Genomic DNA, 72,089 nt, shown 5'->3' on the forward strand with positions numbered 1-72,089 from the left:
AGGATGCCTGTCATCAACTTCCACTCTCTAACTGGACCCTGGACCCAGCCATGGCTGTCTGGCCGGGTGACAGTCTTACATACTGGACATCTGCTAATGTGACAGATGAGCCTATAATCCAGAAAGCAGGATCACACATGCACACACACACACACACACACACACACACACACACACACACGTAACTGGACAGACATGCACACAGGTGCACAAACTCACACATACATACACAAATCTCCAAGGTGAAGGCTTACCCAAAACCTCATCAACAGCTCTGGGGTCAGTTGTCCTGGGTTCCTGTCCGGGCTCCCACAGGGAGGGGGCGGCACATGCAGCTGCAGCCCGGGATGCACACACATCCTATAGGACAGGGACAAGGGCCATGGAGCTCAGGTGGGGGCAGCCATGGCAGCCTGCATGGGGGTGTGAGCCATGACAACCTGGCTGGATCAAGGAGGGGCAGCCGTGCAGTGGCCTGCAGACCCATCATCTGTCTGCTGAACAGTGCTGGTCACATATCATGCTCAGGTGAGTAAAGCTCCATGTCATTTGATTTGAAGATGTCATTGTCCTGCCTCCAGGACTAGTGGTTTCTCTGTTCTTGACCAATGTGATTCACAGGAACTGCATAAGCAGAAAACAAAATGACCCAGGGGTGATGAGAAGATGACTGTTACATTGGTCTGGGATTGCCTTTGAGCTGCAGCATTTTCATTAGAGGGAGTTTCATTTTGGGAAAAAAAAGGCCTCCTGTGACTTACCAGAAAAGACTCCATGAGAGCAGGCCAAGGTGGCCATGCATATCTTAAAGAATGGTTGTGGTGGGCTGGACTGCTATCAAGTATGTATAGAGAATATTTCAAGAAAATATATATTTAATATGATATTTACATATTAAATATTTGCATAACTGCTATAGTCTCATCTTACTAGAAAATTTTAAAACTTTACTGTTTTTTGAATGAACAAAATTCAACATGTGTAAAATTTAAGCCTGTAAATATCATTCAGCAGTTCAATAGCTTGTCTTATTTAATTTGAACTAGAGGACTATTTTACCTGGTTAAAACAGGTCTGGCATGTATATTTTAAAATTCTGCTCAGCTTAAGAAGGGAATTTTAAAAATGAAAGATCCTAGAAACATCCTGTTTTTAGTTCCTCCTCCTCCATTAGTTCTCACTCCAGATTGAAAGGAGGGTATGTAATTTATAAGACTGTACAAGGTTATTTTGATAATGGTAACCTTAAAAAAGTTTCATGGAACAAGTGACCCTTAAGACACCGAGCCTTCAGAGAAACTATTCAGGATTATATAATTATGTAAATGTATTATATTAAATTTAAAAATGGACATTGAAACTTGGGATAGTGAAGAACTTTATAATCCTATGAGTGGATGAAATTAGAAAGAAAGGCATAGATTTGATGATTCATTCAACCAATGTTTATTGATTATCTCTTACATGCCAGGTACTGTTCTAGGTGCTGAGATACACTAGTGAGAAGAAACAAGAAAAATTCTTCCCCACATGAAGCTTGCAATAAGGATGTGAAGACAGACAATAAACTAAATAACTTTAAATGTGTTAGTGATAAATGCTAAGGAGAAGGAATAAAGTAGGGAAGAGGGTGTGAAATAGAAGACAAATGGGTTTAAAATTTAAATAGGGGGTCAGGAAGGCCTCACTGAAAATATATTATTTGAGAAAAAAGAGCAAAAGGAACTGAGCAAGCCAGCCATGTGGATATTTGAAGGAAAGAGCATTTAGGCAGGAAGAAGCAGTAAATGTGCACACCATGGGGTGGGACCAGGCCTTGCCTATTGAACTATGAGGCAGCCTCCAGGATGTCCCAATGATTCTTGCCTTCTGGTCTTCACCCTTTTCTGTACACCCTCTCACAGTGAATCAGTGCTGGCCTGGTGTGATCAAAGAATAAGGCAGAAGTGATGATGTGTGACTTCTGAAGCTACAGTATCATGAGAGGTGATGCGCCTTCTACCTTGGTCTCTGGGATTCCTTGCTCTGGGGAAAGCCAGGGACTGTGCTGTGAGGACACTCAGCCTGCAGAGGGGTCCCTAGGCTACAGCCAGTACCCACCTGTCAGTCCTGTGAGTGAGCCACCTTGGAAGTGGACCCTTAGGCTCCAGTCAGGCCCTCAGATGACTGCAGCCCCTCCTGACCTCTTGACTACAACCTCTGAAAGACTATGAGTTAGAGCTACCTACTGAGCCCTTCTCAAATTCTTGACCAGCAGAAACCATGAGAGATAACATTACAGTTGTTTGAAGCTGCCAAATTTTGAGGTCCTCTGTTATGGAGAATTCCATTACTAAAATATCTTGGGATAAGTTCAGAGAGGCTGTGTGGGGACAGATCATGTGGACATTTTGGGTCATAGGAAGGACTTCAACTGGTCAGAAGTCATTGGAGGCTTTTGAGCTGAGGGGTTGCATGACCTGACTTAGGTGTTGATAGGCTCTCTCTGGTTGCTGTGCTGAGAGTAGACTGCTTCAGGGCAGAAGCAAAACACAAGGTAAGAGGCTGCTGCAGTGACCAGGTAAGAAGTGGTGGCCTGGACCAGGGTAGTGATAATGGTGGGGAAAATTGGTAGGATTCTGGATATATTTTGAGAGTAGAAGTGACAATACTTGTGACTGACAAATGTAGGGTGGGAAGGAGTGGTGTCAAGGATGACATGGAGGTTTTGGCCATAGTGCTCAGAAGAATTGAGTTTCCATTAACCTGGAGATAAGACTATGGGAGGAGCTATGCTAATGGGGTGGAATGATATCAGGAGTTTCATCTGGACAGGTTAGTGATGGCAATGCCTATAAAATATTCAAGTAGAATGTCAAGTTTCCAGTTAGTTATACAGGTCTGGAATGTCACGATGAGGTCTGGGTTGTAGAGAATAAAAGTTTGGGAATCATCAGCTTATAGATAGTATTTAAGGCTATGCTATTGGATAAGAGCATCTAGAGAATGAGTATAGATAGAGAAGGAGGTTAAAGATATAGACCTGAGAGCAGTTCAATATTCAGAGTTTAGGGAGATGAGGAGGAGGTGTTAGAAGAGTCTGAGAAAGAGGAGCCCGGGTGGTGGAGGAAACTGAGTGACTGTGGTATCATCGAAGCTAAGTGAAGAAAATATTTGAGGGAGCAGAGAGTGCTCATTTGTGTCAAATGGTGCTGATGTAGCATATGCACAATGAGGACTGAAAAATAACCATGGTGTTTAGGCATATGTAAGTCCTTGTTGACCCTGAGAAAAGCAGTTTTGGTATTAATTGTATACAAAATGATGTAAAAAAGCAATATTGATGCTTCTGTTGGGCTGGGTAATTGAATCAATCTTCCTGCTGAAAACAAGTTAAAAAGCTGAACAAAATACAAAAAGTATCTTTAAAACATCAAAGAATTTATGTGATAGTTAAGAATTACTTCACCAAGATCCAGGAAAGGATTAGGGCTCAGAAGAGTAAGCTGGAGACACTTCTGCCCTAAAGGTGTTTGCAGGCTCCAGAGGAGGTAGCTGAGAGATAGAGTCAATCCTTGAACTGGATTAAAAAGAATCAGAGTCTGATGCTGCCAAGGATGGTAACTCTGGTAAAAACAACATCATCAACAACAACAACACCTGCTGTGGGCAGGGGATGTTGAAAGCTGTACATTTGGAGTGAGTGAGAGACTGTGCAATAGCTGATCATTTGGGTGGACCAGACAATGTCAAGCCTTGGCCCTAAATTGCCAGTGGTCTCTGGAACCTGGCAGAAGAAAGCAAAACTACTCTTTTAAAAGGGATTACATCATCTTGGCCTTAAATTGTTTCTATAAGTAATTTTCAAAATAAAATGTCCTGTAAAAAAAAAAGAGGAAGTACATGAGAATAAGAAACATTAACAAAAGTCACAGAAACTGACCCGTAGACTCTCCAGATATTGGATGAATCACAGATCATAAAACAATTGTGCTTAATACAAGGAACTGTAGTTCCAGCAATGAACTGGAAACTATAGCAATATTGCACATTTGCCAAAAAAAAAAAAAGAAAAGAAAGAAAGAAATCATGTAACTGAAAAATGCAATATTGAAAATTAAATGAATGGTTTTAACAGCAGATTAAGTGTGACTGAAGAGAGACTTTGTGAACTGGACAATAGTTTGGAAAACTTATCTAGATCAAAGCAAGAGGAAATCAAAAGATGGAAAATATGGATAAGAAGTTCTGAAACTTAGAGGATTCAATAATAATTGGATTCCCAGAATTGGGAGAAAAGGGAGTGGAGCATAAGGAATGTTTGAAAAAAAAAATGGCTGAGAATTTTCCAAGAATTGACTAAAATGAAACCACAGTCAAGAAGTCCAACAAGACTGAAGCAGGATCTATGGAAAGAAAAAAAGATGAAGACATATCATAGCAGAGACAGAATATCTTAAAAGCAGTCAGAGAAAAAAGTCAGGGTACCCTCAGAGGGGGTGACAGAATGACAGTTGACTTCTCAACATTTGAAGCTGGAAAATAGAGGTGCTGAAAGAAGGTAGTTGGCAATAGAATTCTCTACTTATTGAAAATAATCTTCAAGAATAAGAACTAAATAAAGATTTTTTTTGACAAAGTAAAACTGATAATCTAAATATGCCTAAGCAAATTCAGAGTTTTCTGTAGGCAGAAAAAAAATTTATCCATGTGGAAGGTTAGAGATGCAGGAAGGAAAGAAACAACATGCTGAAGTACATTTATGTAAACTTTGGTAAAAGAAAGGAATAAAAATGACTTGTGGACTTAAACTTTTCATACATAAAATTAAAATATACAAGAAAACATAATTTGAAAGGAAGAAAGTGAATTAAAGTGTTCTAAGTTTCTTGCATTGTCGGGAGGAGAGTAAAGCTAAATATTAAGAAGCCCTGGGTACATGTTGTAATTTCTAGGATACACAGGAAAGGAATAACTTCCTAATTAATGGAAAAAGGAATGGAATTTTTTTTAAAAAGTTTGAAAAGCAAGGAAGACAAGAAAGAAGAAGAGATAAGACAGCAGATAAGGAAATGAAATAATCATGCAATCCCAAGTCTTTTGTTTTGTTTTTGGTACATTATAGAATCAATAGGAAGAGAGGACTATCCTAGATGAAAAGGTACTTGAGACATTAAGCCAAGTTCTGTGATGGATTCCTAGAAGGAATAAACCATCTATAAAAGACACTTGAGGGGTTGTAAGGGAAATATGAATATGGATTGTTTATTAGATGGTATTAGGGGTTTACTGTAAGTTTCATTAAGTGTGATAATGGTTTTATGGTTAAATAGGGAGTATTCTTACTTTTTAAGATAGTCACATTTCCATGAAGTATTTAGGAATGAGATGTCATGCCTTTTGTAATTTGTTAGAAATAGTTTAGCAAAAATAAAAAGCATTTATCTTAAAAAGAAGAAGATGAGCAGCACATTTGAGGGAAAAACACGTTTGAGATTGGTTACATCTTTTAAGCCTGGGTGGTGGGTATACTTTATTCTGTGTTTCTGAACAGCTGGAATGTTCTGTTATTCATTATTTGGAATGTTTAAGATTCAAAAATAAAACAATGCTGGCGTGGGCCTGGATGACGGGCAATGCATGGGCGTCTCTGACATCTTTTCTAATGACGAGGAGGACGTGGAGCCACAGCGGCCGCCACTGGGGCGGAATGGCGCGGACGGCTTGCTCGACAGTGGGGACCCGCCGCCGCTGCCCCGCTGCAGCCGTGCCATCCGCGGGTACATGGAGAGGCGTGTTCCGTGTCCTGCCGCAACGAGTGCATCCACCAGAAGCGCTTCGGGCCCGCTCGCTGGCGCTGAGCACCTAATCGCCCGAGAACCTGCTCCACAAGTGCAAGCCAGGCGACCGGGTGGAGTTCGTGTCCCCCACGCAGGACCCGCACTGGGCCGTGTACGTGGGCATCTTCCACGTGGTGCGTCTGCACCGGCTGGAGGTGAGCAACAGCTTCCTGAGGGACGCGAACCAGGGACGGCGCTGCCCGGTGGTCAGGGAGCTGCACCACGACAAGCCGCTGAGCCCCAGCCGCGGTGCGCAACGTGCCGGGTCAAGAGCGCGCCAAGGATCGCGGGCTGAGTTGCCGCATTTCTGAGAGCTTCTCTGCCTGGTGCCGCTAAGGCAAGAAGGAGCTCAAGATCAGCAGTGAGCTGCACATCTGCAAGCAGCCCTACCAGGTGCAGATCCAGATCCAGCTCTGGGAGCAGCGCAGCCACACACTGCAGTTCCAGAACCTGGAAGACCTGATCATGGAGAAGCGGCGCAAGGACCAGAGCGGGCACGCGGCCGTGCTGCTGGAGCTCCTAGGCACCTGCACTCACCGGTCTGCCCCACTGCCCCAGGCTTGGGAGAAGATGGGGAGGGGGTGGCTCACTGATGGGCCAGCGGAGTGCGAAGCCGCGAAAGGGAGCTCTTTGCTGCAGCCGCTGCCTCTTCCCTCCTTCGCTCCCTCTCTCATAACTCGGCCATGTTCTGGGCCCCATCTGGGCTCTTGGGCCTTCTGGAAAAGGGAGAGTTGGCGAAATGCACAGCCCGCTGTGGCTTGAGCTTGCCATTTTGGATGGGGGAGGAGGAGGGTGGTGAATGGAGCAAGTATACTCATTATAAGTCATCTTTGACCTAATTCTTAAGGTTGTAATAAACTCAGTCTTGAGTATTTCCCAACCACAGCACCATCACCACTATCCCACCACCACCCCTGCCTGCATATCGCTGAATCAAGGCCACAGAACCTGAAGGATTTTCCTATATACTTCCTTTTTCCAAACTCTGAAGTCGAGGTCAAAATTTCTAATGGTTTGACCCTTCATAACAGCTCAAAATGAAATATTTTAATTACCAGGGCATTAGCCATGTTCCCTGCCTTCACAGTTACCACCAAAACAGGTCCTGTCACTTTCATTGTTAAACATCAACTAAAGACCAAGCCCTGGCCTGGGACTTTGGCAGAAAATAAAATTTTTGTTGGAAACGCAGATGCTTTGGTCTGTCTAATGTTCATATTTAATAATCTCACAGCTTCGTATTTATGTTTTCTTGCTCATGGAAAAGTGGGGCAAGTTTAAACATGGATGAAGACATTTGGAAGAACCTACTACACCCAACAGATCTGGACTTTTGGTTCTGCTCAACAGTAGTGAACAGTAAAATAATGACTGACATGCAGACAGCAGGTGGGAGGAAGAGAACAGCCCTGCCTGAGCTCTGGCCTCACAATCTCTCTTTTTCTCCTCTCCCACCCTGTCTCCCTCCTTTCTCCCCAAATGGAAAGCCAATGTCCCCATCACACTAAGGTACAGCAGTGACCTTCTGTAGTTAAACAAGAACTGTTCTTTCCAAGAGATCCCAAGTTGAACAAGGAGCATCTGTAAAATCCACACCAAAGTCCAGAGAAGAAATTTTATTTTATAACAGAGCTGGAAAATAGAATAGGAAATACAGACCTAATCCAGATGCTGTGTTCTGATAAGATGGAAGCATCTTTATAGGGTATCATAACATGTACTAATACTAATACATAATACTTGGTACCAGTGACTCCATTGAAAGTCTCCTTAGGCTTATAACACATAAAGTGAGGCAACCACAAACCAGTGATGGCTCCATGAAAGGGGGAATGGAATCAACTCTTTTTTTTCCCCTCAAGATGGCAGTGTTGTGGGGAAGTAGCTTTTTAATGTCCTGGCAAAGGCTACATCTAGCACAAAATAAATAAATATATAAATAAAAATCTGTAAGGAAAAAAAAAAAAAACAAACAGCTCTGTGGTCTCCCGCCAGCACCAGGAGCAGGACCAGGAGATGCTGCTGTCCTCAGTCAGCACAGAGGCACTTTGTGCTTCTCGGCTCTTAAATGGTCCACAGAGCCCAGTGCTGTGCTGGCCTGACTCAGAGCTGTTAGCAAATCCTGGAATACTCAGTCTTAAAGCTGTACCCTTGAATTTTCCATGTAAACTTTTCTAACACGCATTACTAAATACATTTCACCAAAAATCAGCTGTTTATGCAACTTGAGGTTCAAAAAATAAACTTAACAATGTTAGATCTCTTAATATAATAAATTATAGTAAGTATAATTTCTTTAGTCAAAAGTTTCAGAGTAATAATGAAGACCAGTTAACCCTGAAATTGAAATGTTGTTTCTGGGGTGGATTTTCAACATTAACCACAGAAAAAAGTACAGATAGGAGTGAGCAAAGCAGAGAGAAGCCATGATATGGATTTACCTGGGAAATACATTGGATGTGTCAGAAAGATAAAAACAACAGCCATTTGTTCAATGAATGAGAGGGAACCACACATGCTCAGCCAAAGCAGCCACCAGGGGGTGCTGTAGATCCTCTCAGCAGCCAGAAGGAGATGAAAGTGGTTCAAATTTTAGGCCCCTGGATTCCAGTTCACTGGCCCATGTAAAATGTTCCGGCACCTGCTTCCTCCCAGGGGACTAACCCAGAGCTCTCAGCCACCACAGGCCTCCCCCAGACATTGGAGCTGATTTCAGGGCCGAGGGCCCAGAATTGGGTGGTAAAGGGCTCACTGTGCAAATTGCAAACATACAACCTTCCCCCAGGGAGCTGAGGAGGAGATAAAAGAGCTCTCAGAGGGTCCAGCCCCAGAAGTGGGTCCAGGGGGTCCTGGGAGCATCTGCTCCATGGCCTGGACTCCCCACCCCCTCCTCAGTCACTACCCAGGTTCATGAGGTTTCAGAGACCAGCCTTTGAAGAGAAACCTCTGCTTTCTTTTCTCATGGTTCACAAGTGTCTTTTTCATTTCAGGAGCCAGTTCTCAGGCTCTGGTGACTCAGGAGCCCTCACTGACCATGTTCCCATCTAATTATTAAAACCCTACTGGTTCCAGCAGAAGCTTGGCCAGGCCTCCAGGACACTGATTTATGACACAAGCAACAAACACCCATGGATCCTGGCCTGGTTTTCTGGCTCACTTCTTGGGACAAAGTTGCCCTCACCCTCTTGGGGCCCAGCCTGAGGAGGAGGCTGAGCACCACTGCCAGCTGGTTTACAGTGGAGCTCAGCATACAGAGAGACCCACATGGGGAAGCAAGACAGACACCTGCTCTGGGCTGAGCCTGGATGCAAATATGATCATGTGTCATGATCATGTGTTCTGCTCATGTGTCATCAGAACCACAGCTCTCAGAGCCACTTAATTTTTGACCATCTATAGAGAGAAAGATGAAGGGAAGGGGCTGACTTGACTCCTATCTCTTTTTGAGCCATAAAAGTGAGAATATCCATCAGTGATTTAGGATCACCTGGTCTAGCAATGTCAGAATCCAATGATACTGAAATCCACGTGGAACAGGAACTGAAAGGATTGTCCTCCAACATCTCACTTTGCTGACTTCAAGCAGAGGGAAGAGACGCTCATTTGTACATCTCCGACCTTTTTTTATTATGTTGTATTTTGAAACAAGCAATGCACTTCAATGCATAAAATAAACATCAAAAACTATGAAATTATTTTAGAAATTGTTCTTCCCAATGAAGTAGTATAAATATATTAATTACAGACATGCATTGATTTAGTGTTTATTCTCAATTATTCCAAAATTATCATCAGACAGTATGCTTATATTACACCTTTTATGTACCTATTTTGTTATTAAAGATTTAAGGTTATTATAACTAATTTCCTGTGTTTTAAAAAGTACACAGTTATTTAGGGATTGCTTAATATTATTTTGATTGTAAGTGTTATTTTCATGTTACAGCATTTGATCAATTCAAATTTTTTACTATACAAATAAACAGTTGATGATCACCTTGTTATTAAAACCCTTATGCAAATTTCTGTGCATTGTGTGGGGTCACAGGGAAATGGGGCTCACTGTCCCTGGTGTACACTGCACAGGATGGGAAGCAGAAAGTTATTTTGCCAAATGAGTGGGCTGGAGGCTGAATAGACTGAGTTGTGAGCACCAATCCCTAACCAAGCCCACCAGGGCTTGCATGAGCCCAGGGCTTCTCAGAGTGCAATGTGTGTGGGAACCAACTGGAGATGGTAAAATGTAGATTCTGATTCAGTGGCCCTGGAGTGGGTTCTGAGAGTCCTTATTTCTGAAAAGAGCCCTGAATATGTGTTTTCATAATAAGTCCATGGGAATGGAATATAAGGAGTCAGACCAGAAACCAATATAAATTATGTGTTTGGATAAGAAGAAACCCACATTCTATGCCTGAAATTGAGGGCACTATTGAGGGCAACTGCAAAGGAGAAGTTGTTGGAAAGGCTCCTCTTCCTCTAAACACAGAAACAGAAACAACAAAGGGCAAATCTCCAGCCCTCCTGCCCAGTCTCCCTGTTGGCTTCCTCTCCAGTCTTCCAAAGCACAGCCACCCTCCCCGCCCCTCCTGTCTTTGATTCAAGACTACCCTGTTAAATTCTGGGGCCTTTCTCCCTTTCTTTCCACTCCTTCTTCTCCCCTATGACCATCCCTGTTAATTACTACAGTCTTAATATCAGAAAAGTCACTGGCATTTTTCCAGATCTTTCCAGGGAAGCTAAAACTAATAACACTTCCTCTTCCTTGACCTCCCAAAACAGTCTTCTTAAGAAGCCCCAAGTCAGCTGCTTCTCTGTATTCATGCCCACTTTACTTCTTTACTTCCCAGGGTTCTCATTTTGTTAGGAATTCAGTAAACAACTCAAGCCTGCTAATATATCCTCCCAAACACTCACCACTTTCTCCACTGAGTGAGGGATCCATGAGCATTAGAAACCCAGCTTCCTCAGTAGCCTGGAAGTGAGTTCATGGAACCTCTGCCCTTGTTAGCCAATGGATGTTTTTATTTCCTGTACAGTCTGTGCATGAAATGATCCTTCCCCTGAGAACTGCTTATACAGAGATATCATTTGGTATCTGAATCATAATGAGGAGGCCCCAAATATCTAAAGTCTCGGAGGGGTAAGGAAGTGGCCACCTGAAGGGTGAGCCTCACTCTGCCCTGGGCAGGGGTCAGGACCCATGGAGGAGGCAGGAGCCTCTGTCAGGGTCACCCTTCATCTGGTCATTGAACACAGAGCTGGGCCTGGGCAGCAGTGGGTGCTCTGGGACTGCCCTGAGGGTCTGCAGCTCTCAGCTAGGGCACCAGACCCTGCCTCCCTGCCATGCTTAGTGCTCACTGGGCCCCACAGCTGGGTCCTCTCTGGGCCCCTGGGAGACACAGCCAGGCCCAGCCCAGGCCCTGCCCTTGCAGCAATGACACCAGCCCCTGGGGCCATATATGGGGCACAGAGAAGGGTCGGCTGGCCAGGGGAAGAGGAGCCTATTTGGATGCAAGCCCCTCTCCCCTGGGGACTGAGGAGATAAGAGAGGCCTGAGGCATGTCTGCCTTAGCAGAGCTCTGGGGTCTGCACCATGGCCTGGACACCACTCAGCCTCCTCACCCTACTTGTTCACTGCACAGTTCAGGACCCACCTCAGTGTCCTGATGTTGAGGGAGATCGGAGGATCCCAACCCCATGTCAGAAATGTCCTTCCCTCCTGTGCTTCCTCCAGGCCCTAATGGGTGTCTGTGCTTGCAGGGTCCCTGTCCAACCCAGTGCTGACACAGCCGCCCTCTGCATCTGCCTCCCTGGGAGCCTCGGTCAAGTTCACCTGCACCCTGAGCAATGAGCACAGCAGCTACTATGTTGAGTGGTTCCAGCAGAGGCCATGGAAGGGGTCCCTAGTATGTGATGAGAGTAGGAAGTAGTGGAATGTCTGGATCCAAGGGTGATGGGATCCCTGATTGCTTCTTGGGCTCCACCTCTGGGGTCGACCACTACTTAACCATCAGCAACATCCAGCCTGAGGATGAGGCTATTTCTGTGGTGTAGGCTATAGCGGTGGGTATTACACAGTGAAACTGATGGGTGGGGAAGTGAGACAAAAACTGTTTTCTCTCCTCCAAGGCTGGCACCTGCTGTCTGTTGTCCTGGACGATGAAAAGCTTTCTGTGCTTTCTTCTTATTCCTCCAGGGGATGCAGCTGCCTCATGATTCCAGTGCTGCTGGGCCTGGGGAGTGGGTGACTGTCTCTCTCTATTTCTATATTATATTCTCATGAATCCAGAACAGCAGGGATGGGAACAGGTTAGATGTTGCCAGGGGTGAGGACTCAGGCCAGAGTGTCACTGTCAGGGGCAGCACAGGGTGATTTGTGGAGGGCAGTCTGATGGAGCTGCTCGGAATCCTGATTGTAACAGAGGTGACCCAGATCTGTGCTAGGTTAAAGGCCATGGAAATCAATGCCCAATGTATAAAAAGTCAATTTTACAGTTAATAATTAAAAGAAAAAATTATTTTTAAAAAGCATTCTCATACTACATGCAATTAAAGTGATAGATTTGAACTGAAAAAAATGAAAATTCATATGCCTGGACAGACTTTACACAAACAGTTGTGACCACTTTCCTTGTTATAGCCAAAAATAGAAATGATCAGAATGTCCACAAACTTGTCATTGGATAAACAAAATGCTGTGGATCCATACAATGGAATTCACACCATCAGTAAAAATGAACTAAATACTGACAAGGGAAGTGGGGAGTGGGAGTGCATGTTTGATAGATATGAGTGTCTGCAAATAAGATTAATTTTAAAAGGAACTAATTGCTGATCCATGATACAATTTGGCTGAAACTCAGAAACATTGTGCAAAGAGCATGAAAACAACATGCAAAGAAGATTACTTTTATATGAAATGCTCAGGAAAGTCAAATCCATAGACTCAGAAAACAGGCTAATGCTTGCTTGGCCCTGGGAGTGGGGATGGCCTGAAAGGGGCCAGAGGGATTGTGGGGTTGATGGGAATTTCTAAAACAGCACTGAAGTGATGCTTGTACAGTCTATGAATTTACTGAAACTCACTGCATTGCACACCTGAGGGGCCTGAAGGACCAGAGATGAGCTGTGCAGCAGGCCCTGTGCAGTGGTGACAGGGAGTGCGGGCTGCCCCTTCACACCCCCATCCTGGGGTCCTGGGGCTGTGCACTGAGAGCAGATGGGCAGTGGTGGGGATGGTGGGGAGACCACCTACCACCCCCTTAGTTGTTCAGGCTTCAAATAGAGATCCAGTCCCAGTGAGGAGACTGAGAATGAGGTGTTGGTGACACAAAAGGAGCTGACTGGAAAGGCTGAATTTCAAACATTCTCCAATGCCTGGGGCTGGGGTGGGGACAGAGATTGCCCAGGACACCATTCTTAACACAGAGGAAAATGCCATAGGAGGAGGAGTCCTGGGCACAACCCCCAAAGGGCCCTGGAATATCCACTCCTGGATACAGGGGGACAAGGAGCCAGGAAGGACACACTGCCTGGGTCTCTGGACAGAGAACAAAGGGCCAGGTCCATGGGGCAGAGCAGAAAGGGCCCAACAAGTTTCACAGGGGAATAGTCTCTATTATTTACTAAAAATTACCCACTAATTTTGACTTTTACTTCTTTATATAAGTAAAAGTGTAAAGTTCACAAGAAACAAGAGTCCTCCATGAAAAGTAAACTTCCCTCCCCGTCCTAGTCCATGGCCAATGTGTCCCATCAACATAAAAAATAACCAAATCCAAATGCCTGGCAGCCCTCACAGTATAGGCCCTGGACAGCATCAGCTGTGCATGGATGGTCATTTCCTTCTTTATTACAAATTACAAGGATGCTGTTTGCCGGAACATCATTAAACCTGGAGCATTAGCAGTTATTTGCTCTGGATGCCTGCTGGATCTAATTTCCACAGATTTAATCCCTGGAGGGGGCACACAGGGCCTGGAGGTCACAGCAGGAGGGGACAGAGCTGGACCTGGAGGCCCTGTCTCCTGACACCCAGGTCCATGATGCTCCTCTCCTCCAGGGCAGGCTCCTCCCTGCAGAGTTACCCTGAAGTCACCATTCAGTGATGGGTCACATTCAGGGATGAGTATTTATCTTGGTAACTAGTTATCTAAGTCCACATGGCCCTCCCTGATGAGAACCTCTGCAGGGATGGATGCTCTTAGCTCTGGACCAGGGGACCTATCCCCTCTCCTAATAGGGGTCTTGTGTCCAGTGGAGGCTTAGGGGCCTCTTTGTCTCCTCACAGGACCCCATCGTCCTGGCTTCCACACACACTCTCTGAAGGAAGATACTGGAAGCCCAGCTCCCTCCACTTCTATTCACCCAGAGCCAGAAACCCAGAGTCTACTGTAAGCTTGTGCCCAGGGGCCCTGAGAAGGAGACAGCAGGCCAGAGGGAGAGGTGCAGGGCTCCCAGGGTCTGGCTGTCTGGGAGAAGACTCTGGTCTGTTCTGGGGGAGGAGGAAGAGAGGGGCAGGCACAGAGTGCTGAGCTCTGTCCAGGAGCTGGGCTTCCTGCCCCCCAGGGGTGCCCCTTCAACAAGGCTGAGGTCCCAGGACTGTCCTGTAGTCTGCATGGTGAGCCAGGCAGGAGAGTCCTGGGGGGGTGAGGGGCACAGGAGGTTAAGGTGCATCATGACACAGCCATGGCCCAGTCTTATCCTCAGTGCAAAGGGGAAATTAGAGAGAGAAGATGGAACATGTGTGTGCCCAGGCCTTGGGCAGCAGGGGGCACTGTGGCCTTCCCTGAGGGTCTGTGCTGCTGTCCCGGCTGGGAACCCCCCACCTGCCCTGGTCTGGCACCCTCTGCCCTGTGCTCACTGGGACCCAGCAGCTGTGTCCTCACAGGCCTCTAGGGACACAGGACAGCAGGACCCCTGACCCAGCTCCACCTGCTCTTGGATGAGCTTTCCAGGGGCCTCAGGTTCTGGCCTAACAGTGGAGCTAGGGTACCCTAGGGAGGAGGATGTTTGGCATGAGGGACTCTCCCACATGCTAGGCTGCTGGAGAGAATAAGAGGGACTTGGGGATCCCTGGCCCAACTGAGGAGCCTTAGTACAGTCTTGTGGGGTCTCCACCATGGCCTGGGCCCCCTCTCTCATCCCATTCACCTGCACATGTGTGTTGAGGCCAGGTGTTGGGGCTATTGTGGAAAGACTAAGGATCTGACATGCATCTCTGTCCACTGTCACCACCTTATTTGCCCACTGTCCCCTCTGCTGACTCAGTGTCCTGGGCTTAGTCTGTGCTGACTCAGCATCTGCAGTGTCCAGTCTGTAGGGCAGATGTTCACCATCTCCTGCTCTGGAAGCAGCAGCAAAATAGGGGACAGGACCCTGAACTCAGCTGGGGGAGCAGCTCTTGGCCCACTGGGTCCTGGAACAACTCTCAGGCTCTGGGTCAGGGAACATGGCTTCCCTGGGCATCTCTGGGCTCCAGCCTGAGGGTGAGGCTGGTTATCACTGCTCAGCATGGGATGGCAGCCTCAGAGCACTCCAGGCCATGGGGACATGAAACACAAATGTGCTGGTGACCCCCAGTGGGGCTGCCTGTACAGCTCCCAGGCCTCAGTCAGGGCTGTGACTCTCCTAGTTGGTGTTTGTTTTTCTGGCCAAAAATCAGGGTCTCAGACCCACTCCAGATAACAGGTTCTAGAGGATGTAGACATGTCTTGACAAATTCTGTCCAAATTCAATCCTGGGTCACATCACATTATCTGGAGATCTTACATTGAGCAGAAATTCCTTGATGCAGATGGACAGAGTCCATAAAAGGGTTCTGGACGGACAGAAGGACTCAGAGGCCAGCTGGATCTTCCTCAGGAGTGAAGATGGAGGCAGAGGTGTGTCTGTCCACACCATTAGCTGAACACCTACTATGTGCAGGCTCAGCTCTAGGGTCAGCACCCAGCATGGACAAGGCAGAGACAGTCCCATCCTTACAGAGGTGAGCCTGTCATGGGGAAGGAGAGGACAAGCAAGGATGCCTAGCAATGAGAATAAGGTATGTTATGTTGGAGTGAGGAGAGGTGAGCTGGGAAGGTGGGTGTGGGAGCCATTAGAGGGGCTGAGGAGGTAGATACAGAACCAAACTTAAATTTATTGAGGAAAGTCCAGCTGCTCCATAGAAGCCAAGCCAAAAGAACGTGTTGTTAAAAGAAAAAGAATGAGTTCCTCAGAAAGAAAATGTTTACATACATTTATAAACACAAAAAGAACACCATAGCTTCAATTAGTTAAAGATAAATATATATTACATAGCTGAACATGAGATTTGACTACAGAAGGAATATCCCAACACTCTGTTAAAGGGTACAGGAAAGGGGTTGCTTGAAAGATAAAAGGAATTGAAGGCATCTCCCTGAACATAGATGATGGGGCACTGACTAATCCATAGTATGAAGATGTATTTTCATACTATAAAACCCCTTATTTTATTTTATGAAATAAACTATAAATCAAAAGAATGAGTTTCTTGCTGATTTATGGACTCCCCACTCCCTTTCAGCCAGATTGTTTCCTGTAGCTCCATCCCCACCCCATCAAGCCAGGACACACCACTAAGTGTCTGTATCAGAGGGGCCACCAGCCCAGTGAGGGTGCAGGTCTGGGGTCCTCAGTGGCTCAGTGGGTCCTTGGCCTGGTGGTGCCAAGAGCGGTGTGGCCAGCAGGGGGCGCTGTGGGGCTGTCCTCAGGGTGAGGGTGCTGGGCCCCCCCAGCTGGGAAAGCCTCAGTGGGTTGGAGGGGAGAGAACACAGTGAGGACACTGGGCTGTGACCAGACTGCAGATGTTGGGGCCTCTCAGGACCCTCAGCCGTCATGCTGGAGTCTCAGGAGGCAGAGCTATTTCACCTGCACCATGACCCAGGGCCCCCTCCTCCTCTTCCTCCTCAAGCTCTGTCCAGGTGAGGGCTGATATAATGTGTGAGGGAGACTCTTGTTGGGGTCCCTCAGTCACCTCAGCCACACTCCCTTCCTCCCTGGGCTCACCATCTCTCTGTTTCTCCCTGACCCAGGGTGTGTGGCCCAGGCAAGGCTGACTCAACTGCCCTCAGTCTCAGGACCTGGGACACATGGCCACAGCCACCTGCACTGGAAACAATATTGGTGACCAGGCAGCAGCACCTGGGTCAGGCCCCCAGACTCCTGACCCAGAGGAATAATGACCAAGCCACAGGGATCTCAGAGAGGTTCTCAGGCTCCAGGTTGGGCATCATGGCCTCCCCGAGCATCTCTGGGCTCCAGCCTGGGGACAAAGCTGTTGATTCCCACTCAGTGTGGACAGCAGCCTGAGGGCTTGCACTCTGCTCTGGGCTCACAGGGAAGAAATGCAAACAGCTATGAACTTCCTCTGCCTCTTCACTTCTCACAGCCTCAGGGGCCATGGACTAGTGACCAGATGTGGCTGGGTCCCCACTGGACAGCATTGGGAGTAGAAGGAACCATGAAATGCACTTTCTTAAGTAGGGACAACTAACAAAACTCAATCAATATACTCAGAATGATTAGAATGACCCTGTCAGTAAATATTTATGTACAAACCAATTCTAAATGTACTAAGTTCTTTGACAATGCCATCACAAATAAATATTTATAAAGAGGAGAGGGGACAAAATATTTATTTAATTTCTGATGTTTTCAAAAAGGAACTGATAAATATGTCAGAGAATAGCAAAAGGGCTATTCACTCACTCAACATATTCCCAACAAATGTTCAATTTCATGTCATCATCAGGTGTTGAAATCTGTCGCTGATCAGCCATCACAGTGTAGAAGGGCCACATTCTTGGCTCACCAGCAGTGGGACAGGAATGCCCCAGGAAAACTTTTTAAAACCTTCCTCTTCATGCTTCAGGATATCTGTCTCTTCAGTCATTCCTCTAGAGCCCCACCTCCACCTCTTCCTACCTGTCCCTGTGAGAGGAGAGCTGCGAGAGGAGAATTCCAGGGTGCAGTGGTGGTGCAGACTGAGAAAGCCCCCCCTGGGAGGGTTTGTGCTGGAGACTGACATGGGCCACAGAAGCATGACAGGAAGGGGGGACTCTACTGTGATGGTTCCTGTAGAATTAATGGAAATGGACCACACTGATGTCATGAGGGGAGGAAGCCCCCTGTGACAACAGGAAGTCATTTGGAGGACACTGGGCTCCAGCACTCCCTGAGTGGTTGTGTCAGAAAAGACCATGCACAGGAACAAAGCCCTCTGCCAGCTGTTCTCAGAGGCATTAGACAGCCCGGTGACCTGTGCTGTGGCCAGCAGGGGACTCTGTGGAGCAAATATATGGGGGCAGCAAACTTGGGCCAGTCCAGGTGGGGACAGCTCAATTTCACACAAGCCTGAGGGAAATGACTGCATTCCTGCTCTGGGGTTTTCCTATTCCTGGGATAATCCATCCCCCATTTTCCCATGATTGTCTGGGCCTGGATCCCTCACCCCATTGCTCCTCAGTCCCCCATGGGGTCCCTTCCCAGATTGAGGTCCAGGATGAGGTTGGAGAACAAGAGGAAAAATACCATTTTGTCTAAAATGACCCTTGCCCAGGAGACAGAGCTCTGTGGTGTCCCCACCTGGACCTGAGCTCCGTCTCTCACACTGTTGATGCTCGTTGGGCAGGGGCTGCCCCTGGGGTCAGAAGAAGGGATGTGTGGGTGCACACAGGGCCCCCTTCCTCTTCTGGCCCTAGGTGCATGGTGAGGTGTGAATCCAGTTTTCTGTCTCCTATTGCTGCACCCCAATTTCCAAGATGCTGGGTGCAGCCTACTGCCTCCTGATGAGTCTGGACTCCTTAAGAAAAGTGGAAATCAGCAGCAGCTTTGGAGGCCTTGAAGAAAACCAGCCCATGGCAATAAGAGATTAACCTCCCCCTATCCAGGAATGACATCAACTAAAAAACTTTTGCTACAAATTTTTCTTCCTCCTCCTCCTCCCTCCACAGATTCTCATGTGCATATAACACCTTCTCCCTGCCACACCAGTGCAGAAGCCACTCTGTGCGCTGCCCAGGCAGGCTCCTTTCCACTCTCAGAATAAACATCTTTGCCTGAACTCCTCAGCTGTCTCTCCTGTCCGGTGACAGGGGGACCTTTCAGTAAATTGTCTGCAAAACATGAAAAAATATAGAAGAACATTTGAACATTTGGTGATGTGGACAAATTTGGAGCTGCCTTTCAACCTATGCAGTAACTTTTGAGCTGAGTGTGAAGAATAATGACATGATGCAAGAGTTAGTGAGTTTACTTAGTTTGGGCAGACATAATTGTACTTAAACTGATAAGCTTTTGCTTCAAATTCAAATAGATTTTCCTAGGAAAGTGAACCATTTCTGTCAATGTGAATTTCAATATTAAAGGAAATGATACTTTGGTATTCTATCCAGTTACTGGAAAAATGTTAAATATGTTTAAACAACTTGGATATACACATTTGTTTAAATACCAGAAAATTTTCTGAAACCTTAATGCAGATCAAGTATTTCCAATTAAAAATTAGTGTCAAAATTGACAGGAGTGACAAACATACAATACATATCAGATTTCAGACTTAGCATGAAAAAGGTGATAAAATATCTCATAAATAACTTTGTATTGATTACATGGGGGAAATAATACTATTTTTGATATATTAGGTTAAATAAAATATGTTATTAAAATGTATTTGCCTGTTTTGTTTTATTTTTTCATGTGGTAAGGAGATATTTCAAGTTCAGATGAGGTTCAAACCATCTTGTATTGGACATTGAGGGTGCAGACCCCTCAGGTGAGAGGTCATTTGGGGTCACTTGGAAGAGGACCCTGCATCTAGGGTCTCCACCAGCAGGGGGCAGCAGTGCTGCAATTTGAGACTATCCAGCAGAAGCTGAGGGTGCCCAGGTGGAACCTACTGGCAAAACAGCACTGAGGTGGGGCTCTCAGGTGGCAAGATTCAGTCCTCACATTTGCAGGCTGGGGCCCTCCCTCTACCTCCTTGGGCTGTGCCCAGCACATTCTGAGGGACAGACTTGGATATATAGAGCTCCCAGCAGCAGCAGTGAGTGGTCACCTGGGCAGGGAATGGGACTGAACCTGGTCCCAGCCATGGGGCCTCAGGAAGCAGAGCTCAGGAGACATCTCCACCAGGTCCTGGGCTCCTCTCCTGCTCACTTTCTCACTCTGGACAACAGTTTCTCCAGATGCACAATGAAAAAATTCACCCAGAACTTCCCTCTTGGCATTTCTAGTTACTGCAAATAATGGCAACAGTAAAAAAAAATGAATCCTGCTACAAATATCTGCACACACACCCCCACCCAGGGATCAATGTGCCACTTATGAGGAATGTCATCCCCTTTCTGGAACCAGGTCCCAGGAGGAAAGGTGCTGGGCCCTGGGCAGCCACTGCCCCCTAAGTTGCTGCCTCCATGAGAACTTTTGCCCTCCTGAAAGAGAGAAAATCCTGATGCCTCACACAGGCACAGCTTTCCTCTCTGAGAAGGGCCTTGGTCCACACTCTGAGATGCAGTGAGGACAGGGCTGGAGACCTGAAGAGATGGTTTATGTAAGGATGGGGCCACTTGAGAATGCTGCAATAAACATGCAAAAATGGGACAAGGAGCTCAAAACCCTCCCAGTACTTCAGAACTAGTGGACAAGCAAAGGCAGCCCCCCCACTGGGAGCTGAGGGGAAAGGGGAGTTGTGGGAGCACAGTCAGGAAATGGTCACCCTGGCTTTGTGGGGGCCTTCAGGTGAGGTGGGTCACAGAACCAACCCAGCTTTCAGGGACTTTGGGAAGCAGGCACCTGACACTTAAAAAATATAAGAAATGAGGCAAAGGTAGAAGGTGTTGGAACATCTGATCTCTAAGCTAACAATTGTGTTTCTCACATTACCCAACAAACAAGATTGGAAATTCCTGGGCAACAGTGACCTTGTCTTGTTCACTGCTGAGTTCTCAGGCCCTGGGGTGTGTGTCACACTGTGGTACTTTGGAGGCTGTTTATACTCCAGAAAGGGTCATATTCTTTAATCCAGTCCTGTGGGGCAGACCTATTGTAAGTAGAGCCTGTTGATTATGTTATTTCAATTGAGATGTGACCGACCTCATTAAAGCAGGTCTTAGTCCCCTTGCTGGAGTCCTTTAGAAGAGAATAAGGCACATACAGAAACGAAGGGATGAAATTCAGAGTAAAGCACCAGAGAAGCCAAGAGAGGGCTCAGAAGCTCAGAGAGGAGCCACTGGGACCAGAAGTTGAAAGGAACAGAATCCAGGAACAGGGGACAAGAAGACACCAGACATGTGCCTTCCCATGTGAGAGAGGTTTTCCAGATGCCAGCAGCCTATCTTCAGAGTCCAGGTATCATCCTGTTGATGACTTGAGTCGGACATTTTCATGGCCTAAGGATTGTAAATTGTACATTAATAAATCCCCACTGTAAAAGCCAACCAATTTTGGTAGATTGCATTATGGCAGCTTTAGCAAACCAAAGCACAGAACAAAGTGGGTTTCAATAAATCAGTTGGGGATGTTCACCCATGTTGGTCTTTGGTGCAGGAGCCACCACTACCCAGATTTGCCTGGCCTGAGACTTGACCCATTTAGCAGCCAACCCCATTGTCATGTGTCACCCAAGGTCATGCCCCAGGACCACCCACCTGGCTGTACTCCAAGAAATATATGCAGGTGCCTGAGGTAGGTCCTGCCTCCCCCACCTTAAATGAGACTATTTTTCCTATGTTCCATGGGAATTCTAGACTCTCTTTCCTGTCTGGAGGCAAGTGGACCACACAGAGAACACTATTTCCTCCAAGGGAGCCAGCAGCCCATGGATCAGGGAAGCTCAGACCTGAGCAGCAGGTTCTGGATCTCCACCTGCACAAGGACTCCCCCTGTACCTCCATCAGGCCAGGTGGAGCAGCAGGGGGCAGCAGAGAGCTCCCAGCAAAGCCAGCTGGGGATGGAGTGGGCCCTGGCCTCAGGGGATTCTAATGAGGAGGGAGGGAGAGCAGCCTCAGACCTGGAGGAGAAGGTGACCTTCCTATTCTGCAATATCCTCCTTGGCAATGATGCTCAGATCTTTCTGACTTAATGGCTCTCATCTCAGGACTGGACTGAGGGTGACTGAGAGCTTTGTTGTAGGCTCAACCAAGCCCTAAGGAGAATCAATGGGGAGATTGGAGCCTGGGAAATCCCTTAGGAGTTGCTCTGCCTTCTGGAGAGGGGCCAAGCTTTGTAATGCAGCATAGTTGAGGCATTAGACACAAGAAAACCAGGTGATAATCTTAGTCCAGGAGGCCAGGAGGGAGCTGAGAGGGGGAAAAGCACTCACTGGAGCTGGAGAGTGAGAACCTTAGATGCAATGGTGGGATCTGGGAAGCCCAGCATGGCTCACAGTTGTCAAGGCACCCACATTTCTTGGGGAGAAGGGACTTCCCAATCCCCCCCCCCAACTTCCACATGCCCAGGGAGAGCCAGCTTATCCTTCCAGGCTGCCCTGTACTCTGCCTATCCCAAGCCTTCCCTCAGCTGCCCCTCACCAGGAAAATAGGGCCAAGAACTGAGTCTCATCCTCACAGTCACAGCCTCCAAGGTTTCCTGCAGAGAATGATTTGACAGTGCATGGGGGGCACACAGCAGTGTTGTCACATGACAAGCCCTCTTGAGATGTCAACCATGAGTGGCCTTCAAATTCTGAGGAATAACATGACCAAGTCACAAGCTCAGTAAATGTGGGAAGCAGGTCCTTGTCCAGCACTGGACTCCTCATCCAGTGCTCTCTGCACTGAAATCCAAGGAGGTCTCAGCTCCCGAATCTCAGAGTCACCAGAGCTAGAAATGGAGATCAGTGTGAATCAAACATTGAAATTCTGTAAAACTCCACTTCATCTCTCCATGATCTGTCAAGAGTGAGGGAACCACCAGCCCCATAGGACAGCCAAACCCTTCTGAGTTCACCATCAGGGAAGGAACAAAGGACAGAAGGAAGGATGAGGGAGGGTGATCTCCACAGGTCAAAGACAAGGCAGGACTCCTCATAGGTGGTGAGCTTGGGTCAGGGTCTCCTGGGCCTGGGGGGCAGGAATCTGTGGAGTTGACCTTGCATAGTAAGGGGAGGCCCCTCTCTGTTCTCTGGGGACTGGGCTCTTCCTACAAACCCCAGCTGCCTCCCCAGGCTGGCCGATGAGGGCTTCTCTGATTTACATCCCTGGGCCTGCCCTTGCCTTTGGGGATAACAGAGGCTTAGGTGGATCTGAAGAAGCAGAGCTTTGGGGTGTCTGCACCATGGCCTGGATGGGTCCCCTGCTGACCCTCCTCACTCTCTGCACAGGTGCTGCCCCCCAGGCCCTGCTCACAGGCTCAGCCCCCAAATGATGCTGCACTGGGCCTGCCCCAGACCCTGAGCTCACACAGGCCCATCCTAGGGTTTGACCCTCCAGGGACTGAGCTCAGCAGCCTCAATACCCCCTCTCCTCCCCTCTCTGCAGGCTCTGTGGCCTCCTATGTGCTGACACAGTCATCCTCAGTGTCAGTGGCCTTGGACAGACGGCCAGGATCACCTGCTCAGGAGAAAACCTCGGGAGTCAATACTCTTATTGGTACCAGCAGAAGCCAGGCCAGGCCCTTGTGCTGCTCATCTATGGTAATAACAACCAGCCCTCAGGGATCCCTGACTGATTTTCTGGCTCCAAATCAGGGAACATGGCCACACTGACCATCAGCGGGGTCCAGGCTGAGGATGAGGCTGATTATTACTGTGCCAGCTCTGACAGCAGTGGCGGCAGCTGGCATAACTCACAGTGACACAGACACATGGGGAAGTGGGACAAAAACCTGCCCGCCCAGGCCATCTCACATGCCCCTCCTTCCTCCCTGTGCTGGCCTCACTGAGCATGATGGAGCCTCCATAAGGCATAGAAACTTCTGGTCCTGCCTCTGCAATTTCATTCCTGAGAGATACAGCAACTTCCTGTACCTGGTTAGGGCTCTGCTTCTTCCCATATAAATTGATCATATCATTTTGATTCATCAATTACCAGCATCTCAGAGACCATCAGAAAACCTGTTCTCTAGACAACTTTCAATTTGCTAGTATCCAGGGAGAACAGTACTGTGAGGGCATTCTAGAGGGTCTCAGAAGGGTGGGTCAGGGTTGGATGATTTTATGGGTTGAGGATCTGTACATGAGTGGTTTAAGGGAGGTCTTCAAGGAAATTGGAATTGGGCCACAATTTTGGGCTCAGGGAAGTGAAAATCTTAAATAGTCTGATAAGGAAACTTTGCATGACAAGTGAGCTGCTATCCCATTTGATCAATTCCCATAGATGAGCAAATGGTTTATCTGGATAACTGGGATCCAGGAAGCCACTTGGATACACCCTGAAAAGTATCAGCAAGACCCCTGGAGCATCTGGTGAGACCCTCTCATGTCACTCTTCCTGGTTTACTCCTGGCCTCACCTCAGGCCACCTGCCAAATCCCCTTATATGGATCAGGTCCTTTTTGACCATTTGGTATTTAACCCTTTTGCCTCCTTCTGTTTCTCAATTGAATTTAATTAGTGATGTTTCCATGAAAATCTCAGAGAAAAATGTGGATATAGAAGAAAGACATTCATTCATTCATTTTATACTCAGTGCTTATAAGGTGTCTACCTTTCAAAAAACTGTCTCATGTATAATACAAGAAGGATTTAACCAGAGAATTCAGAAACTTTCAACTCATCTTCACTATTTCTCATAGAAAATCCTTCCCCTTGTATCCTCACATCCACCATGGTCACTTCCACCTGCAGGGGGCAGTGTTGCCATAAGGTTCACAACCAGGAGTCAGCACCTGGCAGGAAATGGGGCAGAGACATCAACTGTTTTATGAAAAACCTTGTAACTGCAGCTGGAATGGCAGAGTTCTCTCCCTCATTCTGAAAAGACACTGTGGGTCTGTGGTGGGGTCTGAAGAGACTGTCCCCTCCCTCACCATTTCCCTCCTGAATTGGCCCCTGTTATCTACCTCAGGAACCCTCTAGAGCAGCACCTACTTACCTGCAGCCAACCTGCCAGGGCCTCTTCTTTCCAGGGAGGATGACAGGGACCTGGGGAACACTGCCCTGTGTGGGGTCTCAGGAGGCAGAGCTCTGGGGGCATCTCCACCATGGCCCAGCCTCTCCCTGGTCACCCTTCTCACTCTCTGCCCATGGGATGCCCACAGGCTCAGTACCCAGAAGACCCTGGGCTGATCTGACCTGAGCTCAGCCTGGGGGCTGCTGTGGAGGGGGAGCCTCTTGGCAATGGACCCTCAGCCTCAGGCTCACCTCTCCTTGCAGGATATTGGCCTTGGTCAAGATGCCATCTCTGCACAAGCCAGGACAGCCCTGTGCTGGTTATTCCTAGAGAGAGCAGTAGCTTCTTGATGGTCCTTGATGGACTTTCTGTCCCAATATGGAGATACAAACCCAACACAGTGACCAAGGCTGTGGGGTGGAAACTGTCTAAATCAGTCTGCGCAACTTGGCTGCACTCTCACTGCCCAACCTCAATCCTTCCCCTGCTCCATGATGTGCTGGAGAAAGTCTTGCCTGGATCCTGTACTGGATTCTTGTTCAGACTGGGCCATTAATTCCCAAAAGATTTGCTTCCTAATCTCCCTGGGCCTCAGTTCTCTGCTCTGTGCACTGGGACACCTCCTCCCAGAGCCATGCGGGGGGGGGGGATTAACTGGGAGTGACTGGGATGAGGCTTCTTAAGGTGAAGAGTTCAGACTCAATTGAAGATTTTTCCAGTTGTGTAAAGTGACTCTGTGGGATGTCAGGTTCACAAGGGATCTTTTTTTCCTTTTAAAGGAAAAAAAGTATTTATTTATTGTTATTGAGTTTTTAATAATAGAAGTCAAAGCAGACATCATTATACCCCTTAACATTCTGAATCCAGATGAACAATTTCTGGACTCAGTGTTTGAGGCCACCAGGTGTGATCTGCTGCAGGAGGACCATCAACACCTGAGGGGGGCTGGTGGGTTCTGTGTGCAGGACTGAGATTGGTGGAGCTTATCTGTGCCACACAAACGATGGCAGAGAGGGATTTCCTGGGTTTCCTTGTTCTTAAATTTAAAAGGAACATCATGCCAGATGCCTCAGGATATCTTTATTTCTTTTCTTTCATGGTGGAAATAGTTATATGAAGGTGGCAGGAAGGAGGAAAACAGTAGACATCCTCTTTTCCAATCTTCTGGACCTGCCAGCCAGGCTGACCATGACATTTCATGTCCTACTTCCAATCCAGGCACCGTTCCTGCTCAGGGAAATCTGCCCAATTGCACCCACATTCCCCATCCAGTGAGAGCTGCTGCACCTTCCAGCCTGTCCAGGGCCAGCCAGTCCCAGAGCCTTCCTGCTCCCATACACCTCTGGGGAGGTGCCCATGTTCTGAGATCAGGGACAGACCCTCCCTTCTCCATCACCCCATTTACCTGGCCCTGGAGGTCTTTTCATTCATTTCTCTCCTAGGCAGAGATATCATGTCTAATTTAGCTCTGTTTCCTAAGGATATCAATAAATAATTGTTACATTAAATAAATACCTGGTTTGTTAGATGGATGGAGATAGAAAGAAGGGAAGGTGGGAAGAAAGAATGATGGGAAGATATATAATTTATGAACTAATGCTTTATCTATCACTCTATTTTTCTCTATCCATATGCCACGTATGTATCAGTTCCATAAGAAGCCCAGTGTCTTCTAAATACCTGTGTACAATGATAGCCTGGCTTCCATTCTTCTTTACTTTAGATCTCTGGGTGGCTGCTGAAGCTCCAGCTATCACATTATTCAAGATGTCAGGTGGTGCACTAATCCAATCTCTTTCCAAAATATCACAAAGTTTCCCTGTGAGGTTTTCCAGACAACTCACATTTACATCCCATTGGCCACATGGAAAATCCTGGCTGCCTAAGGTCCAGGAGAAGCAAGTATTTGTCTATTAAATGACTATAGCAGATGAGGTAAATTTAGAAGTTCAGGTTTGTGGGGTCTGCAAGCCGAAGTTTCTCCAGCCCAAGACTGGAAGCCCCCTGGGATCAGAGGACATGTCTTATTTGTTGCTGAGTTCCCAGGCCCTGGGATGTGAGGAACAAACTGGGTGTTTCTGAAATGTGAGTAGAAGGATGTTTTCCTGTCTGGGATTTTCACGGCACTAAACACACCACATGGGTACTGAGTGTGCAGCCAGAGGCAGTAGGAGCAATTCTATGCCCCTGTGTCCCCTTCTTTGACAACCAGGGACCACCCACAGGACCATCTTCCACACAGGGACATGTGCATGTCCTCAGGTCAAAAACTTGGGGCATCTCAGATCTAGAACCAGCAGGACTTCCTTTTGGATTGGTTGGAGTGGGTGAGGGCAAATGAGAGCTTAAGTGTCACTGCTAGAGCTTAATCTTGACCCTGAGGTTGGGATGCATCATAGAGGACATGGTTTAAAAAAATGAGAAGACTGATTGGGCCATTGCATACTGGAGATGTGGTTGTTGAGTGAAAAACTCAAGTACAGAATAACACACAATAATCCTATGTGCTCTGGCTGGACCTCTCATCCTGGTATCAGCCTTTTACCCTCTGCAGAGAACAAATGAGGGTGCAAGGAGTGGGCAATGTGTGGAGGGAAAGTGGATCTGGAGATCTCCCTGCTTCTCCAACAGCTCAACACCCTCATTCTGATTTGAGTCTCCCCCAGCTCATCCCTGCCTCACCCGCAGTCACTGAGATTTTACAGGGAAGCTCTGGCTGGTTCCCACTGCAGACTGGGGATTGTCTTCCCTGGTTCAAGTCAGTTAACACTTGTCAATCTGTGTCCTGGCTTCCAAATGTGTGCTGTCCTCTATAATCCTGTCCCTGCCATCCTTATTGGTGAACATGTATTTTAATTTCCTGATACAGTTTTCTTGGGGTTTCAGCAGCCACACATCTTAGGTGTGTGTCACTCACTTTCAGTCCAGCACTTTGAACTGATCCCACCTGGGTGCATTTTCTCCATCATCCCACAGGCTCTGCAGAAACAGCTCCCTTGTGATGCTGTCACCACCCCATCAGCCACCATGCATAGTGGCAGAATGGACCTTGAGACTGGACTTTGTGTGGTGGGGTGGGGGTGGGGGAATGAGAGAGAAAGAGAAACATGTAAAATCTTCAGAGAAGAAACTTCTTTTGTTGACATTTTACTAACCACTGAAGAGTCACTGAAGCATGAAGAGGGCCCTGCAGGGGCCTTCCCCAAAAAAGGCTTTTGGTAATAAGCCATGGTGTGGTTTCCTCAGGTCTTGGGCTTAGGAGGTTTTTTACCTTGGATATGTGGATTTATAGCTTTTGTTAACTTTAGAAAGTTTTTGGCCATTCTTACCTCTTCTGTTTCTTCTCCATTGAGGATTCCCATTCCGTGTGCTCAGCATTATCTGCTTGATTTTATCTCACTAAACATTTTACATTTTGCTTTTCTTTTCCTCTTCCTTTCCTTTTACTGGATTTTTCTTGCATTTTATTTTGATTTGTTTCTATAGCTACAGCATCAAGGTCACTAATCTTTACTTCTGCAAACTTAATCTTCTGCTAATGCAATCTAGGGTGATATATAACATAAAGGAACAGTGTGAGTGACCCTATCACACTTTGCTGCATTTTACTGGATAGAAGCCAGTTGGCATTTTCATCCAGATGGGAGGGCTTTTGCAAGTGGGATTGCACATTGGGGTCACCATGTTCCCAGCCCATGAACACAGACCTTTTTTCCCCCATTGAAATCAATTTTTCATCTCCTATGAGAAAGTTCTGTAAATTTTGTGGAGGGCATGAATAAAATTCTGCACTTGCTCCTACCCTTTGTGGATCTCACCCCTCACCCCAATTTTATTTCACCCTCTCAACCAGGGTATGCTTCTGCAATGATCTAAAATTAGCCCTGACCCCACACTTCTGACCATTGTTATGAGCCAAATCTTTTTCCTCTTTTCACTTATTTCTTAGGACGCATTCAGCATCAATGTCTCCTCTATCTTCCACTAACAAGGCCTGAACTACATTGCCATATTGTGCTATAAATGTCAATATATAGCATATTATAATGACTGAGTGCAGAAGTAGACCTGAAAATTCAACAATCTTTATGTCAGACAATAAAGACATTTGCAAAGAATCTTAGTACTCCCTTTAGAGAATATTTTTTAATGTTGGAAAACATAACAAATTTCCATTTAACTATGTTATTTACATTTAGATGTGATGGGTTTAGTATTATTGTTTAACTTTTAAGTATTTAATATGGCAGATATTCAACATGAACAGAATGTTTTGGGGATTCTCAATAATTTTGAAGTTTATAAAGCTGTCCTGATGACAAAACATTTGACTACTGTTGCAATAGGAAGGAGGGTTACAAATATAAAAGGAGATTTTTTTCCCATGTGGACAGAAGTTTGGTAACAATTCTTTTCTCCTTATATTTTTATCTTGTTACTGGATCTTCTGGAAGCACTGCTAATACAACCACTGTGTCCCCTGGAATAGTTAGTAGCAGCCATACAATTATCTCTCTCTTCTTATTTCCAAAGGATTCTCTGAAATTTTGCAACTAAATCAATCATAACTAGAAATATTTATTTTTGACTTTTCCATTGTAAAATTTTGTCTCTTTAAATTCTTTACATTTTTACTTTTCACATGAATTTCCCAGGTTATTTGTTAATAACAATCATGATGTCAGCAACATGCAGACTCCTGCAAATAGTCCAAGAGAGTAGAGAAATGCAGGATGTGGGCAAAGCTGATGTCTGGAGAGGAGAAATTTGAGTTTGGAGGTGGGGATTTTCCTGGGGGCCTCTCCATGTTGGATCTCACTGTTCCATTCCCTGGTTCCAAACCCAGACCCACACTCCAGACTGATGTGTCTGAGCTTGTCATCTCCTCTGCCACTTCATTTCTGAGGTCTATCCTTGGAAGATATGCTGCTTGTAAGACCACCTCCAAGTAATACATGAGTAAAAGCAACAGAGGTCAGAAAATGAAAAATTGCCCTCTTATCTTCTAAAGAGAAAACAGAATTATCCTGTCTTTATAACAAAAATTTCCTCCCCAGCACCAAGCCCCTATTAAGAAGTTACTGAGATGACCTCAGACCTCTTTTATCCCTTGTTCAGAGATCACAGTTCTGAGGTTGTTGGATAAGTGGACATGGGGCAGGCAGTGATCCTGAAAGTTTGTCCTCAGAACTTTCTTGCTCACAATCTCAGCATCATCATCCCCATTCCCGGTAGACTCAGCTTTACAGGCAGTTTCCCACTCACTGATTGACCCAACATCCTCATTTAAACTCTCCATGTCTTCTTTCTCTCTAGGAGACCCTTTAATCCAAAACTTCATATTGGGGTGAAAGAGAAGATTTCACATGAAGGAGGGGAGCTCAGGCCCAGGTTCTCAGGATGTTCAGAGATAACTGGTGCTGAGGACAAGCCCAGCATCCTTATGCAGACAAGGAGGTGGGTGTGAAGGGAGCCCCTGGACAGGCACCCACAGGGGAACCACAGGATGCCAGCTGCTCTCTGGTCTTAGCTCCATGTACATAACCCGGGAACAGGCACCATCCCAGCAAGATTCCATTTGATGTTCCTCTCTCCAGAGTGTACACTCCTTGGGCATATACTCAGGTTTCATCCTTCCAAGTCATATACTAAGTCCCCAGGTCCCTGGGGTTGGTCCCCTGCCCTCCTCCAGGGCTGGTGCCTTCTCCAGGTGCAGGAGGTAACATTGTCCACCAGGGGGCACTGTGGGCCCAGAAATGGCTGCTGTGGAGAGTCCCACAGAAGGAGGATGGGGCTGGGGGCTGGGCCACAGTGAAATGGGGGAACTGTGAAGCAGGTTAGAGAGGTGGGACATGAGAGCCAGGGCTGGGGTTTGCCATGGGGAAAGCACAAGTTTGTAAGTCAGGTTGTGACAGGATGGGAGGGATGTTTTCAGGTTCCCTGCAGCTGCTGTGGGGATGGTGTCCTTAGGGGACATGGCAGGAAGCAGGAGGACATGGTGGGAGCCCCTGCCCCTCCTGCTGATGCTCCTGACTTGCCCCTTGGTGGCAGAGGACAGATCTGAGGTGGGACAATAGGTGGCATAAGCAGGACTTGCTTTTGGTTTGGATACAGGTTTGTGGGAAAGGAGGGGACAAAATTCATTCCTAGAGCTTGGTCTTGACCTCTGAGTTTGGAAGGAGCAAGGAAAGGGATGAAAAAAAGTTTTAAGAAATCTTATTGGACACATTGCAATTGAAATATTTTTGAAAAGAAATCTAGTACAGAATAATATGAATGTGCAATATAGTCCTATTCACATGAAATCATAAATATGTGTAATATTCATTTGATAACTGCTTGAAATTGACTTTCATGGTCTTGATACTCTGGGATGCAGGGGATAGTATTGTGAGCACCTCCCTGTGACTGCTCCTTATTGGAGCTAATCTATATTTATATTGGCAAATGCCCTTGTGGATGAGTCTGGGGTTTGGTCACTAAAGAGCAGGGCCCTGGGGAGCACAGGGGCTGGGGGGCAGGACTGCCCATGGGGAAGCTCCCTAATGTTCTGGGAGGCAGCAGGGAGAGGGAGGGGACTGGGTCAGGGGCAGGGAGCCCTTGTGTAGGCACCAGGGTCTCTCCCACAGGCCTGGGGCTCACACAGATCTGCAAGGGCTGGGAGAAATGTGGGTGCTCAGTGGCCTGAGTGACTGCACAGCAGCTCTGTGTCCCTGGGGAGCAGCCTGAGAGCCCTTTCAGAGTGGGCAGTGACAAGAATGAGCAAATTTGCATGAAGTCCCCTCCCTGCTGACAGCCGGGTGGCCTGGTGGATAAAGTCCCCGAGGCTGCCCTGCCCACCTGTGGGTCTCAGGGGCAGAGCTCTCCACCATGGCCTGGGCTCCCCTCCTCCTCATGCTCATCACTCACTGCACAGGTGAGACACCCCAATATTGGACAATGGGGGACTCCTTTACTCCTTCCCAGGCCCACTTGGAGCCTTGGTTGTGAACTCACTGTCTTTCTTTTCCTTTTCAGGGTCCTGGGCTCAGTCTGCCCTGACTCAGCCTCCCTCAGTGTCTGGGTCCCTGGGACAGACGGTCACCATCTCCTGTGCTGGAAGCAGCAGTGACATTGGGGGTTATAACTATGTGGACTGGTACCAACAGCACCCGGGCACAGCCCCCAAACTCCTCATTTATTATGTCAGTAAAAGGCCCTCAGGGATCCCTGATCGCTTCTCTGGCTCCAAGTCTGGGAACACGGCCTCCCTGACCATCTCTGGGCTCCAGCCTGAGGATGAGGCAGATTATTTCTGTGCATCACCTTCCAGCAGTGACACTCTCCACAGTGGTCCAAGTTCATGGGGAAGTGAGACAAAAACCTCCCTCTTTGAGATCTGCTGTCTCTTTGGTTCATCAGCAGGGCTGCAGGGGCTTCCATAATTTAACCAACTCAAAATGTTGTTGCTCCTTAAAATGAACTTGAAAACAGAAGCCTTTACTCAATATCTTGACTTGGGAAAATCAAAATAAAATATCCCTCCTTCCCCTGACTTGGCCCGAGGCTGCAGGTTTGTTTTAGCTCTTCAGTGGCAGGAGCAGGGGAGGGACAGTGGTCTCACTTGGCCTGAGACGATTCAGGGCCACCTGCTCTGTGATGTGTTCTCTGCACCTCTGGGTGGGCTCATGCCCTGCAGAGCCAGTGACCCAGAGCTCCCTCCATTCTCCCCCCTCAGCTACCTCTCAGAATCAATAAATGAATCACATGATTCACATATTAGGTGCCTCTTGCTGAGTAACCAATTGCCACAATTCTGGCAGCTGCCCATTCACTTCTCCTGGCTTCACCATGTCAGGGGTCTGGGCTCTGCCTCCTGGGTCCTCTGCTCAGGGTCCCCCCGGGCTGGAGTCCAGGTCATGGACAGCTTCCCTCTCACCTGGAGGCTGACTGGGGGAATCTGCTCCATCTCCTCAGCAGGACTCATTTCCTCAGTGCTGTGTGGTGGGTCCCCAGCTTTCTGTGAGCTGTGGGCTGTCAGTCTCCCTCTGCTCCTGCAGGGGCCTCAGCTCCCAGGCACATGGTCCCCTCCCAGGGGAAGTTCCCAGCAGGGCCCTTTGCTTCATCAGGGCCAGCAGGAGAAGCTCCCTCTCCAGTTCACTAGGAGAGTCTTACAGAATGTATCCTGCTCACGGGAGCCATGTCCCAGTGCCCTGCCAGGCAGGGTAGACAAGGGGGAGGGATCCCTCATCTTTGTCACACTGTATTGATTAGATGGAAATCACAGGTTCAAGTCACATTCACAGTGGGGGGTTATGCAAGGGAGTGAGTCACTGGAGCTATCAATGTGTTCACCCTCCACAGTCCATGAAAAGAAACTTTTTCTCCTGTTCAAATGTACTTTGAAGCCTGGTATAAAAAGTCATTGCAAATTTGCTGAGAAAACAGTGAGAACTAAGAGACTTGGGCTCTGTTCTTTCCATGTCCCTCCCTCACCCCATCCCTCCATCTCAGCCATGTAAAATGGGGGAGCATTTCTTTGACCAACCCCCCTGCCCTCTGGGACTAGCCCTCCATTCCACTCTCTGACCTCTGTCCTGAAACCACCTCTGGCTCCTTCACTGACTCCTTTCTTAGGATGTGCTCACTACAATGGCTGCTCCATCCTTCAGTAAGAAACCCCAAGGACATGCCCATATGGGTCTTGATTTTCCTCCTATACTTCAACCAAAAGAACATATTGCAACCAACTGAATGAAGGAGACGTGAAAATCCAACTGACTGGTATTGACCCAACATTAAAGAGGTTGCAAAAAATATAAATGCACCATTCTTTATGCTTATTTTCCATGAATTTTGGAAAATATGACTAATTTTCATAAAAATGTGTTCATATTTAGATATAATGGCTTAAGTATATACATTTATAAATTAATTTAAAAATCAAAATTTTACTTTTTCCATTTTAATTAATGGGTTACTTAAATATTGACAGATATTGCTTACGTGAGAAATACCCTTTGAAATAATCAAGAATTTTGAAGCCATGACCAGTCCTAACACCTAAAACTTTGAGAACTGCATATCTAGGAAGGAAGCTCACAAAAAAGGGCAGTGTTTTTCTCAGCTGGTGACAGGTTTGCTAAGAGTTTCTTCTCCTTTCAGTGCATCTGGTTGGGGGATCTTGAGCAAGCCCTCCTCAGGCTGTTTGGGAAGTGGGGGTAATAAGCACCAACCCCTCTCTCTATTCATTCCTTCCCCTTTTCTGAGGGTGCTCCCATTTGATGAAGCTTCACTGAAGAGAAGCCAATGGCATCTGGGGTTCCTCTGTCACGTGGGAAGGCACATGGTGATGTCTGTTGGTCCTTCTCTCCTGGGCTCCAGTTTCAAAAGGGCTTTCTCCAAAATGTCTCTGGGCATTTCCTAGGTGTCCCTCCAAACATCTCGGTTTGTGTCAGCTCTCAGCTCTCTTAAAGAGTCCAGTAAACTAATTAAGATCCACCCTGAATGGATGTGGTCACATCTCCATGGGAAAATCTAATCAAAAAGTCCCACCCCCAATAAGTCTGCCCCACAAGATTGGGTTAAAGAACATGACTTTCCTGGGGGACATATTAGATCCAAACCAGCACAGAGGGTTTAAAGCTAAATCAATCAGTAGTGTAAAATATATATCTTTTTTGGCTCTCCATGATAAAGCTTTGTCTGTCTTAATTGTTTTTACTGTCTCATTTTTAGCATAAATTTCCCAGAACAATCTTTAATTTCAGTCATGATTTAGCAACACACATATCCAGTTGATGAGGCAAAGAGCATAAAGAAACACAAAATGAGGAAACTTGAAGTGTGGTTCCTGTAGGAATAAGAGAGAAATAGGGCTCTGGTGGTTCCCTGGGACATCTCCACTCTAGAGCCCCAAACCATCAGTCCCACATGCTGCTCAAACCCAGGCCTGTACCCCAGCCTGATGCCATATGAATTGGTCATCAATCTGCCACTTCATTATTGTTTTCTTTGCTGCTTCCAATAACCCATTTACTAAAGGAATCATTGTAAGAGACAGAAGTCTTTAGTGGTAATGGATGGCCTCTCATATTTTGAATGGAAAGCAAAGTCCCATGTCTCTATAGAGAAATTCCACCAATGAACACCTTGTCCTCACTGTGAACAATTCATGAGGCATCTTCAGAAGTCCTCCTGGCATTGTTCAGGGGCCAGGTCTTAACATCTAGAAAAGTGGACCCATGGGACAGGTAGTGACAGCAGATTTTTCCCACTCATTCTCACCCCTACACTCCATATCCTCACCAGTTTCCATGTAAAGCCAGTGAACCTGCATTTCTGCATCACTGAGTGACACAGTGTCCCTATTTTAGTCCACATCACTTTCTAGGAATCCATTCAGACAAATTGTCTTGGACATGATGAAGAGCCATTTCCTATGGAAGGAGATGAAATCAGAGTCCAGGATCCTAGGATGTGCAGAGCTCAGGGGTGCAGAGGACAGGCCCAGTGTCGGTGAAGACAGGAGGCCAGTCTGAGGGGAGCCCCTGGACACCAAGCCTAAAGCAGGGGGATGTCAGCTGCTCTTGGTTCTCACTAAATTTACAGAAGCTGGGGAAGACCCCATCTTGGCAAGATTCCTCTAGATTTCCCCCTTTCCACAGTGAACAATCCTTGGTCTTCCATGGGTTTTTCTCCTCCAAGCCTTTTCCAATCTCCAGCTCACTTCCCTGCCTCCTTTCCTTCAGGGCTCTTCCTGTCTAGTTTCTGAGAGGATCTTGCCCACCAAGGAGCACTGTGAGACCAGAAATGTCAGCTGGGGAGGGTTCCTCAGAGGGAAGGTGGGGCTGGGGGCTGTGCCACAGTGAACCAGGAAGCTGTGAAAGTTAGAGAGGTGGTATGTGACAGCCAAGTCTGGGGTTTGCTAAGGGGAAAGTACAAGTTTGTAAGTCAGGTTGTGACAGGATGGGAGGGATGTTTTCAGGTTCCCTGCAGTTGGTTCCTTAGAGAACATGCCAGGAAACAGGAGGACATGGTGGGAGCCCCTGCCCCTCCTGTCGATGCTCCTGACTTGCCACTTGGTGGCAGTGGACAGATCTGAGGTGGGACAGTAGGTGGCATAGGCAGGACTTGCTTTTGGTTTAGATACAAGTTTACAGGAAAGGAGGGGACAAAGGTCACTCCTAGAGCTTGGTCTTGACCTCTGAGTTTGGAAGGAAGGAGAGAGGAAAAGGTATCAAAAAAAAAGTTTTAAGAAATTTTATTGGACACATTACAATTGAAATGATATCTTTTGAAAAGAAATCTAGCACAGAATAATATGAATGTGCAATATAGTCCTATTCACATGAAATCATAAATATGTGTAATATTCATTTGATAACTGTTTGAAGTTGACTTCCATGGACTTTATACTCTGGGATACAGGGGACAGAATCAAGAGCACCTCCCTGTAACTGCTCCCTATTGGAGCTAATCTATATTTATATTGGCAAATGCCCTTGCGGATGAGTCTGGGGTTTGGTCACTAAAGAGCAGGGCCCTGGGGAGCACAGGGGCTGGGGGCAGGGCTGCCCTGGGGGAAGATCCCTAATGTTCTGGGAGGCAGCAGGGAGAGGGAGGGGACTGGGTTAGGGTCAGGGGGCCCTTGTGTAGGCACCGGGGTCTCTCCCACAGGCCCAGGGCTCACATAGGTCTGCAAGGGCTGGGGGGAAAGATGGGTGCTCAGTGGCCTGAGTGACTGCACAGCAGCTCTGTGTCCCTGGGGACCAGCCTGAGAGCCTTTTGAGGGAGGACACTTATCTCAGCCACACCCTGCTGGCTGAGGCCCAGGGGACAGGACATACTGTAGGGTCCCACCTCAAGGCTGGGTCACCACAGGGGGCAGTGACCAGAATGAGCAAATTTGCATGAAGTCCCCTCCCTGCTGACAGCCGGGTGGCCTGGTGGATAAAGTCCCTGAGGCTGCGCTGCCCACCTGTGGGTCTCAGGGGCAGAGCTCTCCACCATGGCCTGGGCTCCCCTCCTCCTCATGCTCATCACTCACTGCACAGGTGAGACACCCCAATATTGGACAATGGGGGACTCCTTTACTCCTTCCCAAGCCCATTTGGAGCCTTGGTCGTGAACTCACTGTCTTCCTTTTCCTTTTCAGGGTCTGGGGCTCAGACTGCCCTGACTCAGCCTCCCTCAGTGTCTGGGTCCCTGGGACAGATGTCAGCATCTCCTGTGCTGGAAGCAGCAGTGACATTGGGGGATGAATTTATGGGGGATTATGTGTCCTGGTACCAACAGCACCCAGGCAAGGCCCCCAAAACCATCATTTATGAGGTCAATAAAAGGGCCTCGGGGATCCCTGATCACTTCTCTGGCTCCAAGTCTGGGAACACGGCCTCCCTGAGGATCTCTGGGCTCCAGCCTGAGGATGAGGCAGATTATCACTGTATGTCACCTTCCAGCAGTGATACTCTCCACAGTGGTCCAAGTTCATGGGGAAGTGAGACAAAAACCTCCGTCTTTGATATCTGCTGCCTCTTTGGTTCATCAGCAGGGCTGCAGGGGCTTCCATAATTTAACCCACTCAAAATGTTGTTGCTCCTTAAAATGAACTTGAAAACAGAAACCTTTACTCAGTATCTTGACTTGGGAAAATCAAAATAAAAGATCCCTCCTTCCTCTGACTTGGCCTGAGGCTGCAGGTTTGATTTAGCTCTTCAGTGGCAGGAGCAGGGGAGGGACAGTGGCCTCACTCGGCCTGAGATGATTCAGGGCCACCTGCTCTGTGATGTGTTCTCTGTGCCTCTGGGTGGGCTCATGCCCTGCAGACCCAGTGACCCAGAGTCCCCTCCATTCTCCCCCCTCAGCTCCCTCTCAGAATCAATAAATGAGTCACATGGTCCATGTATTAGGTGCCTGTTGCAGAGTGATGAATTACCACAATTCTGGAAGCTTTTCATTCACTTCTCCTGGCCTCACCATGTCAGGGGTCTGGGCTCTGCCTCCTGGGTCCTCTGCTCAGGGTCCCCCCGGGCTGGAGTCCAGGTCATGGACAGCTTCCCTCTCACCTGGAGGCTGACTGGGGGAATCTGCTCCATCTCCTCAGCAGGACTCATTTCCTCAGTGCTGTGTGGTGGGTCCCCAGCTTTCTGTGAGCTGTGGGCTGTCAGTCACCCTCTGCTCCTGAGGGGGCCTCAGCTCCCAGCCACATGGTCCCCTCCCAGGGGAAGTTCCCAGCAGGGCACTTTGCTTCTTCAGAGCCACAGGAGAAGCCCCCTCTCCAGTTCACTAGGAGAGTCTTATAGAATGTAGCCTGCTCACGGCAGCCATGTCCCATTGCCCTGCCAGGCAGGGTAGACAAGGGGAGGGATCCCTCATCTTTGTCACACTGTATTGACTAGATGCAAATCACAGGTTCAAGTCACATTCACAGTGGGGGGTTATGCAAGGGAGTGAGTCACTGGAGCTATCAATGGGTTCACCCTCCACAGTTCTTGAAAAGAAACCTTTTTTCCTGTTCAAATATACTTTGAAGCCTGCTATAAAAAGTCACTGCAAATTTGCTGAACAAATAGAACTAGGAGACTTCGGCTCTGTTCTTTCAGTGTCCCTCCCTCACCCCATCCTTCCATCTCAGCCATGTAAAATGGGGGAGAACTTATTTCACCAACCCCCCTGCCCTCTGGGACTAGCCCTCCCTTCCCATCTCTGACCACTGTCCTGAAACCATCCCTGAAACCTTCACTCACTCCTTTCTTAAGATGTGCTCACTACAATGGCTGTTCCATCCTTCAGCAAGAAACCCCAGGGACATGCCCATATGGGTCCTGATTTCCCTCCTATGCTTCAACAAAAAGAACATATTGTGACCAACTGAATGAAGGAGACATGAAAATCCAACTGAATGGTATTGACCCAACATTAAAGACGTTGCAAAAATATAAATGTACCACACTTTATGCTTATTTCCATTAATTTTGTAAAATGTGACTAATTTTCATAAAAATGAGTTCATATTTAGATATAATGGCTTAAGTATATTCATTTATAAATTAACTCAAAAATCAAAATTTTACTTTTTCCATTTTAATGGGTTGATTAAGTATTGACAGATATTGCTTATATGAGAAATACCCTTTGAAATAATCAAGAATTTTGAAACCATGACAAGTCCTAACAGCTAAAGCTTTGAGAACTGCATATCTAGGAAGGAAGCTCACAAAACAGGGCAGTGTTTTTCTCAGTTGGTGACAGGTTTGCTAAGAGTTTCTTCTCCTTTCAGTGCATCTGGTAAGGGAACTTAGGCAAGCCCTCCTCAGGCAGTTTGGGAAGTGGGGGTAATAAGTGCCACCCTCTCTCTCTATTTCCTTTTTCTGAGGATGCTCCAGTTTGATGAAGCTTCACTGAAGAGAAGCCAGTGGCATCCGGGGTTCCTCTGTCACGTGGGAAGGCACATGGTGATGTCTGCTGGTCCTTCTCTCCTGGGCTCCAGTTTCAATAGGGCTTTCTCCAAAATGTCTCTGGGCATTTTCTAAGTGTCCCATCAAACATCTTGGTTTGGGTCAGCTCTCAGCTCTCTTAAAGAGTCCAGTAAACTAATTTAAGATCCACCTTGAATAGATGTGGTCACACCTCCATGGAAATAATCTAATCAAAAGATCCCACCCACAATAAGTCTGCCCCACAAGATTGGATTATAGAACATGGCTTTCCTGGGGGACATAATAGATCCAAACCAGCACAGAGGGTTTAAAGCTAAATCAATCAATAGTGTAAAATATATATCCTTCTGGTTCTCCATGATAAAATTTTATCCATCTTAATTGTTTTCACTGTCTCATTTTTAGCATAAATTTCTCAGAACAATTTTTTAATATTAGTTCTGATCTAGCAACACAATATCCAGTCCATGAGGCAAAGAGCATAAAGAAATACAAAATGAGGAAATGTTAATGTGCTTCCTGTAGGAATAAGCAGAGGAACAGGGCTCTGGTGATGGGGGCTTCCCCTGGGACCTCTCCACAGTAGAGCCCCAAACTGCCAGTTCCACATACTGTTCAAAGCCAGGCCTGCACCCCAGCCTGATGGCATATGAATTGGTCATCAATCTGCCACTTCATTATTGCTTTCTTTGCTCAGAAGATATGCTGCTCCCAATAACCCATTTATTAAAGGAAACATTGTAAGAGACAGAAGTCTTTAATAGTAATGGATGGCCTCACACATTTTGAATGGAAAGCAAGCTCCCATGTCTCTATGGAGAAATCTTGCCTATGAACACCTTGTCCTCACTGTGAACAATTCATGGGGCATCTTCAGAAGTCCTCCTGGCATTGTTCAGGGGCCAGGTCTTAACATCTAGAAAAGTGGACCCATGAGAGGAAGTGACAGTAGGAGATTGTTCCCAAGCCACTCTCACCCCCACACTCCATATCCTCCCCTGTTTCCATGAAAAGCCAGTGAACATGAATTTCTGCATCAGTGAGTGACACAACATCCCTATCTTAGTCCACATCACTTTCTAGGAATCCATTCAGACAAATTGTCTTGGTCATGCTGAAAAGCCATTTCCTCTGGAAGGAAATGAGATCAGAGTCCAGGCTCTTAGGATGTGCAGAGCTCAGGGGTGCAGAGGACAGGCCCAGTGTCAGTGAAGGCAGGAGGCCAGTCTGAGGGGAGCCCTTGGACACCAAGCCTAAAGCAGGGGGATGTCAGCTGCTCTTGGTTCTCACTAAATTTACAGAAGCTGGGGAAGACCCCATCTTGGCAAGATTCCTCTAGATTTCCCCCTTTCCACAGTGAACAATCCTTGGTCTTCCATGGGTTTTTCTCCTCCAAGCCTTTTCCAATCTCCAGCTCACTTCCCTGCCTCCTTTCCTTCAGGGCTCTTCCTGTCTAGTTTCTGAGAGGATCTTGCCCACCAAGGAGCACTGTGAGACCAGAAATGTCAGCTGGGGAGGGTTCCTCAGAAGGAAGGTGGGGCTGGGGGCTGTGCCACAGTGAACCAGGAAGCTGTGAAAGTTAGAGAGGTGGGATGTGACAGCCAAGTCTGGGGTTTGCTAAGGGGAAAGTACAAGTTTGTAAGTCAGGTTATGACAGCATCTGGGGGAAGTTTCATGTTTCCTGCAGTTGCTGTGGGGACAGTGTCCATAGGGGACAGTGGAGGAAGCAGGGGGACATGGTGGGAGCCCCTGCCCCTCCCACTGATGCTCCTGACCAGTCCTTTGGAGGCAGTGGACAGACCTGAGGGCATGTAGGAGGTGGCATCAGAAGGACTTGCTTTTGGTTTGAAGATGGGTTTGCAGTAAAGGAGGGGGCAAGGGTCACTCCTAGAGCTTGATCTTGACCTCTGTGTTTGGGAGGAAGAAGAGATGAAAATGTATAAAAATTTTTTAAAAGAAATGTTTTTGGACACACGAAAATTGAAATAATACTGTTGAAAAAATCTCTAGTACAGAATAAGAGATGCAATAAAATATTTCCTATTAAACTATAAATATGTATACTCTTAATTTCTTGTATAGATTTGATTATTGTTTGAAAATGCCCCTCATGGATTTTATACTCTGGGATGCAGGAGAAAGAATTGTGAGCACCTCCCTATAACTGCTTCCTACTAGAGCTAATTTATATTTAACTTGGCAAATGCCCTTGTAGTTGAGTCTGGTGTTTGGTGCTAAAGACAGGGCCCTGGGGAGCACAAGGGCTGGGGGATAGGACTGCCCCTGGGGGGAAGCTCCCTTACTCTCTGGGAGGTGGTGGTGGGGTAAGGGACCAGGTCAGGGGCAGAGAGCATTTGTGTGGGCCCCGGGGTCACTCCCACAGGCCTGGGGCTCAAACAAGGGCTGGTCGATCAGTGCTCAGTGGCCTGAGTGACTGCACAGCAGCTCTGTGCCTCTGGAGAGCAGCCTGAGAGACTTTTCAGGGAGAACATGTCTCTCAGCCACACTCTCCTGACTGAGGCTCAGGAGGCCTGACACACTGTAGGGTCCCAACTTATCTGTGCAATGAGTGAGAAGTTTGAGGAGGAGGGGAGCACTGGCCATGTTGGGGTGCCCAGAGCTCTGCCTACTGAGACCCACAGGTGGACAGGGTGGCCTCAGGACTTTATCCCAGAATTTAAGAATTATCTGGCTCCAAGTCTGGGAACGTGGCCTCCCTGAGGATCTCCAGGATCCAGCTTGAGGATGAGGCTGATTATCACTGTGCATCACATACAAGTCGCAGAACTTTCTGCAGTGGTCCAGGTTCATGGGGAAGTGAGAACAAACCTGCCCTGAGCTCACTGAGTCTGCTAACTTCAGTCTCTGATTCATTTTGTTTTCTTTTGTTACCATTTTACATTCAAATAATTACTTAAATTTATATATATACTTATATACAAATATACTTATATTATATATATATATATAAAATATACTTTATATATTTTATATATGAAAACTTATAAAAGATTCCCAACATAATATAAAGAACTCTTGTAAGGCTTTAACACAGTTTTATAAATTTTTAACATTTTGCCACCTGCCTTATCATTGTGTCTCTTTCTCTCTGTCTCTCTCTTTCACTCTGTCTTGGTCTTTATTTAAATACAAATGTATGAAAATTATTCAGTTCTTAAATACTTGTGGCTTCATGGTATATATCATGACAGTTTCTCAATAGTAATTATTTTTGTAGCTAATTCACAAAGCTAAAAATCCCATTTTTAAAATGAATGATCTTTTCAAGTGTATAACACAGTGGATTTACTCTATCCACAGTAGTGCAACCATGACCTCTATCTAAGGCCAGGAGATTTCAATACCAGAAAAGAGACCCTGTGCCCACTAGTGATCATTCCACATCGCCATGCCCCCAGCACCTGGTGATGTTAATAATCCATTTTTTTTCTCTATGGAAATGTCTTTCCAGATCCTTTCTTTTAAAGGTTTTAATACAGTGTGCAGCCATTTGTGTTTCAGTTATTTTCTTTAGGATAATGTTTTCAGGGCTTATCAACACTGTGGCAGGTATGAGTTATTTATTCTCTTTTATGACCAATAATATTCCATTTTATGGATATGCCACACTGTGTATACATTCATCCAGTGATGACATTATTTTCCTGTCCCTTCTTTTATAACCATGGGATTGAAGGATGATTTCTGGTTGAAGGGTCTTGGAAATCCTATTATGACCATCACTTCTTATGAAAAAGTAGAAATCACAACCAGCACTTCCCTCTGGGGCTCTCTCCAAGAGAGGACAAAGCTGCACTTGGTGTTATTCTTTGAGCCTCCTGGAACCCCATGTTGAGGGCCATCTGTCTTCCCCTCTGCCTGCTGTCTGGGCAAGCCCTGGACAGGCCAGAGGGGGCAGGCAGGGAAGGCCTGGGTCTTTGTCTCAGCATCCTCAGGTCAGTGTGGGGCAGCTCTATTGTACCCTTGGCTCTGTCCACTTATTTCCCAGGTTCTTTGCTCAGGATTCTGGTGACTTTGCTCCCACCACCTCCAAGACCACAGAGACATCTCCTTCCCCCTGTTCTCATCATGTCTCATGGAAACTTTCTCCAGTTCCACATTTTTTCTGTGTCAGGGATCTATGTGATTAAGGAAAGGAAAAAAATTGAGTTAAAATTCACCTTTTCTTAGCATTTTTCTATTACTGTGTAATGCACCATATCTAAAGAAGAACAGGTGAAATGAATATTTAAAATTTAAACAATTATCAGACCTGGAAACACATGCACACATTCCTGCATGGACCTTCTCCTGCTCCTATGCATGTGCATCTCCTCAAGGAAACAGGATCATAAACTGGTCGCTGACCCTCTATTATTTCTTTGCATTATTTCCACCTAGGAATTACTCCTCAAACAAAATATTTGCAGATTTGAAATAGTGAGTCTCAACCAACAGCCCAGCTGAATAAGGAATGGGCAATGTGTCCTTTAGATGAGGCCCATGGAGACATGAAGCTTGACTGAGAGTCAGGGTCAGTGTCTGGCTGAGCTTCCCTGGGGGTTTCCCAGAGCCCCTTCTGTAGAACACAGGTGAGACCACCGGAAAAGTATAAGGGGCCCCATGTTTGGGCCTCTGACATTGCTGGGGTGAGGGCCACCTATCAGCTCCTACTGGGAACCTCAGCAGGACATCAGCCACCCCAGGTTTCATGCTGCTTATTACTCAGGAGAGGTTCAAGACCACTTCTCTGGCAGCAGGGGGAGATGAATGTTCCAGGCAAATATGGGATCAGGGCATGAAGGAGAAACAGGAAACATTTGAGGTCATGATCAAGAGCAGCCTAGAACAGGTGGGGAAGTTCATAGAAGAATCCACAAGATTCTGGGCCACACATGCCCAGGCAGCCCATTACTGGGTTCCCATGATGGCATCATTGCCTGCAGCTCCTTGGCAGTAGCAGTGTCCTCTGCCATCGGTCTTCCCTCCCTTGCCTATTGGAGACCTGGCTGGGGGACAGTGACTGGAGGGAGGTGGCCAAAGAATTCAGAAGCCATGAGGCTCACAGGGGTCTCCTTAGGAAACCCCTATCCCAACCCTCTTAAATCACTCAATCATGTATTTTCTCCATAGATGCATCCCAGGGGCAGTGGGGTTTATGTCTTCATTTCTCATATGGGGAAATGGAGTCTGAGAAAGTTTGGTCTCTTATATCAGAGCAGAAAGGGCAGAATAAAAAGAGGCAAGATGGTTCAGGATATCTGTCCCCTGTCTTTTGCTCCTTCTCTCTCACAAGGGCCCCCTGAGTGGTGTGGAATCATCCCAGCTATTAGAAAGAATTGACAGGGAGATGCTTCGGCCCAATGGGGTAGGAAATGCTGCACTGGGGGAGACCCACTCACATTAGCTCTTGGGACATCCCTGTGGACAAATTGTAAAGAAAGAGCAGGGGGTTCCCTGTGGGTGGGCAGCCTCCTCCCCTCACATTGGTGGTCTGAAAAGGATCTTTTCCCAGACAAGAGCACTGTGGGAGTTTCCCAAGCCTGGGAGGGGTCCCAAGGCACAGCCCTTGAACAGCTGGGAAATGGCCCAGCAGTTTCTCCTCTCCCCTGGATCAGGCATGGGGAAAATAGATGGCCTTCCAGTGAGAGCCACAGCCAGCAGCACGCATGGCTCTTCTTTCTGATGAAATGCCTTTCATCAGACATACACCAGCATTTCTCTTAAGGTTAATAAGAGTTCATCAAGGTGAGTGTCCTACACAAATTAAAAATGAAATTTTATACTTGATAGACGTCAGATTGGGTTTTGAGATTTCGTTTGAAGTTGCTGTCAGTTCTAGGGGAGGGCTCAAGCCCCATGTATGGATGACATATAGGAACCAAGTAATTTCAAGAGACTTGTTAGTGTTGCAGGTTTCTGGGCCCCAGGGAGAAGAGCATTTGGGGCCATGATCAAAACTAATCAAACAGAACACATGCAGGTCTAAAATATCCAAATCATCCCGAGATGGATCAGGCACACCTGTCCTGCAAACAACATTCACTGATGACCTCAGGGTGTCCCTGCATCAGGAGTCCAGGCTCAGCTTAGCAGCTCATCTCCTCAGGGTCCCAGGGTCTCAGACTGAGGTCAGGCTAATGGTCACCTGTGCTCTGACCTGGAGGCTCCCCTGGCAAAGCAGCTGCTCCCCTGTGCTCTGGAAGAATCCATTTCCCTGTTGCTGTTGGCTGAGGCCCTGGCTCTTTGCAGACTGTGGGCTCCCCTTCCTCCCCTGACCCTGGGGGAGCTCAGGACCCCCTGCCTCATGGCCCCTCCATAGGGAGAGTTCACAGCAGTGTCAGCAGTTTTCCCAGCCAGCAGTAGGCTCTCTCTCTCCCATTTTCCAATATGGGGACATGTATCACATAGGGGAATAGTGAGTGACTCTCCTGCTGCATTTGCTGTTTTTATTGGTTCAAAGCCAGTTGGTATTTTTGTCCAAATTTGAAGGGAGGGTTTTTGCAAGTGTGTGACACATTGGGGTCACCATGTTGCCAGTCCATGAGCACAGACTTTTTATCCACCAAAATCCATTCTTTTTTTGGTATCCTGTGACAAAGTTCTGTAGATTTTGCTGAAGGCATGGATAAAATTATGAACCTGGTCCTGCCCTTTCTGGATCTCACCACTTCACCATCCTTACTTCTGTCTCAACCTGAGGAACATTTCTGTGACTGACTGGTGATATGTCCAAAACTAGCCCTTCCCTCACAGTTTTGACCATTGTTCTGAGTCAAATCTTTTTCTTCTACTCAATTCTTTCTTAGGATGCATTCAACATCAATGGCTCCTCTATCTTCCTCTAACAAGGAAGGCCTGAATGACATTGCAGTGTGCTGACATATTTTCCTAAAAACATAAACCTGTAAGTAATATTGCAATGACTGAATGTGTAAGTAGACCAGAAAATCCAACTATCTTTATTTTTGCCAGACAACAAAAATATTTGCCAAAAATTTTAATACTCCCTTTAGAAGTATTTTTTTTAACTTGGAAAACCAAACTGATTTTCATTAAAGTGTTATTTATATTTAGATGTGTTGGGTTTAGTATTATTTAACTTTTAAGAAATATTTAATATGGGAAATATTAATGGACTTTAAAACATGTACAAATTATGTTGGGAATACGCAATAATTTTTAAGATTATAAAACTATTGACAACAAATGTTTGAGAACTTTTACACAAAAAGGAGGTTTACAACAAACAAAAGGAGTTTTTTTTCAAGTGGACAGAAGGTTGCTAACAATTCTTTTCTCATTATATTTTTATCTTATTACCACAGTTGTGGAAATCCTGTATATGCCTGTGTTCTAGTTTGCTAAATGCTGCAGAATGCGAAACACCAGAGATGGATTGGCTTTTATAAAAAGGGGGTTTATTTGGCTATACAATTACAGTCTTAAGGCCATAAAGTGTCCAAGGTAACACATCAGTAATCAGGTACCTTCACTGGAGGATGGCAAATGGCGTCCGGAAAACCTCTGTTAGCTGGGAAGGCATGTGGCTGGCATCTGCTCCAAAGTTCTGGTTTCAAAATGGCTTTCTCCCAGGACGTTTCTCTCTAGCAAGCTTGCTCCTCTTCAAACCATCACTCACAGCTGCACTCCATTTTCTCTCCTTGAGCCAGCATGTTTATATGGCTCCCCTGATCAAGGCCCACCCTGAATGGGCAGGGCCACACCTCCATGGGAGTATCCCACCAGAGTCACCACCCACAGCTGGGTAGGGCACATTGCAAGCAAATCTAACCAGCACCAAAATGTCTGTCCCACAAGAGCACAAAGATAATGGCATTTGGGGGACACAATACATTCAAACCAGCACAGCCTGTATTAGTTAAGGCTTGCTCGGGGAAAAGAACCAACAGGAAATACTGGTAAATATGACATTTTATAATAGTATCTCACAGAATTGTGGGGATGCATGAGTCCAAATTCTGTAGAGCAGGATGCAAGAGTCAAAATTCCATAGGGCAGACAGCAAAGTGGCAACTCAGATGAAGGTGTTCAATGAACTCCTCAGGAAACACCCTGCTGGCTCCACTAAAAGTTTTCAACTGATTGGAGTAAATCTAGCTGATTGAATTCCTCTCATTGAGGAAAACATGCCCTTTGTTGATATAATCAGTCACAGATGCAGTCTATGGACTGATGACTTAATAAACCAGTCTTTTGGTTTATTGACCAGCCACAAACGTCCTTGCAGTAATGGTTAGGCCAGTGCTTGCTTGACCAGACACCTGGAAACCACCACCTGACCAAGGTGACACATGAACCTAACCATCACACTCCCCTGGAATGACTAGTAGCAAGCATGTAGTTATCTGTACTCATTCCCTGTGGGTTCTCTGAAGTTTTGCAACTAAATCAATCACAAAGATTAATATTTATTTTTGACCCTCCCATTATAAAACTTGGTCTCTTTTAATTTTTCTCCTTCTTTATTTTTAGGATAATTTACCAAATTATTTGCTAATGAGAATCATGATGTCAGCAACACAAAAACTCCTGCAAATAGGCCAAGAGAGTAGAAAAATGTGGGATGCAGGCAAACCTGAAGTCTGGAGAGGAGAATTTTGAGTTTGGAGGTGGGGCTTTTATTGGGGAACTTTCCACAGGGAGGCTCAAGAGACACCTTCCATTCCCTGATGCCAAATCCAGGCCCCCACTTCAGACTGATGCATCTGAACTTGTCATCTCCTCTGCCACTTCATTTCTGAGGTCTGTACTTGGCAGATATTCTGCTTGAAAGACAAACTCTAAATAATACATGAGTAAAAGCAACAGACATCAGGAAAGGCAAAATTTTCCTCTTAGCTTCTAAAAAGAAAGCAGATTTTTAGCATCATTATAACAAAAAATTTCCTTCCCAGCACCCCAGACCATACTGAGAACAATTACTGAGATGATCTAAGAACCCTTTCCCCTCTTGTTTAGGGACTTCAGTTCTTAAGATGTTGGACAAACAGATGTTGAGTGGATAGTGATGCTGAATGATCGTCCTCAGAACATTCTCACCCCCAAACTCTGCATCACCTCCCCAATCCTACTAGACTCTGTTTGACATGTAGCTCCCCACTCACTGAATGCTCAACAGCTTCATTTAAAGTTTCCATGTCTTATCTCTCTAGAAGTCCCTTAAATCCAAGTCCTTGGGGTGAAAGGGAAGTTTTCATGAGAAGTTAGTGAGCTCAGGCCCAGGTTCTCAGGATGTTCAGATAGCTGGTCCAAGGACAAGCCCAGCATCCTTATGCAGACAAGGAGGTGGGTGTGAAGGGACCCCCTGGACAGGCACCCACAGGGGGAACCACAGGATGACAGGTGCTCTCTGGTCCTAGCTCCATGTACATAACCCAGGAACAGACGCCATCCTAGGCATTCATCTGATGTTCCTCTCTCCAGAGTGTACACTCCTTGGGACTCTCCTCAGGTGTATACATCCAAGGCCTTTTCTAAGTCACAAGGCCCCTGGGGTTGATTTCCTGCCTTACCCAAGTTCTGGTTCTTTCTCTAGGTGCAGGAACATTTTCCACTAGAGGGCACTGTGGGCCCAGAAATGGCTGCTGTGGAGGGTCCCACAGAAGGGAGATGGGGCTGGGGGCTGTGCCACAGTGAAACGGGTAAACTATGAAGATTACAGGGGAGGGACATGTTAGGTTTGGCTGGGGGTTGCTAAAGGGGAATGCAAAACTTGCAAGTGAGGTTGTGACAGGATCTGAGGAATGTTCTCAAGTTCCCTGCAGTTGCTGTGGGGACAGTGCCCTTAGGGGACATGGGAGGAAGCAGGAGGACACAGTGGAAGTCCCTGCCCCTCCTTGTTGATGCTCCTGACCTGCCACTTGGTGACAATAGACAGACCTGAGGAAGGACAGGAGGTGGCATCAGCAGGAGTTGCTTTTGGTTTGTAGAGGGGTTGGTGGTAATGGAGGAGCCAAAGGTCACTCAGAATTTGATCTTGACCTCTGAGTTTTGCAGAAAGGAGAGAGGAAAATTTATGAAAAATCATTTTTAAGAAATGTTATTGACACATTAGAATTGAAATGATATTTTTGAAAAAATCTAGTACAGCATAACAGAGGCAATATAATTGTTATATATATATATGACCATATATACATATATATGTATATACATACACACACACATACTATTGATTTCCTATATTCATTCAATAACCCTTTGAAAATGCCCCCCATGGACTTGATACTCTGGGATGCAGGGGATGGAATTGTGAGCACCTCCCTGTAACTGCTCTCTACTGGAGCTAATTTATATTTATATTGGCAAATGCCCTTGTGGATAAGTCTGTAGTTTGGTCACCAAAGAGCAGGGCCCTGGGGAGCACAGGGGCTGGGGAGGGTGGGCTGCCCCTGGGGGGATCTCCCTTATGCTCTTGGAGGCAGTGGGGGGGGTCCAGGACCAGGGCAGGGCAGGGAGCCCTTGTGTAGGCCCCAGGGTCTCTCCCACAGGCCCGGGGCTCACACAGATCTGTGAGGACTGGGGGAAAGGGCTGGACTCAGTGGCCTGAGTGACTGCGCAGCAGCTCTGTGTCCCTGGGGACCAGTCTGAGAGCCTTTTCAGGGAGAACATGTCTCACCACACCCTCCTGGCTGAGACCCATGAGGCAGGACACAAGTAGGGTCCCAACTGTAGGCTAAGTCACCGTATGGGGCAGTGATGAAAGTCAGGGCTCAGTGAGCTGATTTGCATGAAGTCCCCTCCCCTGACACCCAGACAGCCTGGGGGATAAAGTTCCTGCATCTGTCCTGCCCACCTGTGGGTCTCAGTAGGCAGAGCTCTGGGTGTCTCCACCATGGCCTGGGCTCCCCTCCTCCTCATGCTCCTGGCTCACTGCACAGGTGAGACACCCCATTATTAGTTCATGGGTGACCCATCCCTTTACTCCATCCCAGGCCCACTTGCAGCCTTGGTTGTGAACTCACTGTCTTTCTTTTCCTTTTCAGGGTCCCGGGCTCAGTCTGCCCTGACTCAGCCTCCCTCAGTGTCTGGGTCCCTGGGACAGACGGTCACCATCTCCTGTGCTGGAAGCAGCAGTGACATTGGGGGTCATAACTATGTGTCCTGGTACCAACAGCACCCGGGCACAGCCCCCAAACTCCTCATTTATAGGGTCAGTAATCGGCCCTCAGGAATCCCTGACAGATTCTCTGGCTCCAAGTCTGGGAACACGGCCTCCCTGACCATCACTGGGCTCCAGACTGAGGATGAGGCAGGTTATTACTGTATGTCATGGACCAGCAGTAGTTCTTTCCACAGTGGTCCAAGTTCATGGGGAAGTGAGGCAAAAACCTCAGAACTTTGATATCTGCTGTCTCTTCTGTTCATCAGTAGGGTTGCAGATGTTTCTGTAATTTAACCCCGCTCCAAATGTTGCTGCTTTTAAAATGAACTTGAAAAGGAGAACCTTTACCCAAAGGACTTGAATTGGGGAAGTGAAAATATAAGCTCCCTCTTTTGTCTGCTTTGGCCCAAGGCTGCAGAATTGAATTTGCCCTACCATGACAAGAACAAGGGGGGACAGTGAGATGACTCAGGGCCACCTGCTCTGTGGTGACTTCTCTGCAACTCTGGGTGGGCTCATGTCCTCCAGACCCAGTGACCCGGATCTCTCTCCACTCTCCCCACCTCACCTCCCACTCAGTACCAAGAAGTGATCCAGATGGTCCCAGCATTAGTTGCCTCTTTCTGCATAACTTATTACCACAAATCTAGCAGATTCATCCACACCCATTTGCTGTCTCTTGTCATCACCAGGTCAGGTTCCCAGGTGTGGCCTCCTGGGTCCTCTGCTCAGCATCCCCCCAGGCTGGAGTCCAGGTCATGGACAGCTTCCCTCTCACCTGGAGGCTGACTGGGGGAATCTGCCTCCATCTCCTCAGCAGGACTCATTTCCTTAGTGCTGTGTGGTGGGTCCCCAGCTTTCTGTGAGCTGTGGGCTGTCAGTTCCCCTCTGCTCCTGGAGGGGCCTCAGCTCCCAGCCACATGGTCCTCTCATAGGGGAGGTTCCCAGCAGGGCCCTTTGCTTCTGCAGTGCTGGCAGGAGAGGCTCCCACTCCAGTTTACTAGGAGAGTCACAAAATGTAACCTCCTCATGGGAGCCCCAGCCAAGTAAGGTTATCAAGTGGGAAGTAGCCCATCACCTTTGTCATGTTTTTGATTAGAAGCAAATCACAGTTTCCACTGATATTCATAATAAGGACTTATGTAAGGGGTGAATCCATGGGACAACAAAAAGCTTGACCCTCCACAGTTGATTAAAATGAAGTTTTTTTCCTGTTCAAATCCATTTTGAAAGCCTTTGGTGTAAAGTCTTTGCAAATTTGCCAAGGAAACAGTGAAAACTAGGAGACTTGGGCTCTGTTCCTTCAGTGACCCCTTTACCCCATCCTTCCATCTCAGTCATCTGAAAGTGGGGACATTTCTGTGACTGAACCCACTGTTGTCATGGACATGGCCTTCTCTCTGTCTCTGACCACTGGACTGAAACCACCTCTGACTCCTTCACTCACTTTTTCTCAGGATGTTCTCACTACAGTGGCTGCTCCATCTTTCAGTGAGAAAGCTACAGGGACCTGCCCATGTGGGTCTCCAGTTTCCTCACATAGTTCAACCAAAAGAAAATATTGCAGCTGACTGATTGCTGGAGACATGAGAATCAAAATTGGTATTGAGCCTGATATTAAAGAGGTTGCAAAAATATAAACATACTACACTTCATGCTAATTTTTTAAATTGTGGAATATAATAAATTTATATAGAAGTGATGACTTTCTAAATGTAATTAAACAAGTAGCTGTATATCAAATTTCAAAGAATGTTATGGGTTACATGTTCCACCATTTCAGTTCTTTCCTTCTAGCTATTCTGATACCCAAGCAACTAAGAAAAAAATATATAGATTCAGTCCTCATAATCCTTTGTTACATTCTACCTTGTCTGTTGCTACCCCTTCCTCTAGTTTAATCACTTTCCTGATCTTCAGGATTGTCTGGGCAGTGACCACCCTAATATATTCATGTTGAAAAAGCGTTACATGGGAAAAATCTACCTACTGCATACTAGGGTCCATAATTAATTGGGCTACCTTACTAGTACCACACAAACACTAGGTATAAATAATTAAGGGATAAAAAGAGATATGGGGTGTCATGAGAATTGTTTAAAATGGAGTGATGAGGATTGTACTACTAAGAGATAATAATGTAAGATATGGATTGATTATCATGGACAGAACATATGCTATGTGAAATTAGGAGCCCCATGTTCAACATTATGGAAAAAGGTGATGCAACTTGTTGGTGTTCTTTAAGAGGCTATTGCCTCTGAGTTTTGGGACTTAGCTGGCATAGGAGCTCTCTCAAGGATTTAAGTTTCTGAAGAATAAACTTAGTGAGTGAAACTTTTATAGAGTCTCAGATAGGATTTTGTGTATTCTTTAGGGTTTGGGGTTTTATCATACTGCTGACTAGGGTTTATCATACTCTGGCCATTTGGTACATCTAGCTGAAGCTTGCATAGGCGCAACCTCCAGGATGGCCTCTCAAATCTATTTGAAGTCTCTTAACCACTGAAACCTTATTTTGTTGCCTTTATTTTCCCCCTTTTGGTCAAAAAGGACTTTTCAACCCCTAAATGCCAGGATCAGGCTCATCTCTGCAATCTGTGTCCCATGTCAACAGGGAGACTCACTAACATGGGGGATCCTGTCTCACATTGGGGGAAGGGCAATGACTATTCGCAGGATTGGGCTGAGAGAAAGTCCACATTTGAGCAACAAAAGAGGTTCTCTGGAGCTGCCTTCTAGGCATAAGTATAGGTGGCCTTAGCCTTCCCTTTACAATCACAAGTGTCACAAGAGCAAGCCTCAAGATTGAGGGCTTGACTGCTAAAGTATGGGGCTCCTAATTTCACATAGCATATGTTCTGTCCATGATAATCAATATCTTACATTATCATCACTTAGTTGTAAAATCTTCGTCATTCTCCATTTTAAACAATTCTCATGACACCCCGTATCTCTTTTTAGCCCTTTATTTATACCTAATATTTGTGTGGTACTAGTAAGGTAGCCCAATTAATTATGGACCCTGGTATGCAATAGGTAGACTTTTCCCATATACCACTCTGTTGTCAACTCTCTGCACCAGTATCATATCTTAGAAGTGTATCATGCAAGCACCTATCTATGTTTGCAGTGCTGATCTGTGGGATACATGCCTTTAAACAACCCCTTTCAATCCTGTTCATCCTCAGTGCAGGAATGATATTACCTCTGATACTTATCCAATTAAAGCAATCATCACTCCTATCCATTCCCATACATTTACACTCACCCTTGTTAACATATCCGAACACATTACGTTATCATTACTCCTTCATTAGCTTCTCTCTTTCTCTAGATCCACAATATTCTACATTATTAGTTATAAGACATTGATTTTACATTGTCCATGGAGTTCATAGTAGTGATAACATACAATATCTCTCCTTTCTGTCTGACTTATTTAACTCAGCATTAAATCTTCAGGTTTCATTATGTTGCCATATGTTTCAGAACCTTGTTCCTTCTTGCTGATGCAGAGTATTCCCTTGCATGTATATACCACATTTTGTTTATCCAGTCTTCTGTTGAGGAGCACTTGGACTGTTTCCATCTCTTGGCAATTGTGAAGAATGCTGCTATGAACATTGGTGTGCAAACATTTATTTGTGTCAATGCTTTCAGATCTTTGGGGTATATACCAAGAAGTGAATTTGCCTGATTCTGGGGTAACTCAGTATCTAGTTTTCTGAGGAACTACCAAACCGTCTTCCACAGTGGCTGTACCATTATACATTCCCACCAGCAATGAATAAGAGTTACAGTTTCTCTATATCCTACCCAGCATTTGTTGTTTCTTGTTTGTTTAATGGCACCCATTCATACTGGTTTGAGATGGTATCTCATTGTGGTTTTGATTTGCATTTCCCTAATGGTTAGAGAATATGAACATTTTTTCATGTGTTTTTTAGCCATTTGTATTTCCTCTTCAGAGAAATGCCTTTTCATATATTGTGCCCATTGTATAACTGTGCTGTTTGTACTATTTTTGTTGCATTGTAGGATTTCTTTATATATGCATGATATCAGTCACATCAGATGCATGGTTTCCAAATATTTTCTTCTATTGAGGTGGTTCCCTCAACCTTTTGAGAAAGACTTGAGATGCATGGAAACTTGTGATTTGAGCAGTGTCCATTTATCTATTTTTCCTTTTGTTTCCTGTGCTTTGGGTGTAAGGTCTGTGCTGGTTTGGTTGTGTTATGGCCCCTAAATGCCATGTTATTTAATGCAATCTTGTGGGGGCAGATATATTAGTGTTGATTAAGTTGTTTCCATAGAGATGTGATTCAACCAACTGTAGGTGACAATTCTGATTGAATTATTTCCATAGAGATGTGGCTCCACCCATTCAGTGTGGGTCTTGATTTAATCATTGGAGTCCTATATAAGAGCTCAGGCAGAAATATCTTACTGCTTCAGCCAAGAGAGACATTTTGAAGACAGCCATTGAAAATAGACTTTTGCTACTCCAGAGTTTGCCTGGGAGAAGTTAAGAGAATACCCCCAGATGCCTAAAAAGAAACACACTGGGAGAAATCCATTCTGAAACACAACCTGGATACAAAGGAAGAAGTTGCTAGCCACTTGCTTTCCCAGACAATAGAGGTGTTCCAGATGCCATTGACCATTCTTCTGTGAAGATACTCTATTGTTGATGCATTTACCTTGGACACTTTATGGCCCTAAGGCTGTAACTTCATAACCAAATAAACTTGCTTTATAAAAGCCAATCCATTTCTGGTATTTTGCATAATGGCAGCATTAACAAACCAGAACAGTCTAAGAAGCTACATTCTATTACTAGGTCTTGACAATGTTTCCCTACATTATCTTCTGAGTTTTATTCTCTGTCTCTTATATTGAGGTCTTTGATCAACTTTGAGTTAATTTTCCCTCAGGAGGTGAGGTAGGGGTCCTGTTTCATTCTTTTGGATATGGCTATCCAGTTCTCCCAGTACCATTTGTTGAAGAGACTGTTCTGTCCCAGATCAGTAGATTTTGGGGGCCTTATCAGAAATCAGTCAACCATAGATTTAAGGGTCTATTTCCAGACTTTCATTTCAATCCCATTCACCAATATGTCTATCTTTGTGCCAATACCATGCTGTTTTGACCACTGTGGCTTTCTAGGAGACCTCAAAATCTGGAAGTGTAAGTCCTCCAATTTTGTTCTTCTTTTTCAGAATGTTTTTGGCAATTGGAGGCCCCTTTCTCTTCCAAATAAATTTGATAACTAGCTTTTTCAAGTCTTCAAATTAGGTTGTTGGAATTTTCATTGGAATGGCATATGAGTTCAGGGAGAATTGACATCTTGATGTTTAGTCTTCCTATCCATGGACATGGACTGTCTTCAAATTCTTTAGGTCCCTTTTGGTTTGTTTTAGTAAAAATTTGTAATTTACTCTGTAGAAGTCTTTTCCATCCTTTGTTAAGTTTATTCCAAGTACTTGCTGCTTTTACCTGCTATTGGGAATGGATGTTTTTTATTGCCTCTTCAGTTAGGTCACTACTAATGTACAGGAACATTACTGATTTATGTGCATTAATCTTGTACCCTGATATTCTGATGAATTTATTTATTAGCTCTAGAAGCTTTGTCATTGATTTCTCAGGATTTTGCAAATATAAGGTCATATCATCTGCAAATAATGACAGTTTAATTCTTCCTTTCTGTTCCAGTTTGCTAAAGATGTCAGTATGCAAAATAACAGAAATGGATTGGCTTTTATAAAGGGGGTTATTTAGGTTACAAATTTACAGTTCTAAGGTCATAAAAGTGTCCATACTAAAGCATCTGTAAGAGGATAACTTCTCTGAAGAATGGCAAATGGCATCCAGAACACCCCTTCAGTTGGGAATGCAGACGGCTGGCATCTGCTTATTCTTTGCTCTGGGTTGTGTTTTGAAATGACTTTCTCCAAAATATATCTGTGCTTCTGTCTTCACTCCTCTCTCTCAGTTCCTGTATGTCCTTGCCTCTTTCTCCCAGGGTATTTTTCTTAAGCATCTTAGCTTCTCTGGGTCAAACTCTGGGCTTCATCTCTTAGCTTCACATAACCAAACATCCTTCTGTCTGCATTCTGCAAGTGTCTCCAAGTGTCAGTGTCTGGTTCAGCTCTTGAGTTCTCTTAAGTACTCCAGTGAACTAATCAAAACCCAACAAGAAAGGGTTGGGCCACACCTCCATGGAAATGATTTAATGTTGGGTGAGTCACATCTCCATAGAAACACTCAATCAAGATGTTCCACCCAACAAGATTGGGTTAAATGATTATGGCTCTTCTGTGGTCCATAACAGTTTCAAACAAGCACATTCCACTGTGGACCCCAGAAAGATACACCCTTTCCAAATGCAAAACCACATTCATTCCATCACAATATAGATAATTACAAAGTCTTATCAAAATCAGTTTTAGACATGGTTTGTCATAAGGCAAAATTCTCTTCTGGCTTTGAACCTGTAAAACTTAGACAAGTTACCTGCTTCCAATATACAAAGGAGGGACAGTGATGAAATAAACACTCCTATTGCCATAGGGAGAAACTGGAAGGAAAACAAGGTTAATGGGAATGAAACAATTCCAAATACCTGCAGGGCATAATTCATTAGACTTCAAATTCTAAGAATCACATATAGAATGATGATTTATCCTTGGAGCTTGAGAGAGCAGCAGTCCCACCCTTTCCAAAGACTTATACAGTGGCTGTTTTCTCCCCCAAGTGCTGGAGTGATTGCTTGAACATATCCATGCATTGGGAAACCACTTTCTTCTTGGTCCCACACTTCTCAAACATTAGGGTGGCACATGGACTCTCTTCCAACTCTGGAGAACATGTTCAACTTCTTTAGAAGAGTGGAGTGTTGGCCAGGATCTCCCCAATCTCTAGGGAATGTGCTCCGTACTCTCTGAGGCCTGAAGTGGCAGTACTCTTCCTGAGCATTGAGGTTGAAGACCCTCCCTCTGCTGCCATGGGAAACTCACCCTTTTCATGTGCCTAGGTAGGTTTGCTCTCCTGGCCCAAGATTACCTTGTTCTAGACTTTAGGTTCCATGTTTCTACCTTTGAAGTAATCTTTCCTTCAAATTTTCCCTTTTCTGTCCTTTTTAGTCCAGGTTGGCAGTGGTTCCATTGATACAGATCTCCCCCAAAATTTGTTGACTTGGCATGCTGCATACAGGGGTCAAAACTGTTAGACAATAGGACTTTCCACAAATCCTTTCTGGATAACTCCATCTCCAATCTTGGCTTGCACTGAAATGGTGGGTTGTTTCCAGGTTTCATTGAATCCTAATGTGCAGCAGTATCCTCTATGGTGTCACTTTCTTAAAGACTAGAATTTCCCAGACTATCAATTTCTGGTTTCTTTGTACCTAAGAGTTCAATCCTCAGCTTCTCTCTTTCCTCTTACATTTTATTATAAGCTGCAAGGAGAAGCCAGGCCTTATTTTCCAATTTTATTTTGGAGATATCTTAAGCTAAGTATCCCAGCTTGTCACATTCAAATTGGACTTCTGTCAAACATCAAAACTGAATTTTGCTCAATACTCTGCCACTTTAAAACAAGGATATCCTTTCTTCCAGTTGACAATAACACATTAATCATTTCTGTTTAAGGCCTCATTGGAGGTAACTTTAGGGTCCATATTTCTACCAACAGTCTCTTCAAAGCACCTGAGGCTTTTTTAATCAAACTTTTCACAATTCTTCCAGAATCTTCCCCTTATTCATTTAAAAAGTCATTCCAACATGTTTGGTATTTGCAAAATCAGCAGCACCGCACTTCTCTGGTACCAAAATCTGTTCCGGTTTGCAAAAGCTGCCATTATGGAAAATACCAGAAATGGATAAGCTTTTATAAAGGGGATTTAATAGGTTAAGAATTTACAGTTCTAAGGCCATAGAACTGTACATTCTAAGGCATCAACAAAAGGATATCTTCACTGAAGAATGGACAATGGCATCTGGAACATATCTGTCAGCTGAGAAGGCAGGTGCCTGGTGTCTGCTGGTCCTTTGCTTCCAGGTTGTGTTTCGAAATGGCTTTCTTCAAAATGTCTCTGGGCTTCTGTCTTCACTCATCTCTTTCAGCTCCTGTGTGGCCTTGCTTCTTTCTCCCAGCATGTTTCTCTCTAAGCATCTGGGACTCCTCTCTTAACTTCTCTAAGGAAAACTCTGAGCTTCATCTCTTAGGTTCACATCTCCAAACATCCTTCTGCCTTCATCTCCAAGCAACAACAATGGTGACAGCTCTCAAGCTCTCTTAAGTACTCCAGTGAGCTACTCAAAACCCACTCTGAATGGGTTGGGCCACTTCCACATGGAAATAATTTAATCAAATATCTTACCCACAGTTAGGTGAGTCACATCTCCATGAAAACACGCAATCAAGAGGTTCTACCCAACAAGATTGTATTAAAAGATCATGGCTTTTCTGGTGTCCGTAACAGTTTCAAATCAGCACACTTTCCAATTTGGATACATTTTACTTGTCTTCGTATATTATTCTGGCTGGAATTTCTTGCACAATGTTGAATAACAGTGGTGATAGGGGGCATCTTGTCTCATTACTGATCTTAAGGTGAAGACTTAGTCTCTCACCATGGAGTACTATGCTGGCTGTTTGTTTTTCATATGCACCCATTATCTTATTGAAGAAGTTTCCTTTAATTCCTATTTTGATGTGTTTTTTTCAAAAAGGGATACAAGATGGCAGAGTGATGAGTTGTGGAATTTAGTTACTCCTCTAGGAGAGCTGGTAATTAGCCAGGAACTGTAAGAAACAGCATTTTCAGGGCCTCAAGTGACCAGTCATGCATCATATACTAGTCTGAAATGGGCAGAATAGCTGAGATCACAGCAAAACCTGTAAGTTTCCCCAGCCTGGTGTCTGGCACCTCTCCCCAACCCACCCCCATGTGCAGGGGACTATCTCATAGCTGGCTTCCTGAGGGAATAAAAAAATCTGTTGGGAGAGGATCCAAAATGGCATATTAGGAGAGATAGAGGAAAATTCTTCTCCATGAAACACACTAGATAAAAGACAGGAAGTGTTCCAGAATAGCAGTTCCAGGGTCACACCAGCTGAGCAAGGACTTATATTTCCATAGTGATTGAGCAATTGGAGAAGCAAAGAGCCTGTGTTTGGACTCATGTAAGTCTTTGATCTGGAGAGCTGCTGGGAAAGGCAGCCAGACACATGCTGTGGTTGGAGGTGAGTCAGAGTGGGACTTGAGGAGTGGTCAGGGAGATGGCAGTGGGAGATGGGAGTGCCTTCCATGCCTCAGGCACATGCCTCAGTAACAGGCATGGGTGATAGCCCTTTACACACCCACAGCTGAAGGCCCCCAAGTTAGGGACAAGCCACTACAGCAAATGGATGATTGCAAAAGTAGGTTATATTCCATGCACCATGCAAACTTTGAAGAGGCTGGGAGCCACCCCTTCAGAGTGCTGCCGTTGAGAGTCTCCTCAAGGGAATTTGGGATTCAGCTGGCTTTTGACAGTGCAACACCTACCCTGCAGAAGCCCCCAGGGTACAGAGCTGAGAGGCAGGGGAGCCAAACCAGAAATGACAGGAGCCCTACACCAAGCCTAGGGACTTGTGGGTCCATAGCACAGAGGGACTGAAGGGAGTCTGAGCTGGAGGAGAGGACACTTTCTGCACCCCCAGGGTATCAAAGCTGCAACCCCAGGAATGGCTTGGAGTACTGGATCTTAAAGCCCTCTTCCCTGCCAAACTGCACAGGGCACAACCCCAACCACAGGGCTGGTGATCCCCATTGCACATGGAAAATTGGTACACTGATTGGACATCAACATTGTTTGGACCTTCACTCTCTGTACAATTGAAGCTGAGGAGACATAGATTGAGTAAAAGAGGTCTCTCAGTAGCACCATCTGCTGGTAGGTCAGGGAAAGGGCACTGCATCAAGCTGTAGCTCTGTCAAATTATAGACAACTGTTTAAATAACTCTGCATATCCACAAAGAACCCTATCAAGACAGACAAATGCCAGGAGGCCAAAAACAACAGAAAATTATAAAACATATGAAGAAACAAGAAGATCTGGATAACCCAAATGCCCAAATCAAATAATCAGAGGAGATATGGAACTTGGGGAAATTAATCAAAGAAATAATCACAAACACCAATTCCATGGCTCAAGAAATAAAGAACATCAAGGAGACCTTAGAAGAACAGAAAGAAAAATTTGCAACAGTAAATAAAAAAATAGACAATCTTATGGAAACAAAAGAAATTTTGGTCAAATAAAAAAGATTCTAGATATGCACAGTACTTGATTAGGGAAAGCTGAGGAAACAATAAGGGAACTGGAATAGTGCCAGTTGGAAAGTGAATGTTCAAAAGAAAGAATGGAGAAAAAATAAAAAAGAAATTCAAAATGGATCTCAGGGATATGATGGACAACATGAAGCATGCAAATATAAGAATCAGTGGTGTCCCAGAAGGAGAAAAGAAGGGTAAAGGACTAGGAAGAGTATTCAAAGATATTGTTGGAGAGAACTTCCCAATGCTTCTAAATGATATAAATATGCAAACCATAGATGCCCAATGAATTGACTAGGATTCTCTAAAGAAACAGGGTAAATGAGATACCTATAAATATCATTTTATAAAAGTGTCTCATACAATTGTGGGTATGCACGGTTCCAAATTCCCTAGGCCAGGCAGTGAACTTGCAATGCCAATGAAGGTGTTTCATGAACTCCTCAGGAAGTGAACTGGCCACTCTGATGAAGGTGTTCAATAAATTCCTCAGGAAATGCTTCACTGGATAGCCAAAGAAGAAAGGAAGGTCATCTCACTTTCTCACTTAAAAGTCTTCAATGGATTGGATTAAATCCAGCTGATTGAATCTTCTCATTGCAGAAGACATGCTTTTCTTGGATGTAATCAGTCATAGCTGCAGCCAATTGACTGATGATATAATAAATCAGCCTTCTGGTTTATTAACTAGCTACAAATGTCTTTGCAATAACAGGCCAGTCCTTGCTTGAGCACACACCTGGACACCATCACTTGGCCAAGTTGACTCATGAACCTAACCATCACACTCAATGAACCCTATAGACTAGAAATGACCCTGAACACTAGAAATGACCTAACTGAAGAGACACTCAAGAAAATATTCCATTCTCAATAGCAACTAAAAAAATCAAGTACCTAGGAATAAACTTAACCAAAGATGTAAAAAACTTATGCATAGACTATTATGTAACCTTACCAAAAGAAATAGAAGGGACATAAAAAGATGGAAAAATATTATGTGTTCATGGAAAAGAAGGCTAAATATAATTAAGATGTCAATTCTACCTAAACTCATGTACAGATTCAATGCAATTCCAATCAAAATTCCAAAACCTACTTTGCAGACTTGGAAAAACTAGTGATCAAATTTATTTGGAAGGGAAAGATGCTTCAAATTGCTAAAAACATTCTAAAAAAGAAATTAAAAGTGGGAGGACTTACCCTTCCTGACTTTGAAAATTACTATAAAGCCACAGTAGTCAAAACAGCATGGTACTAACACAAAGGTAGAAATATTGATCAATGGAATTGGATTGAGAATTCAGAGATAGACCCTCAGATCTATGGCCAACTGATCTTTGATAAGTCTCCCAAAACCATTAATCTGGGACATAACAATCTCTTCAATAAATTGTGCTGGGAGAACTGGATATCCATATCCAAAAGAATGAAAAAGGACACCTACTTGACACATGCAAAAATTAACACAAATTGGATTAAAGACCTCAATATAAAAGACAGCAACATAAAACTCCTGGAAGACAATGTGGGGAATCATCTTCAAGACCTTGTATTAGGAGGTCACTTCTTAGACTTTACATCCAAAGCACAAATAACAGAAGAAAAAATAGATAAATGGGAACTCCTTAAAATCGACAGCTCCTGTACCTCAAAGGAATTTGTCAAAAAAGTGAAGAGGCAGCCAACTTAATGGGAAAAATATTTGGAAACCATGAATTGGACAAAATACTGATAGCTTGCATATATAAAGAAATCCTACAACTCAATGACAATAGTACAGACAGCCCAATTATAAAATGGGCAAAAGATATGAAAAGGCATTTCACTGAAAAATAAATACAAATAGCTTAAAAAAAAAAACACATGAAGAAATGTTCATCTTTGCTATCTATTAGAGAGATGCAAATTAAGACCACAATAAGATATCATCTCACACCAATTAGAATGGCTGCCATTAAACAAACAGGAAACTACAAATGCTGGAGAGGATGTGGAGAATTTGGAATGCTTATTCATTGTTGGTGGGATTGTATAATGCTACAGCCAGTCTGGAAGACAGTCTATCAGTTCCTTAGAAAACTAGATATCAAGTTATACTTTGATCCAGCAATTTCACTTCTCAGTATATACCCAGAAGATTTGAAAGCAATGACATTAACATATATTTGCACACCAATATTCTTAGTGGAATTATTCACAATTGCCAAGGAGTGGAAACAACCCAACTGCCCTTCAATAGAAGAGTGGATAAACAAAATGTGGTATATACACACAATGGAATTCTACATGGTAGTAAGAAGGAATGATGTCATGAAACATGACAACATGGATGAACCTTGAAGACATAATGCTGAGTGAAATAAGCCAGACACAAAAAGAGAGATAATGTATGTTACCACTGTTGTGAACTCCATGAAAAATGTAAAGTTAATATTTTATACTGCAGAATATGGGGGACTTAGAGATAGATAGCAACTAGTGAAGGGAGAACAATAATCCACTAAGAACAGTTAAACTATTGAGGGTAATCTCAATGTTATGGGAATGCTCAAGAATAATTACAGTTTGTAAACTTTCTTGCATATGGTAGGATCATGTCGGAAGCAATCTGCTTGTTTTAGGTTATTTGTTTTACTTATTCCTTTGTTTTATTATGGTTTGTTAATTTTCTTGGGGTATAGTAAGGACAAGTTGGAAGTAATAAAGTTATTTTAGCTTATTTGTTTTTCTTAACCATTTGTTTTGTTTTGTGTGAATTGTTCTTTTAATTTTTTGATAAAGTAAAAAAAAACCTATTACATTAAAAATTATCTTCAATTTTTAAAAAATGCAATCTGTTGGGAGCAAGAAGGCAGGTTTAACCCAGCATAAATTGCATAATGAATTAACCAAGTAATAAATTAACTTTTGGAGCTGGGGTGTTTGGGCTGCTGGAGAAGGGCTGGGCTATAGGAATTAGGGGCACATAGAAGCAGGCACCCAATTGGACTCTCATTCCATGGCTCCAAAAGGGCTTGGTTTTTTCCTACATTTTGTCCCTTTTCTATTCTTTCTGACTTCTTATATGTTTACACTTCAATGGCCCCCTGTGAAGGGCAGAATTAAAGCTATTGGAGAGTAACTATCCACGTGAAAGAGAAAACAGACTAAAGCACTCTCCCTCAAATGGTCTATACTGTGACTGACAACACTAGGGAGCTGGGGAAAGGCCTTAAAAAGGGTTTTCTTTTTTCCTTTTAAAATAACTATTCTAAGTAGCTCTTTACAGAAATCCTCAGATATTTGCAACTGGCCTCTGGACCCAGGTAATGGAGAGCTGAGATAAGTCTGACAGACAAAGTAATGAAACTAGTGGGGGAAAGAGTTCCATAAAGGGTATAATTTCCCCCCAAGAAAATGGGTGCATGATCCAGCCCAAGTGGCAGCTCTCCTTGAAGGAACTCATGGGCTGGAAAACAGAAACCATCTTCTGTCAGCCATGGTCCCAACAGGGAAAGAGTCTGGGGAGAACTATAGGCACTGCACCTCTTTACCCTGGTGGGGAGCTGCAGACTGACAAGTGCCACCTTCTGGATAGGATAAGAAAAAAACAGGATCTAGAGGCTTCACAGGAGGGTCTGAAAACATGCAGATTCTTTTTGTCAGGGAAACTCTGTATCCTTCTTCTGAGACCTGGGCAAAAGTTAGAGATATAGAATAAGTTGAACTGAAAACCAAAGGATAGAGAACATAGACAACCAACAAGAAAACCCTAGGTAAAAGAGTGAAAATTAGCCCAGAATAAACTAATCAAGAAACTCAGATGTCTAAACAGCTTAAGATAATGAGACATACTAGGAAACACAAAAATATGGACCAGCCAAAGGAACAAACCAATAGTTAATCTGATACAGGAGTTGAGAACTAATTAAACATGTTCAAATAAACCTTCCAAATCAATTCAAAAATCAATTCAATGAACTGAGGAAAGATATGGCTAAAGAGATGAAGAATACAAGGAAGACAATGGATGACTAAAAGAAGAATTCATAAGCTTACAAAAACAAATGGCAGAACTTATGTGAATAAAGGGAAAATAGAAGAGATGGAAAACACAATGGAGGGGTACAACAGTAGATCTGAACAGGCAGAAGAAAAGATCAGTGAACTGGAAGACAAGATATTTGAATTCATACACACAAAAGAACAGATGGGGAAAGAATGGAAAACTACAAGCAGGGTCTTTGGGAGTTGAGTGGTAACATGAAGCACATGAATATATGTGTTATGGGTGTCCCAGAGGGAGAAGAGAAGGGAAAAGGGGCAGAAAGAAAAATAGAAGAAATATTCACTGAAAATTTCCCAACTCTTATGAAAGACATAAAATTACAGATTCAAGAAGTACAGCAAACCCCAAACAGAATAGATCACAGTAGACCTACTCTAAGATATTTACTGATCAGATTGCCCAATGTCAAAGACAAAGAGAGAATTCTGAAAGCAGCAAGAGAAAAGTGATCCATCTCATACAAGGGAAGCTTAATAAAACCATGTACAGATTTCTCCACAGAAACCATGAAGGTGAGAAGGCAGTGGTATGATATATGCAAGATACTGAATTAAAAAAACTGCCCACCAAGAATCCTATATCTGGCAAAACTGTCTTTCAAAAATTGGGGAGAGATTAAAAAGTTTTCAGACAAGCAGACAATGAGATGATTTGTGAATAAGAGACCAAGGCTACAAGAAACACTAAAGGGAGAGCTACTGGCTGACAGGAAAAGACAGGAGGCAGAGGTTCAGAGAAGTGTGTAGAAATGAAGAATATCAGGAAGGGTAAAAGGAGACAGAGAAAAAATAAGACATGACATTTAAAATCCAAAAGACAAAATGATAGAAGAAATTACTTCCCTTACAGTAATAACACCAAATGTTAATGGAATAAACTCTTAAAAAGACATACACTGGCAGAATGTATTAAAAAATAGGACCAATCTATGTCTTCTGCAAGAAATTCACTTCAGACACATGGACAAAAATAGGCTCAAAGTGATGGTTGGAAAAAGGTATTTCACACAGAAAACAACCAGAAAAAAGCAGGAGTAGTTACATTACTATCAGACAAATTAGTCATCAAAAGGTAAACACTTAGAAGAGACAAATAAAGACACCACATATGAATAAAAGGGACAATTCATCAAGAAAACATAACAATCATAAATATTTATGCACCAAGTCACAGTGTCCCAGAATACATGAGGCAAACACTTAGAACATTGAAAGGAGAAGTAGATATGTTTACAGTAATATTTGGAGACTTCAATACACCACCCTCATCAATGGATAGAACATCTAGACAGAGGATCAATAAAGAAATGGAGATGTTGAACTGTATGATAAATGAACTGAACTTGACAGATATTTGTAGAACAGTACACACCATCACTGCAGGATGCACATTTTTCTCAAGTGTTCATGGAAGATTCACTAGGATAGACCACATGTTGCATCATGAAGCAAGGCTCAATAAATTTAAAAATATTGATATTATACAAAACTCTTGCATCATAATGAAATGAAGTTGGGAATAAATAACAGGCAGAAAGTCATAAAATTCACAAATATACATAAGTTAAACAACATGCTATTAGAAAACCAGTGCATAAAGGGAGAAATTACAAGAGAAATTAATAAATACCTTGAGGTAAATGTCAATGGAAACAAGATGGCTTCACATGTGAATTCTACTAAGCATTTAAGAAAGAATTAGTACTAATCCTGCTCAAACTCTTCAAAAATATTGAAGAGGAGGGAAAGCTGCCTAACTTATTCTATGAAGCCAACATCACTCTAATACCAAAGTCAGGAAAAGATATTACAAAAAAGAAAATTATAGACCAATCTCTTTAATGAATATAGATGCAAAAGTCCCCCAAAAATACAAATCAAATTCAGCAGCACATTAAAAGAATTATACACCAGGACAAGTTGGGATTTATTCCAGGTATACAAAGCTAGTTCAATACAAGAAAATCAATGTAATACACCACATCAATAAATCAAAGCAGAAGAACATGATCATCTTGATTGATGCTGAAAAAGCATTTGAGAAAATTCAACATCCTTTCTTGATGAAAACACTTCAAAGTATAGGAAAAGAAGGGAAATTTCTCAATATGATAAAGGCAATATATGAAAAACCAACAGCTAACCTCATATTCAATGGAGAATGACTGAAAGCTTTTCCTCTAAGATCAGGAACAAGACAGGGATGTCCACTGTCACCACTGTTGTTTAATATTGTGCTGGAAGTTCTAGCTAGAGCAATTAGGCAAGAAAAACAAATAAAAATCATCCAAATTGAAGAGGAAGAAGAAAAGCTTTCACTGTTTGCAGATGACTTGGTTCTATATGTAGAAAATCCAAGAAAATCTATAGCAAATCTACTAGAACTAAATAGTGAATACAGCAACATGGCAGGCTACATGACTGATGCACAAAAATCTGTAGTGTTCCCATACACAAGAGGTGGAAATCAAGAAAACAATTCAATTTACAATAGCAACCAAAAGAATCAACTAATTAGGGTTAACCTTAACCAAGGCCACAAAAGACTGATACAGAGAAAAGCACAAGAAACTGCTAAAAGAAACTGATTGGGACCTAAAAATGGAAGAAAATACTGTATTCAAGTATTGGAAGACTAAATATAGTAAAGAGTCAATTCTACCTAAACTGATTTATATATTCAATGCAATGCCAATTAAAATCCCATCAACTTATTTTGAGGAAATACAAAAACCAATAACTAAATTCATTTGGTAATGCAAGGTGCCCAGAATAGCCAAAAATACTTTGAGAAAGAGGGACAAAGTGGAAGGTCTCACACTACCTGACTTTGAAATGTATTACAAAGCTACAGTGGTCCAAACAGCATGGTACTGGCATAAGGATAGTTATATGGACCACTGAAGTTGAACTGAGTGTTCAGAAATTGAACCTCACATTTATGGAAAATTTATCCTTGATAAGGCAGTCAAGCCAAAACACCTGGGACAGAACAACCTTTTCAATAAATAGTGCTTGGAGAACTGGATACACATTTCCAGAAGAATGAAAGAGGACTCCTATCTCATACCTTATACAAAAATTAATGTGAAATGGATTAAATGCCTAAACATTAGTTCAAAGACCATAAGACTCTTGGAAATGTAGGGCAATATCTTAAAAACTTGTGATTTGAGGTACTTTCTAGACCTTACACCCAAATTGCCCAGCCCTACTACCTACCTTCCATTCAGAACCATACCCCAGAGCAGGGGGGAAAACCACAATGGGCCACACCTCCGTACACCAGTCTGGGGTTACAGGCTGACAGGCACCACCTGCTGGGCAGAAAAGCACAGTGACCTGAGGCATGACAGGGTGTATCAATTTTCTAATATACACCATCAGGAAATACTGAATATTTCTTCCTTCTGGGGCCTGAGCCCATTCTGGTCTGAGAAAACCTGATTGGAATAACCAAGGAAACCATGCACAGACAATGATCTACACTAAGAAAAATGAAGTTATGCCCCAGTCAAAGGAGCAAACCTACACTTCAACTGAGATACAGTAGTTGAGACAACAAATAACTAGTTAATTCAAAAAGTTTAGGGATGATATGGTGAAAGAGATGAACTGTATAACAGAAAACACTGGGCACACATAAGGTAGAAATCAAAAGTTCAATAAAACAACTGGCATAATCTATGGAAATGAAAGGCACAACACAAGAGATGAAAGACACAATGGAAATGTACAACAGCAGATCTCAAGAGGCAGAAGAAAACACTCAGGAACTGGAGAACTGAAAGCCTACACACAAAAGAACAGATAGAGAAAAGAATGGAAAAATACAAGAAAAGTCTCTGGGAACTTAAGGCAAAGTGAAAAGCAAGAATGCACATGTCATTTGTGTACCAGAAGTCAAAGAGAAGCGAAAGGGGGCAGAAGCAATAATAGAGGAAATAATCAATAAAAAAACCCATCTCTTATGAAAGACATAAAATCACTCATTGAAGAAGTACAGCATACTCCAAACAGAAGAGATCTGAAAAGGCCTATGCCAAGCCACTTAATAATCAGATTATCAAACATCAAAGATAAAGAGAGAATCCTGAAAGCAGCAAGAGAAAAGCAATCCATCACATACCAAGGAAGCTTGATAAGACCATGTGTGGATTTCTCAATAGAAACCATGGAGGCAAGAAGGAAGTGGTGTGATATATTCAAGATGCTGAAAGAGAAAAACCACCAACCAAGAATCCTATATCCAGCAAAACTATCCTTCAAATATGAGGGAGAGCTTAAAGTATTCTCTGACAAGCAGACAATGACAGAATTTGTAAACAAGATAACTGTTCTACTGGAAACACTAAAGGAAGCACTGCAGACAGAAAGGAAAATACCAGAGTGAGAAGTATGGAAAACAAATTTGGGAGCTAGTAGCACAGCAATGTAAGCACACTGAACAAAGATGACTGTGAGTATGGTTGAAAGAGGAAGGTTGGAACCATGTGGGACACCAGAACAAAAGACAAAGGATAAAGACTGGGACTGTGTAAATCAGGGAAATTTAGGGTACTCAAGGATTGTAATAAAAAGTACAAATATGTTTTTACATGAGGTAGAACAAATGAATGTCAGCATTGCAAGGTATTAAAAATAGGGTGGGACTGGGGGAAAATAACATCAATGCAAACTGGAGACTATAACAGAAGCACTGTGTCATGCTTCCTTAATATAACAAAGGCAATATACCAAAGCTATATGCATATGGTGGGGGGTGGGGAATAGGGGAAGGGTACAGGACTCCTGGCATTGGTGATGTTGTCTGACTCTTTATTCTACTTTACATTAATGCAATCTTTCCTTTTGTTGCCATCTAGCTGTCAAGTGTTTGTTTTGTTTCATTTTCCCTCTTTCTTTTTTCTTTTTCTTTTGTCTCTCTGCCTTCTTTGACTCTTCCTCCTTCTTTGTGGAAGAAATGGAGATGTCCTTATATAGATAGTGGCAATGGTGCTGAATACATAAATACATGACTATACAGGGAACCAACAATTGTTTACTTAGGACAGAAATGTATGGTGTGTGAATAAAACCATGTTAAAAGAAATGGGTTAAGGAAGAAACCTTGAGGGTAGTATATTGAGTGAAATAATACAGACAAATAAAGACAAATATTGCAGGGTCTCACCAATATGAACTACTGATGATATGTAAACTCACAGATATGAAATATAGGTTACCAGAATATAGAATGATGCTAAAGAATGGGGAGTGATTGCTTAGTATGAGCAGAATATTCAAGTAGAGTGAACTTAAATGGTCCAAAATGGACAGGGGTGATGGTAGCATGTTGTGAGAATAACTAACAGTGCAGAAAGGTGTGTGAAAGTGGTGGAAATGGTCAGCTCAGAGTCACATGTGTCACCAGAAGGAAAGTTGGAGGTTAAAAGATGGGAAAGTATAAAACAGTGAATCTTGTGGTGGACAATGTCTGTGATTAACTATACAAATAATAGAAATCTTCTCATGAACTAGAACAAATGTATGGCACTATAACTAGAAGCTAATAGTAGACAGACATATAGGGAAAAATATATACCTATTGCAAATTATATATTACAGTTAGTAGTATTTTAACATTCTTTCATCAACAGTAACAAATGTACTGTATCAATAATGAAGGGGAGCATGGTTAGGGCTATGGGAGAATTTGAGTTTCCTTTTTTTTGTCTTTATTTCTTTTCTGGAGTAATGAAAAGGTTCTAAAAATTATAAAAAAAACTGTGTTGATGGACGCACAGCTGTATGATGGTACCATGTGCAACTGACTGTTCACTTTGGATATTTGGATAGTTGTGTACCATGTGAACAATCTCAATGCATATATATATATATATATATATATATATATATATATACATATAAGGAACTGATAAATATGATGCCAGGGAATAGCTAAAGGACTATTTACTCACTCAACATATTCTCAACAACTGTTCAATGTCATGTCATCAGCCAGTGTCCGTATCTGTGGCTGATCGGCCATCACAATGTGGATGGGTCACATTCTTGGCTCACCAGCAGTGGGACATCAATGTCCATGGAAAACCTTTTAAAACCTCCCTCTTCATGCTTCATGACATCCATCTCCTCAGTCCTTCCTCTAGAGCCCCACCTCCACCTGTTCCTACCTGTCCCTGGACAGAGCTGTGAGGGGAGAATTCCAGGGTGCAATGGTTGTGCAGACTGAGAGAGACCCTCTGGGAGAGTTTGTGCTGGACACTGATTTGGGCCACTGAAGCATAACCAGAAGGGGAGACTCTACTGTGATGAATCCTGTAAATTAATGGAGATGGACCAGATTGATGTCATGAGAGGAAGAATGCCCCTGTGACAAAATGAAGGCATTTGGAGAACAGTGGGCTCCAGGACCCCCTGATTGCTTGTCTCTGAAAAGACCATCCACAGGAACAAAGCCCTCTGCCAGCTGCTCTCAGAGGCATTGGACAGCCTGGTGACCTGCCCTGTGGCCAGCAGGGGGCCCTGTGGAGTGCATATATAAGGGCAGCAAACTTGGGCCAGGGCAGGTGGGGACCACTCAACTTTCCACAGGCCTGAGAGAAATGGATGCTTCCCTGCTCTGGTTGTTTTCTTATTCCTGGGAGACTCCATTGCCCATTTCCCCATGATTGTCTGGGCCTGGCTTCCTTATCCCATTGCTTCTGGTCCTCATCATCTGCTCCTCAGTCCCCCATGGGTTCCCTTCCATGAGATCAAGCTCTACAATGAGGTTGGAGAACAAGAGGAAAAAGACCATTTTGGCAAAAATGACCCTTGCCCAGGAGACAGAGCTCTGTGGTGTCCCCACCTGGACCTGAGATCTACCTTTCACACTGTTGATGCTCATTGGGCAGGGGCTGCCACTGGGGTCAGAAGAAGGGATGTGTGGGTGCACACAAGGCCCCCTTCCTCTTCTGGCCCTAGGTGCATGGTGAGGTGTGAAAACATTTCTCTGCCCCCTATTGCTGCACCCCAATTTCCAAGAGGCTGGGTAGGGCCTGCTGCCTCCCTGTCCTGTCTGTGCCCTTGGCCACAAGGTCCCTCTGTCCTGCACTGGAAGCTTCAGGGTTGAGGAATATAATTATGGAGCTAACCAGATCACTGTCCCAGGCAGAATCCCCAGAGCCATGATGACAGATGTACACCCTCAGGCTCCCAGACTTATCCTGGGTCCCAGGACTGTCACCATGGCCTCCCTGACAATCTTTGTGCCATATCCTGAT

The 72,089-nt window shown here is 44.7% G+C and overlaps 1 pseudogene and 2 gene segments (V, D, J or C); all 3 read left to right on the forward strand.

Annotated features, from left to right (window-relative positions):
• The first annotated feature begins 5,586 nt into the window (after positions 1-5,586).
• Positions 5,587-6,581, forward strand: LOC119525022 (annotated as a pseudogene).
• Positions 6,582-31,650: 25,069 nt separating this feature from the next.
• LOC119525030 lies at positions 31,651-32,331 on the forward strand. The segment is given in 2 exon segments: positions 31,651-31,808; positions 31,910-32,331. Coding segments are annotated over 2 exon segments (453 nt in total).
• Positions 32,332-36,800: 4,469 nt separating this feature from the next.
• LOC119525029 lies at positions 36,801-50,695 on the forward strand. The segment is given in 2 exon segments: positions 36,801-36,927; positions 50,322-50,695. Coding segments are annotated over 2 exon segments (405 nt in total).
• Positions 50,696-72,089: the final 21,394 nt, after the last annotated feature.

Source organism: Choloepus didactylus (assembly GCF_015220235.1).
Source record: "Choloepus didactylus isolate mChoDid1 chromosome 23 unlocalized genomic scaffold, mChoDid1.pri SUPER_23_unloc3, whole genome shotgun sequence".
Taxonomy (NCBI): Eukaryota; Metazoa; Chordata; class Mammalia; order Pilosa; family Megalonychidae; genus Choloepus; species Choloepus didactylus.